This window comes from Perna viridis, chromosome 13 (genome assembly GCF_037379345.1).
Source record: "Perna viridis isolate PV_CMFRI_1.1 ecotype Kerala chromosome 13, ASM3737934v1, whole genome shotgun sequence".
Taxonomy (NCBI): domain Eukaryota; kingdom Metazoa; phylum Mollusca; class Bivalvia; order Mytilida; family Mytilidae; genus Perna; species Perna viridis.
The window spans coordinates 2,101,488-2,173,576 of NC_142457.1; the positions used below are offsets into that span (position 1 = coordinate 2,101,488).

Genomic DNA, 72,089 nt, shown 5'->3' on the forward strand with positions numbered 1-72,089 from the left:
TGTAATTAACCATCGGAAGTATATTTATACAAAGATAAAGTAAAAAACTCACCAAATTAATCATATTTCCACCAAATCAACACAGAAAAACAATCGTGAAATTACAACGGAAGTACTCGAAATAGTAAACAATAACACTGGATGGAAAAGTGATAATCGAAAATGATGATTAATGATATTTGGTTTAACGGTGGAAATGAACTCTACATGTATGATAAAACAATATGTAACGGGGTGAAATGTTTAATGAACTGTTTTCAAAATTGACATTGAATTCTCGGAAATTACATTGTAGTTTAGGAAACGTTCAGTCATTGTCATTTTAAAACAGTTATGAGTTTTGCATGGTATTTGACCCAAACAATAAGTATACAGATGAATCCGCTTTATTGTAACTATTTGAAGTACAGTAAAGCAACAAATAATCTCCGATAGTCTGATTTTACATAAACATGTACAGCAATGAATTGTGTAGATATTCCTATAAAATATATCTATCTATGAACAACGTAACGTCGTAAAATCCATGTAAAACAATCAGGCAAATCCTATGATGGTGGTAGCAACACATATTTCCATACTAATTCTTTATTCTAATATAGTTCCTTTACCATTTGTATGTCAAATAGTAAACGTTCCTTTTTTAGAGTAATCAAGGAAACCAAGGATATAGTGGTAATCAACAAAATGTAATCCAGGGACAAAGACCAGACATGGAAAACCGACATACACAACAAAGAACATAGAATAACTAAAATCATGCATACAAAGTAACAAAAACAAATCAGCAACTCAGACTCCACTTAAAACTGGAACCATGAACCAGGTGCACCGGTAGGGTAAGCGTCCTCTGCTTTTCTAGAAACACCCGATAATTGACGGTTCAGAAAATGATTTTAAGTTTCTTATCAAAGCAACCATGTTGTGCACACAATACCGAGTTATCTACCTTATTCAATACATTTTAATGTTTTCTATGTAATTATTTCTTTTAAGCATTGCAGTCAATCAATAACTAACATTTAACATTTAAAAGAATGCGACTATGATATGAGAAGGATGATTTCTTTTTTTTTCAAAATATTTGATGTGTCACCAACTGCCTGGTTTTAGGCATGGAAACCCTCTTAATGTGTCAGCAAGAAACGTCTTGTGTATTTTGTTTGGATTCTCCTCTTTCTCTTAACCCGTTATTACTCGCCGGTGACAAAAGTCGTAATACTGACAAATTTTCAAATATAAAAAGATATCTCCATTCTAATGCGACTGTTATCTAAAAAAAACAATTAAAATCTTGGAAAATAATAAAATTCAAACGAAGTTTAATGTTACAGCAAATGCTTACTTTGTCATAGTAAGTAGCCATAGGAAGTCTATAGCATATACAGTGTATGCATTATGACTTACTCGTAAATCTCCAGTCCACGTATCCTGTCTAAAAACAGCAGATATTAATAAAACAATCATAGCAGCATCCAGCGCTTCCATTACATCTATTCTGTTCAATAATACATTTAAAACATTAAAGGATCGTTTACTGGTAAAGTGAACTTACACATAAGGTATTTTAAGTAATTGTCGCCAAATATTTCCTAAAGTTTCAGTATTTTATGCGTTTTCTTTCAGAAACAATACTGCATATACCCGTTTCTTTTTTTTTAATTTTAGCAAATGGAAGAAGCTGACAGACTGACAGACTACTATCCCATTTGAGTAATGGACAGCAGTATACTTCAAAGTCAGATATTCAAGTTATTGAAGCTGTGTTAAGTTCTTTGAGACTTTTAAACTAAACAAATCACCGTAAATTGGGATATTATGGTGATAGTTTAATTTCGGTTTATTTGGCCTCCCGTTGAAAAGTGCCAAAATTAAACAAACAAAAACATAATATTTGCGATCATTTAGACAGCTAAAATGTATCGGTGTGCTGGTAGATGTGGACAAAAGCAGTTAAGGTGAAAACTGTTTTGTAGTTACCCGATTACTATCTTATTGAGTAAAAACAATAATGGTCAGATCAGCCAAATTGTTTTTAAAGATAATATGAGAAAGGAATATGACCTAGGCAAACTAAAAAAAAACACTTGTCATCTGAAATGCACAAAAATCAAACGCACCAAACTAAAACATGGATATTTTAGCGGAGAACTGCGAAAATAACACGACGCCAAAACAATCTATGATATTTCAAGCAACATCGGTATTAATCGAAATAAATAGATCAAGTTTCCATACAAAGGTTCTTTCCTAATCAGAAGGCAATATGCTCGCATTCCGTGATTATAAGGTATTATTATCACGTTATTAAGTTAAATTCTTTTCAAATTCTTTGTGACGTGCATCTTGTTCAAATTCTGTACTCTATGTGGTTCTCGGTACTGTTTTGTCAAACGAATTTCTCTACACGTGGTGTTCTTATCGTATTTCTTTTCTTCTGTATTAAAATACGAATTCAGATAGTGCTAATGTTTCATGTCATAGAAATATCACCGAACAAATGATGCTTTTCGGCATACATATAATATATTATATTATAGTTATTCCTGTATTGTCCGGTTTCCATCTTTGGATTATATTCTTTTGATTTCCGCTTGAATCTTGATTTCCTTGATCACTCTTTTTAAAATATGTGTTTTGGAGAAAACCATATATTCATCTTCACCACTAAAATCAACCAACTTAATAACTCTTACGAAGTGCCAATTTCATATACAATTTACATACTTTTATTTCAGGACTGCAACAATCATTGACAATGACTGGTTTTGTATTTTGTTACTGTTAAACTGTTACTTAATTAGAAATAAAAGTGAATATGTCCCTTTTTCTTGCATAGCTCGTCTCCTGTCTGAAATTAATAATGACTGCTACTTTAACATTTACAAAGGATAGGTTTCATCCGCATTGATAAAATAAAAAGAAATTCATTCACTTGTCAAATCTAGCGACTGATGCCACATTTTCCTGCCAATAAAAAGAATAAAAGTCCACCATATATGATAAAACTATAAGTACCATCCATCCGGCGTGTATACCAAGTTTCATCGCGATAGACATATTTATTACAGTTATTCCTAAACAGAAAGAAGAAAAATTCTAGTTTGACAAGAAGAAAATTAGACTTATGTAAATGATCAAGAAGGGTTTAGCTGGGATTTACTTAATTTATATATCCAACGATAGTGATGACTTAACATTAGTGGTTTAGACATACGTGTAATTAACATTACTGGTTCAGACATACGTGTAATTAACATTAGTGGTTCAGACATACGTGTAATTAACATTACTGGTTCATACATACGTGCAGTTAACGTGAGAGGTTCAAGAATACGTACAGTTAACGTTAGTGTTTTAGACATACATGCAGTTAACGTTAGTGGTTCAGATATACGTGTATTTAACGTAAGAGGTTTAGGCAAACGTGCAAATAATATTAATGGTTCAGACATACGTGCAGGTAACATTGTGATTTACAGGTTTAATGTATTAAGAATACAGGCAGTGATTAATGTGACTCTTACAGGATATGGTGAAGGATGTATTTATGATGGGAGAGTGATCTTTTATTTCAAAATGACATGAGTTTTATTCTTCAGTTTTATAACAATAATCCCCTCCAAGTTGAAAGTAGAAAGATAAACTTTTATATTACCAGTTTACTCTATAAAAATGATGAGGTTTGAGGGTGAAGTTCAGAGTTTGAGTGTGGGTTTTAAGATTCACGGTTAATTATATTTTTTATAAAGATTATACGATGTTGTATTTGTTGAGTTTCACCTATCTGATCTGTTTTTGTAAAGTGTGACAACAACAGCATGTTGTAGAAGCTAATGATAATTTTAAAGAGTAATCAAGGGAACCAAGGTTATAGCGGTAATCAAAAGAACGTAATCCAGGGACAAAGACCAGACATGGAAAACAGACACACACAACAAAGAACACAAAGCAACTAAAATCATACATACAAAGTAACAAAAGTAAATGAGCAACTCGGACTCCACTAAAAACTGGGAGCATGAACCAGGTGCACCGGTAGGGTAAGCGTCCTCTGCCGAGAAATTAAAGAATACATTAAACAATTGAATTGTAGCTTTCTATTTTTAGGTCCAAATTTAAAAAAAGTACTAATATGGTCAAACAGATGCGATATAGAATCATCGAACTTATTCGTGGGCGTATAATTAATTATTTTAACATTTGTGTATGACTTTTCCATGTTTGGAAATAGCATTATTTCAATATTTCTAGAAGCAATCACCGAATTGGTCATAAAATGTCACGTATGGACTAGACGAAAGAGCACAAGAAAACAATGGCAAGAGAAAAAAAATCGTTTCTCGTTTTGTCCCGTACTTCCATGCATCGTGTACTAAGTTACAGCCCTAGATTTTTCCTACGAGGAGGATTGACCCGGCCAGCGAAAGCTATATTTTACTAAAGCCTAGCTGACCGAATGGTCTAGGGCGCTGGACTTTATGCAGGCGGTGTTGCCACAGATGTCACAGCGGTACGATTTCGAGTCCCGCGGAGGGAACGACCAAAAATTTGCATCGCAAATTTGACTGTTCTAACACACACACACACACACACACATATATATATATATATATATATAGAGAGAGAGAGAGAGAGAGAGAGAGAGAGAGAGAAAGGGAGATAAAAGTTTTACCTCTCTGTAGATGCGAATTATGAATAAAAATATTAAAACCAAAAATTGTGTTTATATAAACAATTAGAAAGCGTAGGGAGAATAATAAAGCAGAAAGCGAAATAAAAAGATGATAATATATTATAAAGATAATATAAATAAACACAAAAACAAAACAAGCAAAGCAAAAAACCACCTAAACGAACAAAAACGAAAAAAAAAAACAAAACAAAACAAAAACATGACGCATGAAACCAATATAAAGTTGCCAAAACTTGTGCACACGGTTCGTTATTGTGTATCCATCTACACCACGTAAACCAATTTGTTCACAATGTCATAGTTTTCCATTCGTCAACCCCGGACTTGACTGTTTGTATGAGGAACTCAGCTGTATATATATATAAAACAACAACAGAAGACGCTTAGCCTACCGGTGCAACCAGTTCATGCTACCAGTTTCTAGTAGAGTCCGAGTTGCTTATCCACTTTTGTTTATTTTACGTGCCATTATGGTTATTTCGTGTTCTAAAACACCAATGTGTGTGTGTCTGCTTCCTCTGTATGGGTTGGATTCTTCCGATTTTTGCTACAATCATGGTTCCCGTGATTATTCGTGGATTTACGTATTTCCAAAATCATGATGAACATTCACTACTGTTTAAACGGAGACGACTTGATCTATCAACCCAAATTTGTCCGTTAAAAAACTAATTAGCTGTCTTTATAAAAATCAGACAGGAGATGATTCATGCATGTCATAGTTTTTGATTTGGTTGTTGCGCTGTAGATTTATAGATTGAAAAAATATTGTTTGTTCGATGGGTTTTTCTTCACCATGAATCACTTTAATATGGACAGTGTCTGAATTTTATATGGACTGATATATCTATCAATTGAAGAAAAGATTGCTACCTACTCGAAGAATAAAAATGCTACCGAAACGAAAAACGATTACAATGTATCGATACAGCATTATCTACTGAAAAACTGTCATCCTATTCTATGTCTCATGATCCATATCCTGTTAACTTTCAGATTTCTCCTTGATAAAGCGTTTCTTTCGACTCATGGAAAGGTAAATCCGGTTACCACATATCTATAAAGCCTTCTTTTTGGGGAAATAATGTACAAACGAATGTTTTAATTAGTTAACTAATTAAATAATGTAACAGTTGTTAATTACATATGACTAAAAACAAAGCAGATAAAACGTCAAAACGTCACATTTCATCACGAAAGAAGAAAATACAAGTTTCTTTTTTTTTTTTTTTTTTTTGTTTTTTTTGTTTTTTTTTGTTTTTTTTTTTTTTTGTTTTTTGTTTTGTTTTTTTTTTTCTGTGTTGTTCATATTGCTAAAGTTTTAGTGTTTTGTGTGACATCTTGTTTATCTTATCTTCAGTTTTTATGTGTACTCTTTTTTATTCGGTTCGCTATATCGTGTATGGAGATAATCTCTGTTTTATGCGTTTACGTTTCGGCTGTGTTTTCGGATTTGGACATATTGGAATCATTCCGAGGCTTTTTGTTGCCGATATGGAGCAACGAAAAATATAATGTCTATGGTGATGATGATATACGTGCTCGTTACAGTAATTGCTATCAACACAACCCAAGGTAAGATGCATGGTCGAAAAATGTAATTTCAAGCTCAAGATTACCGAACTCAATTTATATTTGAGAAGTGAGATATTGAATAAACGCGAGCTGACAAAATCAATTGCAAAAAGGATAGCAAAAGTTCTTATTTGGTGATATGTGTAATGACGGGTTAAAACAGGATTCGCTCTTAAAGAACAGTTCTAAACTGTCAGAAACTGTTTTCCTGTCAGGAACTGTTCTAAGTAGAACAGATATGTGGATGAGAAGAGTTCCTGACAGATTCTGATAGTAATTAGCTCGAGAATAGTACTCTGACTGGATTACATATATTACATGTACGTGATTACGAAAGGCGTAGTACCCGAATCCGATTCGTACGACGGAAAGGAAGCCTTGCTATGTTTAAACTTGATTTTTTCAATTTTTTACTCGCCTTTTATGTATGGCATGCAGTACCAACAAAATTCATCGCCTGCCGTACTTGCTACGCCCCTGACTTTAAAGACTTTGGACTGAATACTTCTTGGTTGCAGATCTAGACACCGGTATGATACAGACCTACATATATTGACATTTTAAACATTTTATATACAGAACTTTTAGACAAATATTGAACTTTAAAGTGTTCACACTCATACAAGTTGAAAGAATGGGACATTTTGAAGAATTTTGACCAAAATATGTTAGACCAGTCACCCACATGGTAGTTATATTACAAAAAATAGCATTTTAGTCAATAATTTTAGGCTCTCATGGAAATCAGAAGTGCTCGCACTCATACATTTTGCAAGAATATGACATTTTTTTAAGAATTTGGACTCAAACTAATGTGTCACAGCCACTACATGATAGTTATATTGAAATAATAAGCATTTTAGTCAATAATTCTATATCCGCAAGCAAATTAAAAGTGTGGGCACTCATATATTTTGCAAGAATATGACATTTATATAGAAAAACATGATAGTTATATAGAAAAAATTAGAAATTCGGTCATTATTTTTAGACCCTCATGGAAATTAAAAGTGCTCGCACTCATATATTTTGCAAGAATATGACATTTTTGAAGAATTTTGACTCAAATGAATGTGGCAGAGTCACTGTATGATAGTTATATTGAAAACAAATTAGCATTTTAGTCATTAATTTTAGACCTTCATAGAAATTAAAAATGTGAGCACTCATACATATGCTGGAATATGACATTTTTGTAGAATTTTGACAGAAATATATAAAGCACAGTCACCCACATGATAGTTGTATTGTTAAAAATAAGCATTTTAGTCAATAGTTTTAGACCCTCATGAAAAATTAAACTGCTCACAATCATACATTTTGCAGAATTTTTATTGAAATGATGGTGTCACAGTCACTAATATGAAAATAACATTTTTAGTTTCTACATATAAGACTATGTAGGGAAATTGGAAGTGTTGTCACTCATATTCGTTGCATAAGTGGTATTGAAGAATTTAGACCGAAATATTTAGGTATCGGTCACCCATTTAATGCAAAATTGTCAATTTTAACATTTTTTGGAATGATTTGTGACCCTAATGTTATTAAAAGTAGCTTTCACTCAAAAAAGTACTTTGTCAGTCTTGAACTTCGTAAGAATTACCAAACATCTGAAAGTTATCTGTTACGACTTTTACACTTAGAACAGAAACATAGACCTTTAATTCTATTATTTAATATTTTGATTTTTATTAATATCACAGGTGTTTGACAGAATGTAAAAAAAAAATATACATGTAAACAATGATATTTTTGAACGATGAGTGACTGGACCGTGATCGACGAAAATTAGAACATGAACAACGATCGAGTGATTGTGGGATGATAATTACGACGAGCTATCTATATAAAATTGAACGTTCAATGTAAATTTTGAAATCAAAATTTGTTTCCTAATCGGGTTAGCTAATTTACATTAGTCGCAGTTTCATTTATTGATCGCGGACTTCCTGTTCTAAATTACGTCACTCAGAATAGAAAATTTAGTGTAAGGAACTGCCCAGGGGTATGACAGTTTACAACAGCTTTTCGTATTTTCTTTGTCATGACCCAGGACAGCCTCTGTCAGACCCTGTCAGGATCTGTCAGGACTTTTGTTCTATCTGCTGTCGTAGAACAGAAATCCTGACAGATTCTGACAGGATTTAAGAGAGGTTAGAAGTGATCGCAACTGTAGATGACTGGTTGGGTGAAAAAGAAACTAACACATTTGTAGTGTAAAACGGGAAATTTTCACGGCAGTGTTATTTTTACTCTTTTCGCGGTAAGACCTGTATTATAATAATATTTGAAGAACGACCGCAAAAGCAGATTTATTGCAAAAACCTCGACGGCGCACATATTTCATCGTTTACAGTAATTATTCCATTCCACATTTAGGAGTTATTTTCCACTCATATAAACAAATGGTTAAATCTTAATGTGAAATGTTTTGTTGAATCAAAAATCGATTATTTGACATCTTTCAGACAGATGTCGACATTTACCGGACGGATTTACGTATGGTATGCCAGGTCAGGGATGCAGAGCGTACTGGGTTTGTGTTAATGGTCACAGCGTTGGTGCTTGCTGTCCTGTTGGTTCCTACTACATTGAGGGATTGGGTTGTATGAGTGGCATACCGTGCAATGAGCCATGTCCGCGTCTTAGCTAGTTTCTTAGCAGTATTTTAACCATACTTGGCTTTTCAAACGAAGACTGACAAATTACGTTCTAATCATAATAAAATACCGAAAGTCCTGTTATGTTTTGTTTACCCAGATCATATTTAAATATGTACCACCTTTGTAGTACATATATGACTAACTGAAATAAAATTAGAAAAAATGTGCTTTAAATGTATGAATGGTTAAGTTTTTGGAAATCAGTTTAATTACTTGTTATCGGTAATACTACATTGAAATTCTACTTAGCAGTTGACTTAAAATTCTAGTGTAATGATATGTAATTGTAACTATTGTTTTGATTGTATTGTAAATGTGGGTCGTTTCCTGTGTGTACATTTTGGCCACGTTTCTGGACTCCTAAGGTCCAAATGGTTTCTTTTGAATTCTAATTTGATGCGTTAATATTTGTTGTTTACGATCACCGTACGATTTCGTTTTCATTCTTGGCGTTTCAAGTGTCACAGAGTTCTGGGAGCGTAGTGATCTTGGTGGGAGGTATAGAGTCAGAAGCTTTTGGAGATATCCTGTTTTAAAGAACCGTTTTAAATACTGTTCCCAGGATTTCGCAAGATTTGTTTTAAGATGTGTTTAACTTTGTTAAGTTCTATCGGAATTTAATCCTCATCCTCTATTTGTTTTTTATAGAGAAAATCACCATCCTCGTCGCCAATGTAATATCGTTTTGGTGTTATTTTTGGCCTGGGAACTAAACGCATTGTTTTGGCTATCAAATCTAATCTATAACAAACGATACATAATACAGACTTAGACATATTTCACACAGTATTGCTATCTTTGGAATTGGATAATGGCTATTTAAGTGAGAACAGTACGCATCAATTGCCATGAGAATTATTGATTTTGGGTAGAAAATGATATTTCAAGTACTTTGGCTATATTAAGAAAACGGTTGGCATCTTAAGTTATGGGTATGTATGATTTTATTAGGAATTAGTTATTTGAAACAGTTTAGCCATGTTAGGCGTACAATTCTTATATGATGTGATATGCATGGATTTTATGGTAGTTTTTCTGTCATACGGGCATGTCAGGGGTACGGTTTCCGTCAGATGTGATGATCATGTAAGTTATTGGTAGGAAAATTATAAGTCCTTTGGCCATATTAAGAAAACGGTTGGCATTCTTAGTGATGAGCATGTATGATTTTAGCAAGAATAAGTTATTTGAAACAGTTTGACCATGTAAAATTCTTATATGATGTGATAAGCATGCAATTGTTTGGGTAGTGTTTCTGTCATACGACCATGTTAAGACTACAGTCCGCATCAGATGTAATGAGCATGAATGATTTTGGGCTCAAAAGTGCTATTTCACGGACTATGGCAATGTTAAAGGTACAGTTGGGATCTGATGTGATGAGCATACTTTGGTCATGTCAAGCATACAATTCGCATCAGATTAGATAACCAGGCTTTATTTTGGTTTTGGGTAGTTTTTCGGACAAACGGCCATTTTAAGCGTACGGTCCGCATCAGATGTTATGAGCATGAATGAGTTTTGACCGGAAAGTGTTATTTCACGGACTATAACAAAGCAAAGAGTGCAGTTTGGTTCAGATGTGATGTGCATATTTTGGTAAGGGAAGTACGATTCCAGGTAATACGACCATGTGAAGTGTAGGTTTCGAAACAAGCGTGAGGGAAATGAATGATTTAAGGTAAGAAAGTGTTATTTGAAGAACTTTGAAAATAATAGGCATGTACATTTTCGGTAGGAATTTATTGGGAATTATTTGGAATGCATGTTACAAGTCAGGACCATTATTTGGATTACTGTACACAGCCACAGATGGATCCAATGAGGTTGTTCCTTGTGATACATACATGTGTTTCATATAAAAAAATGATAGAGGAGGTGACCACAATATTTTTTTTTGTATGAAACAAATGTCTGTGTCATGATATATGTATCACAAATTCAAAGTGTTAAAATGTAAGTCATTGGTTAAACCAGAAATTTAATAAGACATGGATATAGTTCATTATGAAAGTGACACCTTCTCTTTTTTTTTTCTTTTTTTTTTTATTTGGGAGGGGGGGGTAGGCAGTGGTGGTCAAAATAAAAAAAACAAAAACAAAATGAATTTATCTAAGCAATGATTTGAATAAATCCCAACAGTGATTATAAACAGTGAAGCAGATGTGATTCAATTTTTTTAACAAATTTTCATTAAGGAAAATTAGGCAAAGATTTGCTGCCCTCCCCTCTTTGCAAATCTCTGGACCTCATGGAGTGATATATACTAATACATAATATAATAATATTCTTTATTGGCACAAACACAATTACAATAATTGGCAAAGGCCCATATAATTGATATATAAAAGTGTAATATATATAGTAGCGGTATACATGTAAATAGAATACAAAAAAAAAGTTAAGCTACCTTTCACAGCTATTTTCAATCCACTGAAGGTGGGCGATATATAATGCAGGGAACTGCAACTTCATCTGATAACCTTATCGTGGATACTGGTAAAATGAGAAACGAAATGCGTATGAAAACAAACGAACGATTCACGATTTTTTTTTAAGTGAGATTCAAACGAAATCTTACGTAATGAGACGAAAATTGTTAAGGGAGACTTGCTCCAGCAGTGCTAGAGGTTGTCTGGCAAGCTATTTTCTGACTTGGTGTTGGGGTACGGATGAATGGAATTCCGACCGCTTACTTTAATGTAAGACTGCAGCTGAGTAAAACCGAGAGAAAGAATTGAATGGAATATCCACAACCCAACTACAAGCTCAGACATATATATGCAATCTGAGATACAATCTCAGATACTAGAAAGATGATCGATACTCGTCATGATCAGCATCAGGGCCGGATCTACAAATATGAACGGGGATTTCCAGGCCATGATTTGCTCAATTTTGCCCCAATTCTGCACCAAATTAACACAACTGTCCAACGCCCGTTCCCCCGAAACTTACTCTGGTTCCCCAGTAAGGCAAAGCTTGGGGAAGGCAACGGGCAAAAATTAGCATTTATATATTCTCATAAGCGCCTGACCGCTACTTGTTTATTTACTGTTGTTCAAAATTTATTCTTGATCTTTATTGCAAAGTTACTCTCTTTAGGGCCAAACAATATAAACAATACGGGCCCAACAATACAAAACAAAAAGGACAATACAGCTACACAATTGACAGAAACCCAACACAATTTATTTAAAGTTAATTGACAGTTTGCTCATCGAATGTAGAAAAGCGAGTTGAAAGTTACAAAAGAATAATGGGAAACGCCGTTTACCCCCCTTTGATGGGGAAATTGTAATGCATTTCATATGATCATTTATACCTTGAATTACTGACACTGAAATAAGAAATGAATGCCATTTCTGCATTTCAGATAAAGTCAAATGACAGACTTGTATTTTTTTCCACCATCCCGTCCACTGCCTAATTGTTACTGAGAAAAGCACTTATTTCTTACTTGAATATACCTCGAACCAAAATTAATAAGTTCTCATGTACTTAGTCAATTTATTCCGCATGAAAACTTTAATATTTTTTTGAAATTGCATTAAAGCTTACTTGGTAATATTTGGTCTATGTGCTTATCCAATAATTATTTAACTCATTAAAAACAAAATGCAAAAAGTGGATAATTGCTGTTTTTTGTTTAAGTTGGAATAATGAGCATATATATTTTTTGTACGACAGATAAGTATATTTTTTCACACACAATTATTGTTTTTACTTACAAAAAGGACTTATGAGCAGAAACCTGAAGTAAAGACAAGGAGGGTACAACAGGCAGCTGTCAGACTGGAGGAACACAAGATTCATAAAGAGCTCCACAAAAACAGACCAGACTATGTAAAAGGGCAACTAGATCCTGTACCAGATGAGCTGATGCATGATGCATACTGCAAGAAGAAGATGCCTAAGTAAAAGACAGACAGCTTAAAAAAAATCAAAGGTCCTTTTAAGGACCACCCAAATCTTTCAAAAAGATTTCTTATATTGATACGAATAAAATGAAATTTAATGAATAAATGAACACTTTCCCCTGCCCATTTTCTTTTAAATCCATTAAAATACCTAAATTATTATCTGGCATCTTAAGGTGCACTAAACAGGGCAGAAAAGGGGCAATGTGATCTATACATTCCCCTTTCGACACACATGTTTGCCTACTGTTGTTCAAACCATGTGGTTCCTACACCAGATGGGCTACATTTATGCATTTGGTATTGTGGCACAGGTGTGATACATCAACAGCTGCTAACTGTGCAGCCCTATGCTGTATCATGTATGCAAGCCTGTGCACATATAATAATTTCCACCCAATGGCACCAGGAAATCTACAATTTATGACCCCATATTTGCCATTTGGTGTACATGACCCTGTCCAAATAAAACACTCTCCATTCAGCCCAAGGGCACATTTTTCCTCTAGCTTTTGATGGTACTTCTGAAAAAAGGCATCCATTTTGTAAAGTTACTTTTTCAAGCAAGATGAAGTAGGAATATTTCTCAAAAAGAGAATTTGGTACCCCTCAAAACCACAAAAAAAGTCCTAATTTGAGATATCCAACCCCTATCTTTTGAAAAATGGCTACATTATGCAAAATTTCTTCAAAATATAGTAAATTTGATATATTTCAATAGTACTGTACCTCTACTACACATATGAAACATAAAAATACTCACCAATACGAAAATGTAGCCATATCAGCTGTTTTTGTATGCAAACATACCTCTCTATTAGATGCGCTAAAGTTAAAATATTGTAATAAAAAACCATCTTCTGTTATTTCATTATATTTCCAATCATTCTGCAAAGTTTCGATCAAATCGGTCCATTATCATGTCCACAAACCAGCTTCAAAGACAGCTACCCAAAACTGCTTTCAGCTCTTCTTTCTTATCTGAAAAATTCAAAAAGTTAGATATGACCACTTTTATCAATATTGCAATAACTTTTTTACTTTTTGAGATATTTTCACAAACTAAAGTGTTTTTTTCTCCTGGATAATTATAGTATTTGAATTACAAATTTTCTTTTATCAAAATAGTCTTAAAGTGGTTTAATTTTTTTTTTCAAATTCCAAATATGGAAAAAAATAGAATTGAATCAAATGAAGCTATAATTAAAAATACTTCTACTTCATTAAAAAATAGAAAAAAATATTATAAATTACTTTAATGATTCAGAAAACAGCCCCAATTTACAGATTCTTGATAAGTTGAAAAGTATTTGTGTAAATAATTATTTTCTACAGGTGCCGTTATGACCAATAATCTAAAGGCTCAGGGTTGCATACTCATACATAAAGTTCTTCAGATAAGAAAATTTTTGAATAATTACACAGGTATTTTAGGAAATTTTCATCACAGCAAGTTTTTTTCTTCACATTTTAAAGAAAACAAAATTGATTATCACATTTGGGTCTCAAAGAACGAAAATTATAATATAATGGTGCAAAAATGGTCAATTTCATTTTTTTTTTTTTTCTAAAGGCATTTTATTTTTTTTACTAGTATTTACTTAAAAAGTACAAAAACAATCCCAAATCAAATATTTGTTATCAATAATATGGAATTAAACCACCACATTGGCTTTCTTTTGATGATTCTTTGAAAACCCCCCATTACTCAGGGGGCGATCTAGTATCCTATTAGGATCAAATTATCTGATCTAATGAGTAAAAGACTGCACCCTGAGCCTTATTAGAACTAAGTAAACATTGTCAGCATCTAGAAATTCTCACCTAAACTATCAAATGAACCAAAAAGTATAAATAGTAGCCCTTTTGAGACTAAAATCATACCAAATTTTGTTGCAGAACCATACAAGAAGAAGATTCAAATATGTTTACTGATGGTAATACACACAACAAAGGCAAAACTGGTCTAGCAGGAAGCCACAAGGTTAGTAATGCTGGACGGTTCAAGAAAGGTCAAACTCCATGATCGAAAGGTCTCGTTTTTGAGAATGCAGTTTCATCAGATGAAGAAGAGTCAAAAGCTTACATCCGAATGAATCTGCAAGATCACCAACAAGACGACATCAAAGCTGATTCCGTATCCAGGACTGACAGCTCACAGGTGGTAAAAGAAGATGGAAGTGATGTGATTAAATCCAGTATGATCCTGCGGCCACGGTTCCTGAAAGCAGACAAAGAAAAGGTGACATCAAATAATTCTCATATTAAGAAAAGATGTTTGACATGTTCAACTTGGCGTACCAACAGCACAGGGAAACACCAAAAACTTGCAAGAGGCCATGGATGGAGCCACATAGTGACAGAAAATGGGGTGCCTGTATCATGTACAGAGTTCGGTGTGCAAACTGTTGGTTTGCAACTCCAACACTAGCAAAGCTGTACTCAGAAGTTGAAAACAACAAGCCAGGGCCAAATCCAGCCAGTACTAACATTGTACTAGTTTCAGCAGGACTAGATAGTCCAATAGGAAGCACCAAGACCCAGGAGATTTTAGCGCTTGTAAGTGTTCCACCTCCATGCAAGAGTGGTATGCAGAGAAACACCGACCGAAGTTATGGTAAAGCAGAACAAGGGCGACATGAAAGATAAGGTTGAACAAGTGAAGGCATACAACAAAAAGAAGGGGCAACCAGAAAATGTGATAGATGTGACCGTAGATGGCAGGTACCCAACTGCAACAAGGTCCAGGAGGAAGACACCAGGGTTAAATGCATCACAGGCACAGATGCTTGCGATTGAACAAAATACTCCAAGGAAGTTTGTAGTCGCAGCATCTTCACTAAACCAGCTACGTTGGAAGGGAGCTTGGCTCAGAGGAAAGGGATTTGATGCAGAGTGCCCAGGCCATGAAGGCTGTACTGCTACCCTTCATAGAACTATACCAATATCAGAATATGCCATGGGAAAAGAAATTGGAAATCAGCTTGCACTGCAAGGTATGCTTATCCGTTATGCCACAACAGATGGAGATGCACGTTCCGCTAAAGGAGTAGAAGATGCCATACATGTACTGTATCCTATGTGGGAAGTGCAGAGACTGGCTGACCCAGTACATCTAAGCCAACATCAATTCCGAGCGGGAATGCGAGCTGAGTTTAGTGAGACCATGTTTCATGGACAAACTAAAGAAGAGAAAAAAGACTTGAAGAAAATGTTTAGCCTGGACTTGAAGTGTCGCAGTTCCATGATACTGAACCAGTTAATGAATGAATATAACAAGGACACAGAAAAAGTATGTAAAAAATTACCTACCATCCTTTCAACTACAGTCCAGTGTTATGGTGGAGACTGTTCATCTTGCCTTAAGGAGTCTGTGGTATGCAAAGGTACAGTCAGTGATAACTGGTGGACCAGATCCTTTTACCTAAGCACTTACAACATCACTGTGCTGAAAATAGATGAAATTGATGAAATTATACTGCTAGAACTACTGAAAATGATACTTAGTGAGGAAGCAGTCAATAGCATGAGAATGTTCCACACAACAAATAAAAATGAAGGAGTTCATCGTGCATTGAGTGTGAGTTTACCAAAAAATGTAACTCATGGAAAAAACATGGAAGGCAGACTTCATTCTGCAATACACAGGACCAACAGACCTGGTACATCAGCCAAGATGAAAAGCAAAGAGTTGAACATTAAAGTGTCTGAAGACTGTGAGACCTTCTTTGATAAAATGGACAGAGAGTATACTTACAAAAGGACTTATGAGCAGAAACCTGAAGTAAAGACAAGGAGGTTACAACAGGCAGCTGTCAGACTGGAGGAACACAAGATTCATAAAGAGCTCCACAAAAACAGACCAGACTATGTAAAAGGGCAACTAGATCCTGTACCAGATGAGCTGATGCATGATGCATACTGCAAGAAGAAGATGCCTAAGTAAAAGACAGACAGCTTAAAAAAAATCAAAGGTCCTTTTAAGGACCACCCAAATCTTTCAAAAAGATTTCTTATATTGATACAAATAAAATGAAATTTAATGAATAAATGAACACTTTCCCCTGCCCATTTTCTTTTAAATCCATTAAAATACCTAAATTATTACCTGGCATCTTAAGGTGCACTAAACAGGGCGGAAAGGGGGCAATGTGACCTATACATTCCCCTTTCGACACACGTTTGCCTACTGTTGTTCAAACCATGTGGTTCCTACACCAGATGAGCTACATTTATGCATTTGGTATTGTGGCACAGGTGTGATACATCAACAGCTGCTAACTGTGCAGCCCTATGCTGTATCATGTATGCAAGCCTGTGCACATATAATAATTTCCACCCAATGGCACCAGGAAATCTACAATTTATGACCCCATATTTGCCATTTGGTGTACATGACCCTGTCCAAATAAAACACTCTCCATTTAGCCCAAGGGCACATTTTTCCTCTAGCTTTTGATGGTACTTCTATAAAAAGGCATCCATTTTGTAAAGTTACTTTTTCAAGCAAGATTGAGTAGGAATATTTCTCAAAAAGAGGATTTGGTACCCCTCAAAACCACAAAAAAAGTCCTAATTTGAGATATCCAACCCCTATCTTTTGAAAAATGGCTACATTATGCAAAATTTCTTCAAAATATAGTAAATTTGATATATTTCAATAGTACTGTACCTCTACTACACATATGAAACATAAAAATACTCACCAATACGAAAATGTAGCCATATCAGCTGTTTTTGTATGCAAACATACCTCTCTATTAGATGCGCTAAAGTTAAAATATTGTAATAAAAAAACATCTTCTGTTATTTCATTATATTTCCAATCATTCTGCAAAGTTTCGATCAAATCGGTCCATTATCATGTCCACAAACCAGCTTCAAAGACAGCTACCCAAAACTGTTTTCAGCTCTTCTTTCTTATCTGAAAAATTCAAAAAGTTAGATATGACCACTTTTATCAATATTGCAATAACTTTTTTACTTTTTGAGATATTTTCACAAACTAAAGTGTTTTTTTCTCCTGGACAATTATAGTATTTGAATTACAAATTTTCTTTTATCAAAATAGTCTTAAAGTGGTTTAATTTTTTTTTTTCAAATTCCAAATATGGAAAAAAATAGAATTGAATCAAATGAAGCTATAATTAAAAATACTTCTACTTCATTAAAAAATAGAAAAAAATATTATAAATTACTTTAATGATTCAGAAAACAGCCCCAATTTACAGATTCTTGATAAGTTGAAAAGTATTTGTGTAAATAATTTTTTTCTACAGGTGCCCATAATCTAAAGGCTCAGGGTTGCATACTCATACATAAAGTTCTTTAGATAAGAAAATTTTTGAATAATTACACAGGTATTTTAGGAAATTTTCATCACAGCAAGTTTTTTTCTTCACATTTTAAAGAAAACAAAATTGATTTATCACATTTGGGTCTCAAAGAACGAAAATTATAATATAGTGGTGCAAAAATGGTCAATTTCATTTTTTTTTCTAAAGGCATTTTATTTTTTTTACTAGTATCTACTTAAAAAGTACAAAAACAATCCCAAATCAAATATTTGTTATCAATAATACGGAATTAAACCACCACATTGGCTTTCTCTTGATGATTCTTTGAAACCCCCCCATCACTCAGGGGGCGATCTAGTATCCTATTAGGATCAAATTATCTGATCTAATGAGTAAAAGACTGCACCCTGAGCCTTATTAGAACTAAGTAAACATTGTCAGCATCTAGAAATTCTCACCTAAACTATCAAAAGAACCAAAAAGTATAAATAGTAGCCCTTTTGAGACTAAAATCATACCAAATTTTGTTGCGGAACCATACAAGAAGAGTTAAGATTACGTTTCAGTGGAAATAAATTCATCTTTTCTGATAGTTTTCAAGTCTTTTTCTAATTTGTTTTAATTATTTAAAGAAGTGAATGCTATGTTTATAAAAACTTCGGGAAACACATGGATGTACATACGTGTATCTCCGCTGTTCCGCTGTTGTTGTTGTCAAGAACCTAACCCGCCTGGGAAAAAATATAACTCCGATTATATTACCAATATCGCTGCATAGCCTTTCTAAGATAGGAAAGGCAATAATTTTCTTGTTTGGAATTTGCAGCTGTCATCTGAACTTTATGTCAAATGTAAAATATTCCCACCATACATGGAGAACTGCAATATTTCCGGTATTTTTTCAGATTGAAACTAAAATTGATGTTGTTAGATATGCCCTAAAGGGATAAAAAATGTAAAGTATTGCAAAGTGCTGTATAGTTATTGACAATTTCATGAGTGAGGGGAAAGGGGGGTATGGGGTTGGAATTTTTTTTTTTTGGGGGGGATGTTCAAGTTATTCATTTATTGAAAAAAAAATCCCCAATATATTAACAAGACAGTTTTTTTTTCAAATAGAGATATTGATTTTGCTTGCTGCTTAAATGTTAATAAAAATATTGAACTTGCAAAGCAAAAATTTTCATCGGGTCGACCCCCCCCCCAAACTTGAATGTTTGTATAGTAGGGATTGATCTAATTGTTAAATTGATAGATACTTGTACTGGCATTCCTTTTTCTTTCAGATAAAGCCCATCAGTTGCTGATTCTGAGGCAATGTCACAAGAGATATTTATTGAGAAATGAGAAAATTGGAAGATATTGATAACCAATTATGTCATTATATATATTTTTCGGCAGGGCCTCGAGAAGAAATGTGATATATGGTGATGACAGAAGAGATTAATATAAGTTCTGAACATTTATTTAAATAATTCATGAGTATAAGAGCACAATTACTAGCACATTGTTACAACAAACTGTTTAAAGAATACATAGAAAATGAAGCATGATTAAAATTTGATTGAGAATAAAAGCACTATTTATATAAGTTACATATAATAACACATAGTAAATGACAGGGTTAAAAATACAACATGATCATGGGAATTATAAAAGCACTAATTATAATAGTCACTACATCGTTCAAAAACACTGGATCACAATATCATCAGTCGCAAAATCGGTATATATGTCCAATCTTCTTCAGGAACGTTGTTGTTGTCATCTGAGTGGAAGGGTCCTGGTACATGGTCCACAGTTCCTTGAGTTTGTCGTCCAGTCGGTTGTAGCGGCGATTGGTCTCCCTCGCAAGGTCATCGGAAGCAACACTGATGGCGATGAGTTCAGCCTCCCTTCTCACATGGTCTACATACAAAGTGGATGTTTGCACCTGACTTAACGGCATTGCGGTATTGCAGTTGTGTAATACCCGTGTTACATATACGATGTTGTCACTTCTGACAAACATCGCATGTAATGGCGTGCTGTCGGCCGGTTACTGGTCGGGAACACTCTATGCAGAGTTCAGTAGGCATACTGGAGTTGTTTGGGAATGCCGGATGATCCCATGGAACTTTGGTATTTAAGCACCTCGGTGAACGATGCCCAAGCTATTCGATCTTAAGATCAAACGATTACCGCAATCAAGCACTGAAGCCGTGAATGCAATTACATAAGGGTTAAAACATTATATACTATTACAAATTAATTAAGTTACGCAATATTCCGAGAGAGAGAGAGAGAGAGAGAGAGAGAGAGAGATAGATCTAAATAAATACACAAACTATTCAACATTTGTAGGGGCAAAATCTTCGATCTTTTTTTTTCTCTAAATAAATAAATAAATACATAGATAAATAAATAAATAAATAAATAAATAAATGTCTACGGAGGATCGAGAGAATTCAATAATTGCCTAGGGGCGAAAATCTCCGACCTTTTTTAACAGAAGCAGACCCATCGAAACCTGCCGGACCGTCGGACCTGTCCGGTAAAATTGTCCCGGGTCCGGTAAATACACGTTGCTTGTCGGCCCGAGTGTCCGATGTTTTTTTCTCACGTTAAAGAAGATTTTCTCAAAACTGAAGTGTTTTTTGTGAATAATAAAACTAGAACGTTTTAATAATTACGTTAATTAGTCTACAGTCTAGCGAGATAGTCAATCAATTTGATTGTAAACAATAATATGTAACTTCCGGTTCATTCGCTACACGTCATTTCGTCCTTTGATATATCGTCCCTTCCGTTGTCTCGCGTGTCGATAAATTGTTCAGAGTTTTTTCGGTCAGACAAATTGTCGTTCGGTCAGACAAGTCATCACCTTGTGTCTGACCGAATGTCAGATGTGCTTAAAAAAATTTTGATGGGTCTGCATAAGAAATAAATACATAAAAATGGAAGGATAAAATGACTCATCACATAAACGAACTCTTTTTAATGTATCATCAACTATTTATTTGTTGTAATGATACATAAACGAATTAGAGAGGGCGAAACGACTCACATCGAGAACGAAGGCTAAAATAGTAGTAAATAATATTTATAAGGAGAAATTCCTTATTAATATGGAAAGGGCGAAACGACCCACCATAAAGGGCAAAACAACTCACATAAAGGGCGAACCAACTCAGGGCGAAACAACCCCGGGCGAAACGACCCGGAACCCCCACCCCCCCCCCCCCCCCCCCCAAAAAAAATCATTGTAACATCCTTTAATATTTTTACGAGTCTCGCACAGACGGTACATATATGGTAAAGCTCATGGTGTTCGCTGATTTAGGCAATGCCTACCCAATATTAGAATTTGAATTTGATTTTGTGAAAAACTTCATGAACTTGACGAAGTTCGGGCGTGTGTGGCAGAGTCAAGTTTTGTACATATTTTTATTAACTGTCATGTTAATTATAGTTTAGTATTCCATTAATTTTATTCTTAATTAAATTTATGAAATTATGTTTTCAGCTGATAGTATTCTCCTGATAGCAGTTAGTCTTAATTTAGTAATTCTAATCTTGTAATAATTATTTTCAGAGTAGTAATTTATAACAGTACTTTTGGTTATTTATTTCTATTGGTCAGTTTTGGTGACAGGAATTGTGGGACAGTCATGTGTCATATTTTAGGCGGGAATCCTTTGTCTTTGTTTTGGTCACTTGAATTTATATGTTTTGACTAATGGAAGCCATTATTTTGTTTGTCTAACTCATATTTTGGACTTCTTATTATGGATAGTTTCCTATTCTTTTGAAGGTTAGTCTTATTACTTCAATCCTTTATTAACATATCTATGAAACCTTATTTTAACTGGTTTGAGTTGTGAGATTGAGAGTTATAAATGACATAGTGTGAATGGCTGATTGATTGTATGAAAAGTGTGTGTGACTTGATAAAACTTTTAAACTTATATATTAAACTGCATAAAGTAACTAATACAGATAAATCAATTAAATCTGGTATATAAATTATTTGATTGTTGTAAATAATTTATAAATAATGGTTAAAATGATAATTTTGACATAAAAACCGTTAACTAGGATTTTATCATATTGAATGAGTGTTTGATTATGATTTTAATACTTAATACTTAAATAAGCATATAAACTCAATATGTAAACAACTGGATAAATAGACAAGGGAGATAATATTTTTGTCCATTTTTGATTAGATTTTTAGTAGCTTAATATTTATATCTTCAGGTGGATACAGTGTACGTTATTACTGTGTACTATGTAGCAGATTATCTTGGGTTGTAAACCTAACCTTTGCAAAACCTGCAAGGTATGTTTTGTTGTACTTATGTGTGCTTTTGCTTTGCATATGTATTGTTTATTAACATAGTGTAATGTTGCTTTAACATTTGCTTTTGCTTAACTAATATGTTATTTTATATTTTTACTACACAACATTTAAAACAAGATCGAATACAGCAAATATGTTATTTACTCTGATGTGCAGATGCATTCTTTAAGATGTGCATTTAACTATGTAAAACAAGTATAGATTACAATCAGAATGCATCATACTCATTTTGAACAGATCCGATATTATCGTATACATTTTTAATATATTCATATTTGGTAATTATGGGAATATTGTACTTTTCCTGTATCATATATAATTACTAGATTTATAAGGTATTTTATAGTAATTGTTGAATAGAGTTAGAATATCTTTATTGTTATTTCAGGGTTTTATAACCATACTTTCTTTGAACGAATAAAGAACCTATTAGAACCTGAGATAGTGTTTATTGTTTTCTAAAGACCGTAAAATACAGCATTGTCACACGTGCTATAAATTAACCTGTGTACAGACTACAGTAACCGTGTGCGGATTTAATTTGTTGACACCTCCGTCAGAAGTCCGTTTCAAGCATCATGGTAATATTGTCGTTGTGTATCCCTCTTCTTGGTATATAACTTCGCTTCTTCTTCGACAGATACCTACCAAGATGTCATTGTTTTCTCGTTGCACTTCGTTTTCAAGCATTCCGCCGTTGATCGTATTCACATACGGGCATTTTCGAGATACGACGAAAATCGTAAATTTAAAATGAAACTGATTTAAAATAGTTTGAAGAGAGTATTTGTTTGAATGGTTTAATTAAAAAAACAATTTAAGAAATTATTTCTCAAGTGAAGTATTATTTAAAAAATATCATTTTAATGTCGACGAAGTCCTTTACGTAGCTCGATTTTGATTGGCAGATATATCCGGTCCTACTTAAATACGACTGCATACGCCTGTGGGAGAAAAGCATACGCCTGTAGCATTAATATTGTGTTTTCTGTGGAAATAATATTATATTAGCTTAGTAAGTTGTATTTTGTTCAAATAAATTATCTTTCAGCAAATTATTTGTTGATGCGAAGTAGAACTAGCCGATGTAAATAACGATCTGACAGGCGTTCGACATTCGTGATTGCGCATGCGTAATTGTGTATTGAAATAAAACATGTGGACATGTGGTTTACAAAGTTGACAAAAAACAAGCCGCCATGATACATGCATAATGCACACACTTCGATCATTTGAACTAGGAAAAAAACGAGAAATAATTGATGATAAAAGTCGACATGTTTGTTTATAAAACAACATTCTGACCTTTGAAATGTCGACAAGACGAGTTTTAACCAATTATTCTGACTTATTTTGAAAAAAAAAAAACTAGGAATCGGGTGTACCCTATGAGCTTCCATAACTAATCGTGTGTAATCTGTGGTTATACCAGGAAGTAAAAAGATAACATTCCATACTAAACCAACAGGGCGTTTTCCTCGCTAACGTTCAAATAAGTTAACTTTGTGTTAATTGGGAATACTGACCAGTAAAGAGTAAGATTTACTTTTCCATTCAGCATTTACTTCAGTTCATTGTACCGTCTTCTTATATTGTCCGTATTTTATTATTTCATAATTGTTGATAAATATGTCAAGGGTCAAACTTTAAGACTAAGACTAGTTTGTTTGTTTGTTTGTTTTTTGAAATATCAAAACAGAATGAGGTCTGTCACATACAGTGTACACTCGTTAAATTCATGTATAACAAGTATTTAATACATGTATATTCAAGTACCAATCCACGTAGAATTCAGACACTGTCAATGGTAGACGTGATTCATGGTGTAGAATCAAAGTACTTCGCCTAAATATTCGTCGTATTGCAAAAATATGGAATAAAGGGGAAGTACGGGAATCGAATTCAAACGTAACTTAACATAAGCTTATTGTTATAAATGGTTAATATTAAACTCATCGTTTTATTTTTCTTAAATTCACCATTCTGATTATGAAAGATATTTAAAAATACACACACTAATATGCATTATAATGCATCATAGTAGCGTGCCAGTTTGCCTAATGTTCAGGTTCGATATCGGTTTACATGGAACACTCCGATATAGCCCATAATTGAACTACAAACTACTAGTTGACCATTCCCAGTTTTTAAATTTTCAGGTCGAAATTCAGTTTATCGACCTCCAGGTCGAAACTGTCTGTTCAATAATTCAAATTTATAGGCCTCAAGGCCTGCATAAGACAGTTTTCCCAATTAGTATTCGGCATTCCTTTTATTATTCCTTTTCTATGATTGAAAACTATTTACAATCTCGCTGGGTTTTCATTTCTAGTTAAAAATCAAATGGTTTATTATGCATTTAAAAATGAATAGGTAACTTGAATGTAGTCGTATGTAGTTCCCTTTTTCCCTTTAAATGTGGCTATTGTTAACTTATTCATTATTCTTATGTACGTTTAACTAAGCCACTTCACAACGTATATTATTTTCAAATAGTTTTTCCTTCCTACCCAAAACACAATTAATTGTTTGAACGGAGCGTCAGCGACCTACATAAATGTATGTAGAATGCAAGACCAGAACTATGAATGGCTAAAATATTCTGACGGAAGTAGACGATTGCACAAGTGCTCCGTCCATCATTGGCATAGCCTAAAATCCTATTAATTAAAATGATTATTGGGACATGTTTCAATTTCTATATTAAAATAATGGATCTGGTTTGATTGGTTCTGTTATATTTCATTTCTTTCGATTTCGTTCTTCGTTTCGTTTGATGTTATATTGAGTTCGTTTCGGACTTTACAGGTACTTCTGATACTCTGTATTATGATTGAACCAGGAAGCTTTAACACAAACTGCAACAAGTAGCTGGTACGAGACCACAATTATCTGCCCTTAGCTTTTCGTTGTATACGAATATAGTTCCTATAATAATAGGGGATTTTTCAAAAAATTTTTAGAAACACTTCCTTTCAGAATTTCTCATACTTTTTGTGCTCAAATGGAAGAGGAATAATGAAATTATTTTAGTAGATGTGTTGAAATGAGAAATTTGACATTTAGGTTGTGATTTGGTGAGGTCAAAAAAGGTCAAGTTTGTGACATCCAGAAGCCATTTTGGGTCATTTTTTAGGGTATCTCTGTGTTTATGCATAAAATTTGAAAAAATAATGGTAAATTTTTTTATATTTTTTATATAAGTTGTTGGAAGGTTCAAATTAACGTCCCTGAAAATCTGAATTGAATTGCGCCGGTGGAATTTTTTTAAATTACAGAAAGGCTATGAAGAAGACAGTGGGAAAATTAATTGTGGTTTCGTGCCTAATAGAGAGGTATGTTTGCATACAAAAACAGCTGATATGGCTACATTTTTATACTGGTGAGTATTTTTATGTTTCATATGTGTAGTAGAGGTACAGTACTATTGAAATATATCAAATTTACTATATTTTGAGGAAATTTTGCATAATTTAGCCATTTTTCAAAAGATAGGAGATGGATATCTCAAATTTGGACTTTTTTTGTGGTTTTGAGGAGTACCAAATCCTCGTTTTGAGAAATATTCCTACTCAATCTTGCTTGAAAAAGTAACTTTACAAAATGGATGCCTTTTTTCAGAAGTATCATCAAAAGCTAGAGGAAAAATGTGCCCTTGGGCTAAATGGAGAGTGTTTTATTTGGACAGGGTCATGTACACCAAATGGCAAATATGGGGTCATAAATTGTAGATTTCCTGGTGCCATTGGGTGGAAATTATTATATGTGCACAGGCTTGCATACATGATACAGCATAGGGCTGCACAGTTAGCAGCTGTTGATGTATCACACCTGTGCCACAATACCAAATGCATAAATGTAGCTCATCTGGTGTTGGAACCACATGGTATCAACAACAGTAGGCAAACGTGTGTCGAAAGGGGAATGTATAGGTCACATTGCCCCCTTTCCCCCCTGTTTAGTGCACCTTAAGATGCCAGATAATAATTTAGGTATTTTAATGGATTTAAAAGAAAATGGGCAGGGGAAAGTGTTCATTTATTCATTAAATTTCATTTTATTCGTATCAATATAAGAAATCTTTTTGAAAGATTTGGGTGGTCCTTAAAAGGACCTTTGATTTTTTTAAGCTGTCTGTCTTTTACTTAGGCATCTTCTTCTTGCAGTATGCATCATGCATCAGCTCATCTGGTACAGGATCTAGTTGCCCTTTTACATAGTCTGGTCTCTTTTTGTGGAGCTCTTTATGAATCTTGTGTTCCTCCAGTCTGACAGCTGTCTGTTGTAACCTTCTTATCTTTACTTCAGGTTTCTGCTCATAATTCCTTTTGTAAGTATACTCTCTGTCCATTTTATCAAAGAAGGTCTCACAGTCTTCGGACACTTTAATGTTCAACTCTTTGCTTTTCATCTTGGCTGATGTACCAGGTCTGTTGTTGGTCCTGTGTATTGCAGAATGAAGTCTGCCTTCCATGTTTTTTCCATGAGTTACATTTTTTGGTAAACTCACACTCAATGCACGATGAACTCCTTCATTTTTATTTGTTGTGTGGAACATTCTCATGCTATTGACTGCTTCCTCACTAAGTATCATTTTCAGTAGTTCTAGCAGTATAATTTCATCAATTTCATCTATTTTCAGCACAGTGATGTTGTAAGTGCTTAGGTAAAAGGATCTAGTCCACCAGTTATCACTGACTGTACCTTTGCATACCACAGACTCCTTCAGGCAAGATGAACAGTCTCCACCATAACACTGGACTGTAGTTGAAAGGATGGTAGGTAATTTTTTACATACTTTTTCTGTGTCCTTGTTATATTCATTCATTAACTGGTTCAATATCATGGAACTGCGACACTTCAAGTCCAGGCTAAACATTTTCTTCAAGTCTTTGTTCTCTTCTTTAGTTTGTCCATGAAACATGGTCTCACTAAACTCAGCTCGCATTCCCGCTCGGAATTGATGTTGGCTTAGATGTACTGGGTCCGCCAGTCTCTGCACTTCCCACATAGGATACAGTACATGTATGGCATCTTCTACTCCTTTAGCGGAACGTGCATCTCCATCTGTTGTGGCATAACGGATAAGCATACCTTGCAGTGCAAGCTGATTTCCAATTTCTTTTCCCATGGCATATTCTGATATTGGTATAGTTCTATGAAGGGTAGCAGTACAGTCTTCATGGCCTGGGCACTCTGCATCAAATCCCTTTCCTCTGAGCCAAGCTCCCTTCCAACATAGCTGGTTTAGTGAAGATGATGCGACTACAAACTGCCATGGAGTATTTTGTTCAATCGCAAGCATCTGTGCCTGTGATGCATTTAACCCTGGTTTCTTCCTGCTGGACCTTGTTGCAGTTGGGTACCTGCCATCTAAGGTCACATCTATCACATTTTCTGGTTGTCCCTTCTTTTTGTTGTATGCCTTCACTTGTTCAACCTTATCTTTCATGTCGTCCTTGTTCTGCTTTACCATAACTTTAGAAATTCGGTCGGTGTTTCTCTGCATACCACTCTTGCATGGAGGTGGAACACTTACACGCGCTAAAATCTCCTGGGTCTTGGTGCTTCCTATTGGACTATCTAGTCCTGCTGAAACTAGCGCAATGTTAGTACCGGCTGGATTTGGCCCTGGCTTGTTGTTTTCAACTTCTGAGTACAACTTTGCTAGTGTTGGAGTCACAAACCAACAGTTTGCACACCGAACTCTGTACATGATACAGGCACCCCATTTTCTGTCACTATGTGGCTCCATCCATGGCCTCTTACAAGTTTTTGGTGTTTCCCTGTGCTGTTGGTACGCCAAGTTGAACATGTCAAACATCTTTTCACTCTCAATAATATGAGAATTATTTGATGTCACCTTTTCTTTGTCTGCTTTCAGGAACCGTGGCCGCAGGATCATACTGGATTTAATCACACCACTTCCAACTTCTTTTACCACTTGTGAGCTGTCAGTCCTGGATACGGAATCAGCTTTGATGTCGTCTTGTTGGTGATCTTGCAGATTCATTCGGATGTAAGCTTTTGACTCTTCTTCATCTGATGAAACTGCATTCTCAAAAACGAGACCTTTCGACCACGGAGTATGACCTTTCTTGAACCGTCCAGCATTACTAACCTTGTGGCTTCCTGCTAGACCAGTTTTGCCTTTGTTGTGTGGAGTATTACCATCAGTAAACATATTTGAATCTTCTTCTTGTATGGTTCCGCAACAAAATTTGGTATGATTTTAGTCTCGAAAGGGCTACTATTTGTACTTTTTGGTTCTTTTGATAGTTTAGGTGAGAATTTCTAGATGCTGACAATGTTTACTTAGTTCTAATAAGGCTCAGGGTGCAGTCTTTTACTCATTAGATCAGATAATTTGATCCTAATAGGATACTAGACTGCCCCCTGAGTGATGGGGGGTTTTCAAAGAATCATCAAAGGAAAGCCAATATGGTGGTTTAATTCCGTATTATTGATAACAAATATTTGATTTGGGATTGTTTTTGTACTTTTTAAGTAGATACTAGTAAAAAAAAATAAAATGCCTTTAGAAAAAAAAAAAAAAATTAAATTGACCATTTTTGCACCACTATATTATAATTTTCGTTCTTTGAGACCCAAATGTGATAAATCAATTTTGTTTTCTTTAAAATGTGAAGAAAAAAACTTGCTGTGATGAAAATTTCCTAAAATACCTGTGTAATTATTCAAAAATTTTCTTATCTGAAGAACTTTATGTATGAGTATGCAACCCTGAGCCTTTAGATTATTGGTCATATTGCCACCTGTAGAAAATAATTATTTACACAAATACTTTTCAACTTATCAAGAATCTGTAAATTGGGGCTGTTTTCTGAATTATTAAAGTAATTTACAATATTTTTTTCTATATTTTTTATGAAGTAGAAGTATTTTTAATTTTAGCTTCATTTGATTCAATTCTATTTTTTTCCATATTTGGAATTTGAAAAAAAAAATTAAACCACTTTAAAACTATTTTGATAAAAGAAAATTTGTAATTCAAATACTATAATTATCCAAGAGAAAAAAACACTTTAGTTTGTGAAAATATCTCCAAAAGTAAAAAAGTTATTGCAATATTGATAAAAGTGGTCATATCTAACTTTTGGAATTTTTCAGATAAGAAAGAAGAGCTGCAAACAGTTTTGGGTAGCTGTCTTTGAAGCTGGTTTGTGGACATGATAATGAGCCGATTTGATCGAAACTTTGCAGAATGATTGGAAATATGATGAAATAACAGAAGATGGTTTTTTATTACAGTATTTTAACTTTAGCGCATCTAATAGAGAGGTATGTTTGCATACAAAAACAGCTGATATGGCTACATTTTTATACTGGTGAGTATTTTTATGTTTCATATGTGTAGTAGAGGTACAGTACTATTGAAATATATCAAATTTACTATATTTTGAGGAAATTTTGCATAATTTAGCCATTTTTCAAAAGATAGGAGATGGATATCTCAAATTTGGACTTTTTTTGTGGTTTTGAGGAGTACCAAATCCTCGTTTTGAGAAATATTCCTACTCAATCTTGCTTGAAAAAGTAACTTTACAAAATGGATGCCTTTTTTCAGAAGTATCATCAAAAGCTAGAGGAAAAATGTGCCCTTGGGCTAAATGGAGAGTGTTTTATTTGGACAGGGTCATGTACACCAAATGGCAAATATGGGGTCATAAATTGTAGATTTCCTGGTGCCATTGGGTGGAAATTATTATATGTGCACAGGCTTGCATACATGATACAGCATAGGGCTGCACAGTTAGCAGCTGTTGATGTATCACACCTGTGCCACAATACCAAATGCATAAATGTAGCTCATCTGGTGTTGGAACCACATGGTATCAACAACAGTAGGCAAACATGTGTGTCGAAAGGGGAATGTATAGGTCACATTGCCCCCTTTCCCCCCTGTTTAGTGCACCTTAAGATGCCAGATAATAATTTAGGTATTTTAATGGATTTAAAAGAAAATGGGCAGGGGAAAGTGTTCATTTATTCATTAAATTTCATTTTATTCGTATCAATATAAGAAATCTTTTTGAAAGATTTGGGTGGTCCTTAAAAGGACCTTTGATTTTTTTAAGCTGTCTGTCTTTTACTTAGGCATCTTCTTCTTGCAGTATGCATCATGCATCAGCTCATCTGGTACAGGATCTAGTTGCCCTTTTACATAGTCTGGTCTCTTTTTGTGGAGCTCTTTATGAATCTTGTGTTCCTCCAGTCTGACAGCTGTCTGTTGTAACCTTCTTATCTTTACTTCAGGTTTCTGCTCATAATTCCTTTTGTAAGTATACTCTCTGTCCATTTTATCAAAGAAGGTCTCACAGTCTTCGGACACTTTAATGTTCAACTCTTTGCTTTTCATCTTGGCTGATGTACCAGGTCTGTTGTTGGTCCTGTGTATTGCAGAATGAAGTCTGCCTTCCATGTTTTTTCCATGAGTTACATTTTTTGGTAAACTCACACTCAATGCACGATGAACTCCTTCATTTTTATTTGTTGTGTGGAACATTCTCATGCTATTGACTGCTTCCTCACTAAGTATCATTTTCAGTAGTTCTAGCAGTATAATTTCATCAATTTCATCTATTTTCAGCACAGTGATGTTGTAAGTGCTTAGGTAAAAGGATCTAGTCCACCAGTTATCACTGACTGTACCTTTGCATACCACAGACTCCTTAAGGCAAGATGAACAGTCTCCACCATAACACTGGACTGTAGTTGAAAGGATGGTAGGTAATTTTTTACATACTTTTTCTGTGTCCTTGTTATATTCATTCATTAACTGGTTCAATATCATGGAACTGCGACACTTCAAGTCCAGGCTAAACATTTTCTTCAAGTCTTTGTTCTCTTCTTTAGTTTGTCCATGAAACATGGTCTCACTAAACTCAGCTCGCATTCCCGCTCGGAATTGATGTTGGCTTAGATGTACTGGGTCCGCCAGTCTCTGCACTTCCCACATAGGATACAGTACATGTATGGCATCTTCTACTCCTTTAGCGGAACGTGCATCTCCATCTGTTGTGGCATAACGGATAAGCATACCTTGCAGTGCAAGCTGATTTCCAATTTCTTTTCCCATGGCATATTCTGATATTGGTATAGTTCTATGAAGGGTAGCAGTACAGTCTTCATGGCCTGGGCACTCTGCATCAAATCCCTTTCCTCTGAGCCAAGCTCCCTTCCAACATAGCTGGTTTAGTGAAGATGATGCGACTACAAACTGCCATGGAGTATTTTGTTCAATCGCAAGCATCTGTGCCTGTGATGCATTTAACCCTGGTTTCTTCCTGCTGGACCTTGTTGCAGTTGGGTACCTGCCATCTAAGGTCACATCTATCACATTTTCTGGTTGTCCCTTCTTTTTGTTGTATGCCTTCACTTGTTCAACCTTATCTTTCATGTCGTCCTTGTTCTGCTTTACCATAACTTTAGAAATTCGGTCGGTGTTTCTCTGCATACCACTCTTGCATGGAGGTGGAACACTTACACGCGCTAAAATCTCCTGGGTCTTGGTGCTTCCTATTGGACTATCTAGTCCTGCTGAAACTAGCGCAATGTTAGTACCGGCTGGATTTGGCCCTGGCTTGTTGTTTTCAACTTCTGAGTACAACTTTGCTAGTGTTGGAGTCACAAACCAACAGTTTGCACACCGAACTCTGTACATGATACAGGCACCCCATTTTCTGTCACTATGTGGCTCCATCCATGGCCTCTTACAAGTTTTTGGTGTTTCCCTGTGCTGTTGGTACGCCAAGTTGAACATGTCAAACATCTTTTCACTCTCAATAATATGAGAATTATTTGATGTCACCTTTTCTTTGTCTGCTTTCAGGAACCGTGGCCGCAGGATCATACTGGATTTAATCACACCACTTCCAACTTCTTTTACCACTTGTGAGCTGTCAGTCCTGGATACGGAATCAGCTTTGATGTCGTCTTGTTGGTGATCTTGCAGATTCATTCGGATGTAAGCTTTTGACTCTTCTTCATCTGATGAAACTGCATTCTCAAAAACGAGACCTTTCGACCACGGAGTATGACCTTTCTTGAACCGTCCAGCATTACTAACCTTGTGGCTTCCTGCTAGACCAGTTTTGCCTTTGTTGTGTGGAGTATTACCATCAGTAAACATATTTGAATCTTCTTCTTGTATGGTTCCGCAACAAAATTTGGTATGATTTTAGTCTCGAAAGGGCTACTATTTGTACTTTTTGGTTCTTTTGATAGTTTAGGTGAGAATTTCTAGATGCTGACAATGTTTACTTAGTTCTAATAAGGCTCAGGGTGCAGTCTTTTACTCATTAGATCAGATAATTTGATCCTAATAGGATACTAGACTGCCCCCTGAGTGATGGGGGGTTTTCAAAGAATCATCAAAGGAAAGCCAATATGGTGGTTTAATTCCGTATTATTGATAACAAATATTTGATTTGGGATTGTTTTTGTACTTTTTAAGTAGATACTAGTAAAAAAAAATAAAATGCCTTTAGAAAAAAAAAAAAAAATTAAATTGACCATTTTTGCACCACTATATTATAATTTTCGTTCTTTGAGACCCAAATGTGATAAATCAATTTTGTTTTCTTTAAAATGTGAAGAAAAAAACTTCCTGTGATGAAAATTTCCTAAAATACCTGTGTAATTATTCAAAAATTTTCTTATCTGAAGAACTTTATGTATGAGTATGCAACCCTGAGCCTTTAGATTATTGGTCATATTGCCACCTGTAGAAAATAATTATTTACACAAATACTTTTCAACTTATCAAGAATCTGTAAATTGGGGCTGTTTTCTGAATTATTAAAGTAATTTACAATATTTTTTTCTATATTTTTTATGAAGTAGAAGTATTTTTAATTTTAGCTTCATTTGATTCAATTCTATTTTTTTCCATATTTGGAATTTGAAAAAAAAAATTAAACCACTTTAAAACTATTTTGATAAAAGAAAATTTGTAATTCAAATACTATAATTATCCAAGAGAAAAAAACACTTTAGTTTGTGAAAATATCTCCAAAAGTAAAAAAGTTATTGCAATATTGATAAAAGTGGTCATATCTAACTTTTGGAATTTTTCAGATAAGAAAGAAGAGCTGCAAACAGTTTTGGGTAGCTGTCTTTGAAGCTGGTTTGTGGACATGATAATGAGCCGATTTGATCGAAACTTTGCAGAATGATTGGAAATATGATGAAATAACAGAAGATGGTTTTTTATTACAGTATTTTAACTTTAGCGCATCTAATAGAGAGGTATGTTTGCATACAAAAACAGCTGATATGGCTACATTTTTATACTGGTGAGTATTTTTATGTTTCATATGTGTAGTAGAGGTACAGTACTATTGAAATATATCAAATTTACTATATTTTGAGGAAATTTTGCATAATTTAGCCATTTTTCAAAAGATAGGAGATGGATATCTCAAATTTGGACTTTTTTTGTGGTTTTGAGGAGTACCAAATCCTCGTTTTGAGAAATATTCCTACTCAATCTTGCTTGAAAAAGTAACTTTACAAAATGGATGCCTTTTTTCAGAAGTATCATCAAAAGCTAGAGGAAAAATGTGCCCTTGGGCTAAATGGAGAGTGTTTTATTTGGACAGGGTCATGTACACCAAATGGCAAATATGGGGTCATAAATTGTAGATTTCCTGGTGCCATTGGGTGGAAATTATTATATGTGCACAGGCTTGCATACATGATACAGCATAGGGCTGCACAGTTAGCAGCTGTTGATGTATCACACCTGTGCCACAATACCAAATGCATAAATGTAGCTCATCTGGTGTTGGAACCACATGGTATCAACAACAGTAGGCAAACATGTGTGTCGAAAGGGGAATGTATAGGTCACATTGCCCCCTTTCCCCCCTGTTTAGTGCACCTTAAGATGCCAGATAATAATTTAGGTATTTTAATGGATTTAAAAGAAAATGGGCAGGGGAAAGTGTTCATTTATTCATTAAATTTCATTTTATTCGTATCAATATAAGAAATCTTTTTGAAAGATTTGGGTGGTCCTTAAAAGGACCTTTGATTTTTTTAAGCTGTCTGTCTTTTACTTAGGCATCTTCTTCTTGCAGTATGCATCATGCATCAGCTCATCTGGTACAGGATCTAGTTGCCCTTTTACATAGTCTGGTCTCTTTTTGTGGAGCTCTTTATGAATCTTGTGTTCCTCCAGTCTGACAGCTGTCTGTTGTAACCTTCTTATCTTTACTTCAGGTTTCTGCTCATAATTCCTTTTGTAAGTATACTCTCTGTCCATTTTATCAAAGAAGGTCTCACAGTCTTCGGACACTTTAATGTTCAACTCTTTGCTTTTCATCTTGGCTGATGTACCAGGTCTGTTGTTGGTCCTGTGTATTGCAGAATGAAGTCTGCCTTCCATGTTTTTTCCATGAGTTACATTTTTTGGTAAACTCACACTCAATGCACGATGAACTCCTTCATTTTTATTTGTTGTGTGGAACATTCTCATGCTATTGACTGCTTCCTCACTAAGTATCATTTTCAGTAGTTCTAGCAGTATAATTTCATCAATTTCATCTATTTTCAGCACAGTGATGTTGTAAGTGCTTAGGTAAAAGGATCTAGTCCACCAGTTATCACTGACTGTACCTTTGCATACCACAGACTCCTTCAGGCAAGATGAACAGTCTCCACCATAACACTGGACTGTAGTTGAAAGGATGGTAGGTAATTTTTTACATACTTTTTCTGTGTCCTTGTTATATTCATTCATTAACTGGTTCAATATCATGGAACTGCGACACTTCAAGTCCAGGCTAAACATTTTCTTCAAGTCTTTGTTCTCTTCTTTAGTTTGTCCATGAAACATGGTCTCACTAAACTCAGCTCGCATTCCCGCTCGGAATTGATGTTGGCTTAGATGTACTGGGTCCGCCAGTCTCTGCACTTCCCACATAGGATACAGTACATGTATGGCATCTTCTACTCCTTTAGCGGAACGTGCATCTCCATCTGTTGTGGCATAACGGATAAGCATACCTTGCAGTGCAAGCTGATTTCCAATTTCTTTTCCCATGGCATATTCTGATATTGGTATAGTTCTATGAAGGGTAGCAGTACAGTCTTCATGGCCTGGGCACTCTGCATCAAATCCCTTTCCTCTGAGCCAAGCTCCCTTCCAACATAGCTGGTTTAGTGAAGATGATGCGACTACAAACTGCCATGGAGTATTTTGTTCAATCGCAAGCATCTGTGCCTGTGATGCATTTAACCCTGGTTTCTTCCTGCTGGACCTTGTTGCAGTTGGGTACCTGCCATCTAAGGTCACATCTATCACATTTTCTGGTTGTCCCTTCTTTTTGTTGTATGCCTTCACTTGTTCAACCTTATCTTTCATGTCGTCCTTGTTCTGCTTTACCATAACTTTAGAAATTCGGTCGGTGTTTCTCTGCATACCACTCTTGCATGGAGGTGGAACACTTACACGCGCTAAAATCTCCTGGGTCTTGGTGCTTCCTATTGGACTATCTAGTCCTGCTGAAACTAGCGCAATGTTAGTACCGGCTGGATTTGGCCCTGGCTTGTTGTTTTCAACTTCTGAGTACAACTTTGCTAGTGTTGGAGTCACAAACCAACAGTTTGCACACCGAACTCTGTACATGATACAGGCACCCCATTTTCTGTCACTATGTGGCTCCATCCATGGCCTCTTACAAGTTTTTGGTGTTTCCCTGTGCTGTTGGTACGCCAAGTTGAACATGTCAAACATCTTTTCACTCTCAATAATATGAGAATTATTTGATGTCACCTTTTCTTTGTCTGCTTTCAGGAACCGTGGCCGCAGGATCATACTGGATTTAATCACACCACTTCCAACTTCTTTTACCACTTGTGAGCTGTCAGTCCTGGATACGGAATCAGCTTTGATGTCGTCTTGTTGGTGATCTTGCAGATTCATTCGGATGTAAGCTTTTGACTCTTCTTCATCTGATGAAACTGCATTCTCAAAAACGAGACCTTTCGACCACGGAGTATGACCTTTCTTGAACCGTCCAGCATTACTAACCTTGTGGCTTCCTGCTAGACCAGTTTTGCCTTTGTTGTGTGGAGTATTACCATCAGTAAACATATTTGAATCTTCTTCTTGTATGGTTCCGCAACAAAATTTGGTATGATTTTAGTCTCGAAAGGGCTACTATTTGTACTTTTTGGTTCTTTTGATAGTTTAGGTGAGAATTTCTAGATGCTGACAATGTTTACTTAGTTCTAATAAGGCTCAGGGTGCAGTCTTTTACTCATTAGATCAGATAATTTGATCCTAATAGGATACTAGACTGCCCCCTGAGTGATGGGGGGTTTTCAAAGAATCATCAAAGGAAAGCCAATATGGTGGTTTAATTCCGTATTATTGATAACAAATATTTGATTTGGGATTGTTTTTGTACTTTTTAAGTAGATACTAGTAAAAAAAAATAAAATGCCTTTAGAAAAAAAAAAAAAAATTAAATTGACCATTTTTGCACCACTATATTATAATTTTCGTTCTTTGAGACCCAAATGTGATAAATCAATTTTGTTTTCTTTAAAATGTGAAGAAAAAAACTTGCTGTGATGAAAATTTCCTAAAATACCTGTGTAATTATTCAAAAATTTTCTTATCTGAAGAACTTTATGTATGAGTATGCAACCCTGAGCCTTTAGATTATTGGTCATATTGCCACCTGTAGAAAATAATTATTTACACAAATACTTTTCAACTTATCAAGAATCTGTAAATTGGGGCTGTTTTCTGAATTATTAAAGTAATTTACAATATTTTTTTCTATATTTTTTATGAAGTAGAAGTATTTTTAATTTTAGCTTCATTTGATTCAATTCTATTTTTTTCCATATTTGGAATTTGAAAAAAAAAATTAAACCACTTTAAAACTATTTTGATAAAAGAAAATTTGTAATTCAAATACTATAATTATCCAAGAGAAAAAAACACTTTAGTTTGTGAAAATATCTCCAAAAGTAAAAAAGTTATTGCAATATTGATAAAAGTGGTCATATCTAACTTTTGGAATTTTTCAGATAAGAAAGAAGAGCTGCAAACAGTTTTGGGTAGCTGTCTTTGAAGCTGGTTTGTGGACATGATAATGAGCCGATTTGATCGAAACTTTGCAGAATGATTGGAAATATGATGAAATAACAGAAGATGGTTTTTTATTACAGTATTTTAACTTTAGCGCATCTAATAGAGAGGTATGTTTGCATACAAAAACAGCTGATATGGCTACATTTTTATACTGGTGAGTATTTTTATGTTTCATATGTGTAGTAGAGGTACAGTACTATTGAAATATATCAAATTTACTATATTTTGAGGAAATTTTGCATAATTTAGCCATTTTTCAAAAGATAGGAGATGGATATCTCAAATTTGGACTTTTTTTGTGGTTTTGAGGAGTACCAAATCCTCGTTTTGAGAAATATTCCTACTCAATCTTGCTTGAAAAAGTAACTTTACAAAATGGATGCCTTTTTTCAGAAGTATCATCAAAAGCTAGAGGAAAAATGTGCCCTTGGGCTAAATGGAGAGTGTTTTATTTGGACAGGGTCATGTACACCAAATGGCAAATATGGGGTCATAAATTGTAGATTTCCTGGTGCCATTGGGTGGAAATTATTATATGTGCACAGGCTTGCATACATGATACAGCATAGGGCTGCACAGTTAGCAGCTGTTGATGTATCACACCTGTGCCACAATACCAAATGCATAAATGTAGCTCATCTGGTGTTGGAACCACATGGTATCAACAACAGTAGGCAAACATGTGTGTCGAAAGGGGAATGTATAGGTCACATTGCCCCCTTTCCCCCCTGTTTAGTGCACCTTAAGATGCCAGATAATAATTTAGGTATTTTAATGGATTTAAAAGAAAATGGGCAGGGGAAAGTGTTCATTTATTCATTAAATTTCATTTTATTCGTATCAATATAAGAAATCTTTTTGAAAGATTTGGGTGGTCCTTAAAAGGACCTTTGATTTTTTTAAGCTGTCTGTCTTTTACTTAGGCATCTTCTTCTTGCAGTATGCATCATGCATCAGCTCATCTGGTACAGGATCTAGTTGCCCTTTTACATAGTCTGGTCTCTTTTTGTGGAGCTCTTTATGAATCTTGTGTTCCTCCAGTCTGACAGCTGTCTGTTGTAACCTTCTTATCTTTACTTCAGGTTTCTGCTCATAATTCCTTTTGTAAGTATACTCTCTGTCCATTTTATCAAAGAAGGTCTCACAGTCTTCGGACACTTTAATGTTCAACTCTTTGCTTTTCATCTTGGCTGATGTACCAGGTCTGTTGTTGGTCCTGTGTATTGCAGAATGAAGTCTGCCTTCCATGTTTTTTCCATGAGTTACATTTTTTGGTAAACTCACACTCAATGCACGATGAACTCCTTCATTTTTATTTGTTGTGTGGAACATTCTCATGCTATTGACTGCTTCCTCACTAAGTATCATTTTCAGTAGTTCTAGCAGTATAATTTCATCAATTTCATCTATTTTCAGCACAGTGATGTTGTAAGTGCTTAGGTAAAAGGATCTAGTCCACCAGTTATCACTGACTGTACCTTTGCATACCACAGACTCCTTCAGGCAAGATGAACAGTCTCCACCATAACACTGGACTGTAGTTGAAAGGATGGTAGGTAATTTTTTACATACTTTTTCTGTGTCCTTGTTATATTCATTCATTAACTGGTTCAATATCATGGAACTGCGACACTTCAAGTCCAGGCTAAACATTTTCTTCAAGTCTTTGTTCTCTTCTTTAGTTTGTCCATGAAACATGGTCTCACTAAACTCAGCTCGCATTCCCGCTCGGAATTGATGTTGGCTTAGATGTACTGGGTCCGCCAGTCTCTGCACTTCCCACATAGGATACAGTACATGTATGGCATCTTCTACTCCTTTAGCGGAACGTGCATCTCCATCTGTTGTGGCATAACGGATAAGCATACCTTGCAGTGCAAGCTGATTTCCAATTTCTTTTCCCATGGCATATTCTGATATTGGTATAGTTCTATGAAGGGTAGCAGTACAGTCTTCATGGCCTGGGCACTCTGCATCAAATCCCTTTCCTCTGAGCCAAGCTCCCTTCCAACATAGCTGGTTTAGTGAAGATGATGCGACTACAAACTGCCATGGAGTATTTTGTTCAATCGCAAGCATCTGTGCCTGTGATGCATTTAACCCTGGTTTCTTCCTGCTGGACCTTGTTGCAGTTGGGTACCTGCCATCTAAGGTCACATCTATCACATTTTCTGGTTGTCCCTTCTTTTTGTTGTATGCCTTCACTTGTTCAACCTTATCTTTCATGTCGTCCTTGTTCTGCTTTACCATAACTTTAGAAATTCGGTCGGTGTTTCTCTGCATACCACTCTTGCATGGAGGTGGAACACTTACACGCGCTAAAATCTCCTGGGTCTTGGTGCTTCCTATTGGACTATCTAGTCCTGCTGAAACTAGCGCAATGTTAGTACCGGCTGGATTTGGCCCTGGCTTGTTGTTTTCAACTTCTGAGTACAACTTTGCTAGTGTTGGAGTCACAAACCAACAGTTTGCACACCGAACTCTGTACATGATACAGGCACCCCATTTTCTGTCACTATGTGGCTCCATCCATGGCCTCTTACAAGTTTTTGGTGTTTCCCTGTGCTGTTGGTACGCCAAGTTGAACATGTCAAACATCTTTTCACTCTCAATAATATGAGAATTATTTGATGTCACCTTTTCTTTGTCTGCTTTCAGGAACCGTGGCCGCAGGATCATACTGGATTTAATCACACCACTTCCAACTTCTTTTACCACTTGTGAGCTGTCAGTCCTGGATACGGAATCAGCTTTGATGTCGTCTTGTTGGTGATCTTGCAGATTCATTCGGATGTAAGCTTTTGACTCTTCTTCATCTGATGAAACTGCATTCTCAAAAACGAGACCTTTCGACCACGGAGTATGACCTTTCTTGAACCGTCCAGCATTACTAACCTTGTGGCTTCCTGCTAGACCAGTTTTGCCTTTGTTGTGTGGAGTATTACCATCAGTAAACATATTTGAATCTTCTTCTTGTATGGTTCCGCAACAAAATTTGGTATGATTTTAGTCTCGAAAGGGCTACTATTTGTACTTTTTGGTTCTTTTGATAGTTTAGGTGAGAATTTCTAGATGCTGACAATGTTTACTTAGTTCTAATAAGGCTCAGGGTGCAGTCTTTTACTCATTAGATCAGATAATTTGATCCTAATAGGATACTAGACTGCCCCCTGAGTGATGGGGGGTTTTCAAAGAATCATCAAAGGAAAGCCAATATGGTGGTTTAATTCCGTATTATTGATAACAAATATTTGATTTGGGATTGTTTTTGTACTTTTTAAGTAGATACTAGTAAAAAAAAATAAAATGCCTTTAGAAAAAAAAAAAAAAATTAAATTGACCATTTTTGCACCACTATATTATAATTTTCGTTCTTTGAGACCCAAATGTGATAAATCAATTTTGTTTTCTTTAAAATGTGAAGAAAAAAACTTGCTGTGATGAAAATTTCCTAAAATACCTGTGTAATTATTCAAAAATTTTCTTATCTGAAGAACTTTATGTATGAGTATGCAACCCTGAGCCTTTAGATTATTGGTCATATTGCCACCTGTAGAAAATAATTATTTACACAAATACTTTTCAACTTATCAAGAATCTGTAAATTGGGGCTGTTTTCTGAATTATTAAAGTAATTTACAATATTTTTTTCTATATTTTTTATGAAGTAGAAGTATTTTTAATTTTAGCTTCATTTGATTCAATTCTATTTTTTTCCATATTTGGAATTTGAAAAAAAAAATTAAACCACTTTAAAACTATTTTGATAAAAGAAAATTTGTAATTCAAATACTATAATTATCCAAGAGAAAAAAACACTTTAGTTTGTGAAAATATCTCCAAAAGTAAAAAAGTTATTGCAATATTGATAAAAGTGGTCATATCTAACTTTTGGAATTTTTCAGATAAGAAAGAAGAGCTGCAAACAGTTTTGGGTAGCTGTCTTTGAAGCTGGTTTGTGGACATGATAATGAGCCGATTTGATCGAAACTTTGCAGAATGATTGGAAATATGATGAAATAACAGAAGATGGTTTTTTATTACAGTATTTTAACTTTAGCGCATCTAATAGAGAGGTATGTTTGCATACAAAAACAGCTGATATGGCTACATTTTTATACTGGTGAGTATTTTTATGTTTCATATGTGTAGTAGAGGTACAGTACTATTGAAATATATCAAATTTACTATATTTTGAGGAAATTTTGCATAATTTAGCCATTTTTCAAAAGATAGGAGATGGATATCTCAAATTTGGACTTTTTTTGTGGTTTTGAGGAGTACCAAATCCTCGTTTTGAGAAATATTCCTACTCAATCTTGCTTGAAAAAGTAACTTTACAAAATGGATGCCTTTTTTCAGAAGTATCATCAAAAGCTAGAGGAAAAATGTGCCCTTGGGCTAAATGGAGAGTGTTTTATTTGGACAGGGTCATGTACACCAAATGGCAAATATGGGGTCATAAATTGTAGATTTCCTGGTGCCATTGGGTGGAAATTATTATATGTGCACAGGCTTGCATACATGATACAGCATAGGGCTGCACAGTTAGCAGCTGTTGATGTATCACACCTGTGCCACAATACCAAATGCATAAATGTAGCTCATCTGGTGTTGGAACCACATGGTATCAACAACAGTAGGCAAACATGTGTGTCGAAAGGGGAATGTATAGGTCACATTGCCCCCTTTCCCCCCTGTTTAGTGCACCTTAAGATGCCAGATAATAATTTAGGTATTTTAATGGATTTAAAAGAAAATGGGCAGGGGAAAGTGTTCATTTATTCATTAAATTTCATTTTATTCGTATCAATATAAGAAATCTTTTTGAAAGATTTGGGTGGTCGTTAAAAGGACCTTTGATTTTTTTAAGCTGTCTGTCTTTTACTTAGGCATCTTCTTCTTGCAGCATGCATCATGCATCATCTCATCTGGTACAGGATCTAGTTGCCCTTTTACATAGTCTGGTCTCTTTTTGTGGAGCTCTTTATGAATCTTGTGTTCCTCCAGTCTGACAGCTGTCTGTTGTAACCTTCTTATCTTTACTTCAGGTTTCTGCTCATAATTCCTTTTGTAAGTATACTCTCTGTCCATTTTATCAAAGAAGGTCTCACAGTCTTCGGACACTTTAATGTTCAACTCTTTGCTTTTCATCTTGGCTGATGTACCAGGTCTGTTGTTGGTCCTGTGTATTGCAGAATGAAGTCTGCCTTCCATGTTTTTTCCATGAGTTACATTTTTTGGTAAACTCACACTCAATGCACGATGAACTCCTTCATTTTTATTTGTTGTGTGGAACATTCTCATGCTATTGACTGCTTCCTCACTAAGTATCATTTTCAGTAGTTCTAGCAGTATAATTTCATCAATTTCATCTATTTTCAGCACAGTGATGTTGTAAGTGCTTAGGTAAAAGGATCTAGTCCACCAGTTATCACTGACTGTACCTTTGCATACCACAGACTCCTTCAGGCAAGATGAACAGTCTCCACCATAACACTGGACTGTAGTTGAAAGGATGGTAGGTAATTTTTTACATACTTTTTCTGTGTCCTTGTTATATTCATTCATTAACTGGTTCAATATCATGGAACTGCGACACTTCAAGTCCAGGCTAAACATTTTCTTCAAGTCTTTGTTCTCTTCTTTAGTTTGTCCATGAAACATGGTCTCACTAAACTCAGCTCGCATTCCCGCTCGGAATTGATGTTGGCTTAGATGTACTGGGTCCGCCAGTCTCTGCACTTCCCACATAGGATACAGTACATGTATGGCATCTTCTACTCCTTTAGCGGAACGTGCATCTCCATCTGTTGTGGCATAACGGATAAGCATACCTTGCAGTGCAAGCTGATTTCCAATTTCTTTTCCCATGGCATATTCTGATATTGGTATAGTTCTATGAAGGGTAGCAGTACAGTCTTCATGGCCTGGGCACTCTGCATCAAATCCCTTTCCTCTGAGCCAAGCTCCCTTCCAACATAGCTGGTTTAGTGAAGATGATGCGACTACAAACTGCCATGGAGTATTTTGTTCAATCGCAAGCATCTGTGCCTGTGATGCATTTAACCCTGGTTTCTTCCTGCTGGACCTTGTTGCAGTTGGGTACCTGCCATCTAAGGTCACATCTATCACATTTTCTGGTTGTCCCTTCTTTTTGTTGTATGCCTTCACTTGTTCAACCTTATCTTTCATGTCGTCCTTGTTCTGCTTTACCATAACTTTAGAAATTCGGTCGGTGTTTCTCTGCATACCACTCTTGCATGGAGGTGGAACACTTACACGCGCTAAAATCTCCTGGGTCTTGGTGCTTCCTATTGGACTATCTAGTCCTGCTGAAACTAGCGCAATGTTAGTACCGGCTGGATTTGGCCCTGGCTTGTTGTTTTCAACTTCTGAGTACAACTTTGCTAGTGTTGGAGTCACAAACCAACAGTTTGCACACCGAACTCTGTACATGATACAGGCACCCCATTTTCTGTCACTATGTGGCTCCATCCATGGCCTCTTACAAGTTTTTGGTGTTTCCCTGTGCTGTTGGTACGCCAAGTTGAACATGTCAAACATCTTTTCACTCTCAATAATATGAGAATTATTTGATGTCACCTTTTCTTTGTCTGCTTTCAGGAACCGTGGCCGCAGGATCATACTGGATTTAATCACACCACTTCCAACTTCTTTTACCACTTGTGAGCTGTCAGTCCTGGATACGGAATCAGCTTTGATGTCGTCTTGTTGGTGATCTTGCAGATTCATTCGGATGTAAGCTTTTGACTCTTCTTCATCTGATGAAACTGCATTCTCAAAAACGAGACCTTTCGACCACGGAGTATGACCTTTCTTGAACCGTCCAGCATTACTAACCTTGTGGCTTCCTGCTAGACCAGTTTTGCCTTTGTTGTGTGGAGTATTACCATCAGTAAACATATTTGAATCTTCTTCTTGTATGGTTCCGCAACAAAATTTGGTATGATTTTAGTCTCGAAAGGGCTACTATTTGTACTTTTTGGTTCTTTTGATAGTTTAGGTGAGAATTTCTAGATGCTGACAATGTTTACTTAGTTCTAATAAGGCTCAGGGTGCAGTCTTTTACTCATTAGATCAGATAATTTGATCCTAATAGGATACTAGACTGCCCCCTGAGTGATGGGGGGTTTTCAAAGAATCATCAAAGGAAAGCCAATATGGTGGTTTAATTCCGTATTATTGATAACAAATATTTGATTTGGGATTGTTTTTGTACTTTTTAAGTAGATACTAGTAAAAAAAAATAAAATGCCTTTAGAAAAAAAAAAAAAAATTAAATTGACCATTTTTGCACCACTATATTATAATTTTCGTTCTTTGAGACCCAAATGTGATAAATCAATTTTGTTTTCTTTAAAATGTGAAGAAAAAAACTTGCTGTGATGAAAATTTCCTAAAATACCTGTGTAATTATTCAAAAATTTTCTTATCTGAAGAACTTTATGTATGAGTATGCAACCCTGAGCCTTTAGATTATTGGTCATATTGCCACCTGTAGAAAATAATTATTTACACAAATACTTTTCAACTTATCAAGAATCTGTAAATTGGGGCTGTTTTCTGAATTATTAAAGTAATTTACAATATTTTTTTCTATATTTTTTATGAAGTAGAAGTATTTTTAATTTTAGCTTCATTTGATTCAATTCTATTTTTTTCCATATTTGGAATTTGAAAAAAAAAATTAAACCACTTTAAAACTATTTTGATAAAAGAAAATTTGTAATTCAAATACTATAATTATCCAAGAGAAAAAAACACTTTAGTTTGTGAAAATATCTCCAAAAGTAAAAAAGTTATTGCAATATTGATAAAAGTGGTCATATCTAACTTTTGGAATTTTTCAGATAAGAAAGAAGAGCTGCAAACAGTTTTGGGTAGCTGTCTTTGAAGCTGGTTTGTGGACATGATAATGAGCCGATTTGATCGAAACTTTGCAGAATGATTGGAAATATGATGAAATAACAGAAGATGGTTTTTTATTACAGTATTTTAACTTTAGCGCATCTAATAGGTACGAGACCACAATTATCTGCCCTTAGCTTTTCGTTGTATACGAATATAGTTCCTATAATAATAGGGGATTTTTCAAAAAATTTTTAGAAACACTTCCTTTCAGAATTTCTCATACTTTTTGTGCTCAAATGGAAGAGGAATAATGAAATTATTTTAGTAGATGTGTTGAAATGAGAAATTTGACATTTAGGTTGTGATTTGGTGAGGTCAAAAAAGGTCAAGTTTGTGACATCCAGAAGCCATTTTGGGTCATTTTTTAGGGTATCTCTGTGTTTATGCATAAAATTTGAAAAAATAATGGTAAATTTTTTTATATTTTTTATATAAGTTGTTGGAAGGTTCAAATTAACGTCCCTGAAAATCTGAATTGAATTGCGCCGGTGGAATTTTTTTAAATTACAGAAAGGCTATGAAGAAGACAGTGGGAAAATTAATTGTGGTTTCGTGCCAGCTATCTTACCGTGACTCAATGTCGCATTGTTTGGCAAACTATAACAAAATGTTCCTATAGAAATTTATAGTTAATTAGTGACAAGAGGTGTCAAGTGAGGACAAGAAAGGTCAAGAATTCGAGAAATTAAAGCGACAATTTTTTTTTCATTTATAGGCAAAATAAAGTGACATAGGAAAAAAATGAGATAATTATTGAAAAAATGAGTTAATTATTTTTAGGAAAATTTAGAAAAAAAACGAAAGTCAACTGATACAAATTTAAGATTTAAAAAAATATCTTTTCAATTTGACCAATGAACTGTTTGAACAAATTAGATACCACAATTCATAAAGAAACTATATCTATATATATTAGATTTGATTTGATGTGTTTTCAAATTGATAAAAGTATGAAAACATGTTTTATGTGAAATAAAAAAAGGAAATTATTTGGAAACAATATTAAGTAGTATGATTAAAAGAAAGGGTGATTTTTTTCTTTAAAGAAAAATATAGCAACATGCATTGTTATAGAAGAACTTAGTTCAAAATATATTATAGAATAGGTTATTATCTAGAGAGATATGAAAACTTGAGAAAATAATACCAAGTTTAGCAATATGCCTTACTCTAAAAAATTAGGTGTATTGGTATGTCGTAAATTGTGTGGTCGGAGCTGAGAGGTCGAGGGCATGGCATGGCTCCTCGAGATGTCGACTGCCCCCCCCCCCCCCCCGACACGTTTTTATGGACAGTCACTATAGTTTTCTTTTCGAGTGACATGTTGGTGTTTGGGGAAAACTAGTTAATGGTAGAGTCTGGTGGAGCGGTGGTGGTATTTTCTTGCTGTGACTCTGGCATACGTTTATTTTTGTTTTGTGTCCGTGGCCCATCGGACACTGCATGCTTTCGAGGCTGGCCTGGTAAATGAAGATATCAAGTTTTTACTCTTTATTGTCCTAAACGTACACATGTAATGATCGAAATATATATTTTTTAATAATATAAGCGTAATACTATTTATACTTTTATTTATTTAATTAATATACTTTTTCGTTTATTTATTTTGATAAATAAGAATTTAATTATTTATATTTACTTAGTTGCTTTAAATGGAACTTCAACTAAAAACTTTACTTCTAAAATTCTAATTATAAAAGTTGGAAATAAAATATCAAATTTAAATTGTTCACGTACCTGGTAAATAAAGATATCAACTTTTTACTCTTTATTGTCCTAAACGTACACAGTGATACCAGGGCTGGGTTGAGCTCCCTTAAAAAAACCAGTATCACGTGCTGTCGGATCTGTCTTTATTTACCAAAGCAATCTCTTAATTTTATTTAATGGCCAAATATGAATATTCATAACGCCTGAGTATATGAGACGTTTGGTTTTGTAAGATTACGTTTACTTTATTGTTTTAATGTATTTATCCTTAAACAATGGGAACTATTACCTAAAGCAATTAAATACATTTTACCAATCTCTATAAAGTGTCAGTTGTTTACATAAATTATTAGTAAGACAATTAAGCAAGTACCAACGAATTCAAACCTATTTATTATCCTGTCACAGATTATGTATTATTCAATATTACAAATATTTCTTTCTTTCGGCTAAATTTATAAATACATCAAGACATTATCAATTTACTTAAGCTAAAATGCAATTTTATTTATTTTTGATTTATTGCAGAATCATATAGAATTTTACTGCATCACAGTATATATACATATATATTTTTTCGCAAGCCACTGATACAAGGCGCATAGTTGTAATTAGTACTACCGGTAACTCGACATTGTGTTAAATTTCTGACAACCTTGTTTTTTTTTTAAATATTTTCTTGTTTATATGTTAGCATTTAAATTTACATAAATAATTCCCTATCACTGTTATCTTCATTATATCTTTTTATATTCAATGAATTTTGATGACATATTTCGAAGTCAGTTGTCACGGCCTTTTGGAATATCAATGGATCAACAGCAGAATATTTTTGTGTGATCATGACAAACATAATTTATTACTAATTTTCAAGACAACAAACTTAGTTAATATTGAGGTTGCCTTTATAGTGCAATTTTTTTAGCATTTTTTTATTTACTTTTCTGGGGGGAGGGTATTCACAGTATTTCTAGTTGATCATATAAATTCACCAAAACATAAGGACAAGTTAAAATGGCAACGGACGTATCATGCACTTTAAAGCGCAGCTGTTTATATATTTTCCTTAATGAAAGAAAAAAATATTGCAAAATGCATTGTTATAGAAGAAATTAGTTCAAAATATATGATAAAATGGGTTATTATCTAGAGAGATATGAAAACTGCAAAAATAATACCAAGTTCAGCAATATGCCTTATTCTAAAAAATTAGAGAATTGAATCTTTATAACATATTTTGAAGTCAGTTTTCCGGTAACTTTATTGATTTATCCCTTTCTTTTTTTATTATTATTTTTCTTTAATGAAAAAAAAAATCTTCATGAGGCTACTATCATTTTGGAATAATTTCAAGCAACCTTTTATTTTCACATGTTTACCTGAAAAATATTCTTTTCCTGGTTTTTAAAAACAATATTTTCCTATTTTTTTTTGTTTTGTTTTGGTTTGTTTTGTTTTGTTTTGCTTTAAATCAAACACATAAATAAACAATTGTATGTCTTTGTTTAAATGAAAACAAAATTTCTTTGCGCTATTCCACTTGTTGTTTCTTGTCGCTTTTTGTCACTTCTTGTCGTCAATTAGTGAGACTCGCAGACTGACGTCATCATTGAAACAGAAACTCCGCGTCTGTCTGAAAGGCGCAGAACCACCGCTAATTTAAATCCCTGACTGTGTTGCATGTCTGTAAGTCATACAAACATATTGTCCCTCAATAACTGTGTTGATTTTCAAACTTGATATATACGGTTGTGCCAAATTAAGACATGACAGTAACCTTTTGGGATTCGGTGCAGGAGATATATTTTTGTTTTGACCACCACCGATCCCGAAAGGGATTAGACATGCCAGTACTTAAATTTGAGATTTCTGAGAAGTTTAACCTTACTCCTACAACGTAAGAATTTTGAATTCCGTTCCCTCATACCCCAACTCTTAGGATGGCGCCAAGTCAGAAAGTAGCTTGCCAGATAGCCTCTGGCATTGCTGGAGTAGGTTTAACCTGTCTAATCATAACTTTGGATTTTTTTAACGGAAAACAAGGGCTTAATATACATGTACGCACAGTCATTTGAATATTAGTGACAAATAGCAAGAAAAGAGTCAAATATTGCTATTTGTCGCTACAATTCGAACGACTGATGTACATATCTGCAAAGTCAGGTCAAGAGGCTTAGTGTTTTGACCACTCCACTCCATGAGAGTTAACCCATTGTATCATAGTAATTAAAGGGACCAAGGTCCTAGCAGAAATCAAAAGAAAGTAATACAGACAATACATGGAAGACACATACCAAAAAAAAAGAACATGAAGTACATGTAAATAAAATAATACATACAAAGTAGATTAAGTGTCCTCTGCTTTTCTAGAAACACCTGCCAAGTTGCTCATAAAAAGTCCAGGGTAGTTGAAAGATGAAAGGTTTATATAAACTCATTCTAAAGTTGATAAAAAATATGTAACTGATTTTAGCCTGTATGAAAGGTCTAAACTCATTCAAAAGTCGATTAAAAATACATTTTGTAACAAGCTTTATCTGTTTTTGGATTTGACGCTGGAGAAAATTTTTTGCTTTGACCACCACCGTCAAAACAAAAAAATATAACCAATGCCAAATCCCAAAAATACTAAGCAATATATAATTGATTTTAAGAGAATTGTCTCCTGGACTAAAATTAAAATTCATTTTTTCTCTTTATATTGCAGAAAAATGGCATCATTCATCGACAAAAAAATTCAACTCGACTGTGAAGAACACAAGCAAAGATATCAATATTACTGTAGATCACACGATTGTGTTATTTGTCAAAAATGTCGACTGGAGTCCCATAAAAAGTGTAAAGACACTTTAGATATAGAAGATGTCATCTGTGAAGTAAAATCATCTGCAGTTTTCGAGGATTTGTGGACCAATATAAAAACAAATCATCAAGCTGTCTTGAATGCAATCATTGATAGGGAAGAAAATATGAAAAACCTACAGGAAAAAAAGGAAAAACTATCAGCAGAGGTGAAAAAAAGAACACAAAATCTTATTGATCAAATTAAGAAACTAGAAAACAAAACGCTATCAGAGTTAGAGTCAGTTGTAAATGAAAATGTAAATGAAATCAAAGCCACCACAAAAATCCTGGAATCAAATAAAAGAAAACTTGGTGAATTATTGGAACAGGAGGAACTCATTAAGAAACAGGCATCAAATTTCGAAACATTCATAGCAACAAAACAAATGGAGAGAGAAGTCCAAGAATCAGAAGAAATCTTACACAAATTATCTGAAAAAGGAGCCATGGATAATACAGACATAGAAATGAATGAAAACATCACAGCAGACGACACAATTTTTGGAATAAAAACTCTGTGTGACATTAAAGTATCAAGAGAAAAACAAACAACCTCCATAGACATAAACAAACCAAACATAGGTCAGGCAGAGGTGAAGACAAGATTCCCCAGACAACTGACACTTAAACAACAGTTTACAGTACGACAAGGTTGGTGTACTGGTTGTTGTACGCTGCCTAATGGACTCCTGGTGTTGACTGATCCATACAATGGTGTAGTAAACATACTACACAGTAATGGTCAACACAAATCATCAGTCAGATTTAATAGAGGAGGACCATGGAATGTAACAGTCAGATTTAATGGAGAAACACCAGCAGCATGGGATGTAACAGTCATCAATGAGAACCATGTTGCTGTTTCTAATCCTCGCCGTAGAACAATCTCCATCATAGATGTAGACAGGAGTAAAATCATTAAAACACTTAAGATAAAGAGTGTAGTCAGTGGAATTACACATAGTGATGGACATTTATACTTCTGTGTACATCAGGTAGGAATCCGAAAAATTAATATAGATACAGAAAAAATAGACAAACTCCATAAAGACCGGACTGTTCGTTATGATTCATATATAGACACAGATGGCAACAGAATATGTTATACCTGTCCTAACAACAACACAGTTACTGTCTTAGATTCTGACCTCAGAGTTATCTTCACATTCAAGGATCACAATACAATGTCATTTCCTGTTGGATTATCAATGGATGAACACCAGAATATTTTTGTGTATAATTATGACAAAGATAATTTATTACTGATTTCAAGGGATGGAGATAAACATGTAGTTGTAGTCAGTGGAGATGATGGGTTGTATGGCCCTCAGTGTGTACATTATGATAAAGTGACCCATCTCCTCACTGTTGTTGATTGGAATAAGGTGGTCAGGATATTTACTGTATATTGACTTTTGATGGAGAACCAACACTGAGATAAACAAATTATTGAGATTAATTCGATTTCAAGGTAAGAAAACATGTTTTATTTTTTATATGTATACTCGAATTCACCTCAGCCTGTGTGCAGTTTTTTTTTTTAATTACCTTTTAAATTACTCATAAGTTCTTTTTAAAAAAATTTCCATTTTATTCATGTCGTTCTGTACTACAACTTTCATACAATTATTTTTCGTTCTTACCTCCGAGATCGAAATATTTCCATATTTATTTTTTATGAGAATTTTGCATTGAGCGTATTGTTTATCCGCCATCTTGTTTCTATGGATATTTTGAAATGTTCCCTATTATCTCACAATTGAAGAGTTGAAATACCATGATTTCCCGCCACATGTCTGGTTCCCTGCCAATTGAATACTATATGTGGTAAGTTATATATTAGGTACCAGTTGTAACATTTTCATTCGGAACTTCGGGTTTTTCTTTCATTAAATGTAAATAGCAGAAATATGATATAAGATAATTTAAAAAAATAAAAACAGGCTGAGGTGAATTCGAGTATATAAGGTTTGTTTTTCTAAAGTAATTTTAATAATATCAGACATGTCCACCTTTTTTTTAATTGTCAGACATAAATAAACATATATTTGTTCTTATGATAATTAACTTGATTAAAAGAAAAGAAACATGATTTAATTTTTGGACTTTATTTTCAAAAATCTTAACAATATTTGACAGAACTCTCTACTTTTATCTTGGCATAAGATTACAAAAATATGATAATTATTAACTGATTAAAAAATCTTTCAAATAGTACAGAAATTTCTTACTGAATAATTGAATACAGTGTAAAATAAATTTAATTTATATTTTTTTATCAATCAGTGTTGGTTTTCATCAAGATTGTCAAATACATGTAGATGTGTCATCATTGAAAATAATTTTTGCCTTTTGTTGTATATATTTGCATTTTCATGTTTCTAAATAAATGAAATTTTCTCGTTTGAAAACTGAAAATAATTAAAATTAAAAATTTTAATACTAGTATTACTTTGTGTAAATATCTAACACCATTACAAGTTACAACATCAAAATATGAATGTGGTAAAAATTAAGTACATGTACATGTACTGTATTAGTGATTTATTCATACCCAGTATTTAGATGTAGGCCTTTAAAAATAACTTTCTTTAAAACAATAATTAAAAAAGTACAGTAATGTAATGTACATGTAGCATTTTTTTAGTCATGGTTTGAATTAATTTAATAGAATTTTTTTTTGGCAACATGTGATATCCTTATAAGTCTTCATTGCTTCAACTAAAATGAACATATTTTTTTTAAATGGTTGATTTATTTCAGAACTTTTATTGTTTTTTTTTCTTGAAATATCAATTATATGTATATTATTGAAAGATATTTAAATATATATGTACATGTATGTGTATTTGATTTTATATATTTAGCACTAACAGGGGCGGATGGAGAAATTATGAAAAAGGGGAGGGGTGCCAGGTTATTATCTGCTCATTAAGGTCCATAGATTACAAAAATTAATAATTATTTTGTGTGGGGTTGGGGGGGGTTACACCTTGAACCCCTGGATCCGCCACTGTAATTATGTTAACACCTATACCTGTATTTTATAATTAGTTCAAATCTAATGAATGATTCATGTGAGGAACAATGCCAGTTCATATTTTTATGACTAATAAGATTATAACATGTATATGTACTTTGAATGGTGCATTTGGAATGATTTGGTGTTTTTTTTTTCTCTTGACTAAGACAATATTAATTTATTAAACAAATTCAGATATAAAGATAAATAAAATATGTTTAATCTATAATGATTTAATTGATCAGAAATTATCTTTTTTTTCTAAGAAATGTTTTTCAGAAACATGTTTTAATTTATATACTTAATTATCTTTAATAACTTTTTACTTTTTTATTTACATAAATGTAATACATTTTGCAATTAACTTAATTAAAAATCTTTAAAAGAAATAATGCAAAATTAGTTTATATAGTAAAATGATTGATTTTTTTTTTGGAAACTATACTTTATTTTTATTTTTGTCCAGGATTTGAATTGTTTTACAAGACATTTCACCTTCAACTTTGACAACTTGTGATATCCTTGTACATGTACATGCAAGTCAAATATATATTTTTTTTTAAATTTAAATACATATCTTCATGTAATGTACATTTATAAATCCTTCTGAAGTTACATGTATATTCATTTTTTTTCTTGAAATTTGAAATATTTTTGACTTTAAGTAAATAAACTGGAAGTTATTTTCACTAATTGTAAATACATGGAGATTTCTTGAATACTTACCATGTGTACAGTACATCATCTACGTTTAAATGTAATTTTTATCAGTATATAAATGTACATGGCATGAGTAGAATGCACATTTATTTATTTACAATATTTGTTTATTTTTTATTTTTATTTTTTTTTTGTAAATATATATGTTTCGTTTTCGTGTGTATGTACAATGTACTTGCAGAGTTGGATTGAAAAAATTAAAAAAAAGGGGGGTCCCCCAAGAGCACTCAGGTCATTATTTGCTCATTGGATATTTTGAATGAAGATACATGTAACACAAATTTTCCATCACCCCATGAACCCCCTGGATACCCACTGTAAATATGTTTACATCAATTATTTATAGTTCAATTCCACCTAAGTCTGACAATTTAATAGGAAATCTCAAGTGACTTGTTAACAAGGCTTTTTCCTGAGATGAATAAACCCAGTTTTTATTTTAGAACTAATGAGGCCTAGCCATATGGAATTACATGTTCATGTACATTGAATGGTAGAATGATTTGGAATTTATCTTATGATACACTAGGAACAATATTCGTGTATCTACATGTAGATGGCCAAGGCATGGTGGAAGTTGGGTTTTAAACACTTAGTGAATTTGGATTTTCCGATAATAACATATTTTATCATGATCAACATGGATATTAATGACAAACCTAATATTTAATGTCCATCAAAAATGTGACACATTCCAATAGAGTCTGTGGAATATGTATTCATCTTCAGGACACAGTAAACATGAACTATTTAAAGATTGCGTATAGTTCAAGAGACTTTGCTGATTCACGGAATCTTCAATTATGTGCTCTGCCAATATAGATTATCGCATGAAAGGCAACCTATTCAGATTCTTTTTTTGAGATGGAATGATTTTTTCTAGTGAGAACTTCCATTTATGCAGAAGTAAGCTATCAAAGGTTTTTCATGTATTATACATTGTGTTTTGATTATTTGTTTGAACTTGCACTTCAGCATGTTGAAGTGTGAAGTTAATAACACTTATAAAATACATGTACATGTAGTGTTCATTTGTAATTATTCATTCAGTTGTAGAGATTTCCAAATTTAAAAACATTATTGGTAATTGGCTAAATTGGAAAACATTGTTAGGAGGCAAAAGAAAAATTATATGTCAATATTACTTGTTTTTTATTTTAACACCACACCGCAGTGCGCTTTAAAAGCATATTATTTTGGTAAGGTGAGTTATAATCTTTATGAAATGCACATAGAATGAACATTTCAAGGGCAGCTAATTCTGTCAAAAATTTATTTTTTCTTACATTCTCTTAAAAAATTATTCTGAACAAATCTATTGATGTAGAGATCAAAGTATAATCTTTTCAAATAAAGAAAGTATCCTTGTGTAAAATTATTCTGTCATATTTGTGGGTTATGGACATGCATTTTTCCTGATTTAAAACTTACACTTAATTATTTAGTATCAACAGAGATGCAGTCCAATAATATTAATTCTTAAGTATATTGTATTACATTGTACAGGTAGTTCTAAGGTAGATAATCCATTTTGCTTCCATGTCAATGCTGTCCATCATTCATCAGAAGTAAAATTTTGTTTCTGTGAACAAACAAGAGTTTGAATCATCAAGATTTTTTTCATAGTGAGGACTTTTATTGTTTTTTTTGTTTTTTTTTTGTTTTGTTTCGGTTTTTTTTCTTTGTTCTTTTTTGTACACTTTATTACAATATTTTAACAACATTTACCACTTAATTTTTTTGTATTTTTTTTTTTAATGCTATAGAAGTTAAAGTTCTAAAGTTACTTTTGCAATAACTTAATAATACATGTATGTCAATTTTGATCATGTGTAAATTAAATATGCTTTCAATTCAAAATTACTGTGAAACATTATCAAGCCATTGCAGTCCTCCATATTAGAAGAGAAGAGTTATTGTTCCTGAATTTTTTCAAGTATCCAGAATTTTACTTCTAATCCAAGCAAATTTGATATTTTTTTGTGTAAATTGTCATGTAATAGTATTCAGACTGCTGGTGTAAAAAAAAAATAAAACATATTTTACGAAAATCTCTTTTTGTTTGCCCTTAAGGGCTAGTTTTAATGTCCTGGCCTGTCTCTGGCCATTTTCTGAAGATGTTCCCGTGAGGGGTTAATTTTGCGCATTTCCAACACAATGGTATGACGCCATGTTATCTCTTCTTGGCTTTAGCTCTAGTGTCAATGGAAGGGCTGTTAAAGTGTGGTCTTGTTGACGTTTTGTCAAGATGTGTCCAATTTATTGCTACCATATGATGATATGTTTCATGCTTTCCTGATTTTATCTACTAAAGAGGTCATGTCTTCCTGATTGTATCTACTAAGGAGATCCATGTTGGAGGCCTTATTAAAGAGGGTTCCTTTCAATTTCACTAGTATAACAACATTTTACACAAGAAAAGTTTGAAACAGATAATTTACTGCGGTGGAATAATGGTATCACGCTGTCGTTAGTTCGTTATTGTTGTCTGCCATCAAATAATGGTATCATGCTATAGTCAGTTTTGTCATTGTTGTCTGCGATGGAATTATGACATCATGCTATCGTCATTGTTGACTGCGGTGGAATAATGATATCATGCTATAGTCAGTTTCGTCATTGTTGTCTGTGGTGGAATAATGGTACTACGCTCTCATCAGTGTCGTCATTGTCGTCTGCGGTGGAATAATAGTATCACGCTTGTCGTCAGTTCATCATTGTTATCAGTATTTGAATAATGGTATCATGCTGTCGTCAGTTTCGTCATTATCGTCTGCGGAGAAATAATGGTATCATGCTTTAGTCAGTTTCATCATTGTTGTCTGGTGGAATAATGGTGCCATGCTGTCGTCTGGTGGAATAATGGTTTAAACAATGGTCAGTTTCGTCATTGTCTGGTGGAATAATGGTACTACGCTTTCATCAGTGTCGTCTGTGATGGAGTAATGGTATCATGCTCTCGTCAGTTTCGTCATTGTTGTCTGCGGTGGAATAATGACATCATGCTATTGTCATTGTTGACCAGTGGAAAAATGATATCATGCTATAGTCAGTTTCATCATCGTTGACTGCAGTGGAATAATGGTATCATGCTGTCGTCAGGTCGTCTAGATTTTTCATGTTAGTATACATTGAGTGTATCAATTTTCATGAAATTAAACCACCAAAGAAAGTCTGGGATTGATTTTAGGGTTTCAACTTGAACTAATTACGAATGAGGGATCAGAAACAAACATTTTCCTGTTTTGCAGATAATAGCTTGAGTAAAGAGCCTCAAGGTGACATACCTATCCTTAAAAGAAAGGCTTTGATTGATTGTGGGGGTTGTGCTTATTGAGCAATAAAGGGCAAAACAGGGACTTTGGGATCAAGTTCTTTTCCTGGCTAATTGCTATTAAAATTGAGATCTGTATCAAGCTTGGAATGCGCATAAAATTTTGGCCCAGCTATTCATGATTAGACATCTGCATTCTAATCAAACATTGCCCTGTGAAGAATTTCTTTTGCGTAATATGAAAGTAAGACACAAACCATTTTCTTTTTGAAGGGGCTCGGATTTAATGTTGAGTTAATTTTTGCCCACACACGAAAAGTATTTCTTTTTTTCAGCAGCAGCCGTAGTTAAAAATTGTATTTGAATATCTATATTGTTAAGGGATGGTGGAAATATTAAACAATATTAATATTTTTTTTTCAATCAATGACTGAGTAAAATACTTATGGCTCAAATTTGGAGTAATCTTATTTTTTCCATAACAAACCAAGCCTCCCCCTCAGTACAAAAAATGTTATGTGCCTAACAATTGGTACAAGAAACAGATTAAAGGGAAATCTATTAGACCAAGAAGACAAAATTATCAAAAGGGTGGTTCTAACCCTTATACCCCACATGGAACTATAGCACATGAGCTGAGATAGCACCCGTGCACACCCCCCACCCTAATCAACTAAACTATGATTTTCAGGTACCCTTATACCTCCCATTTCTGAATCTTTTTGACACCAAGAGATAAACTGAAGCATTTTTGTATTTTTTTGGCAAATTTTAATACCTCATTGAGGCAAAAATCAATTTAAAAATTTTTTTTTTCTACTCAATTCTTCTTTCTTCTTTCTGTCAATGCCCGAGAAAAAAGAAGAGAAACAAGAGGCTCCCGGAAGCCTGAATCGCTCACCTGGTTAAATGTTGCCTTTCAAAGGCAATAAATTTTAACAAGAAGTTGTCCAACAATTTTGACTCAAGAATTCTTTGGTAGGACTTATCATAAGATCTTCTCAACAATTGAAAGTTTCTTTAAATCTATCATAGTTCTCAAGATATTGACTGAAAACTGTTAAAAAAGGAGTCATTTTTCCCCTTTCAAGGGCAATAACTCATCTGACAACTTTTATCCCTGAAGACTTTTGTAGTCCTAATAATATGGATCATTTCAGCTATCGTAAGAATTTTGCTAAACCTAACGGTTTTGGAGATCTATGTGAAAAAAGTACTGTCTGACCCCTATGTTCTATTTTTAGTAACAGCGGCAATGTTTTTCACCAAAAAATTCCCACATTAGTTCTATGCAGGATACCCCAAGGAACATTCACACCAAGTTTGGTTTCAATTAGTCAAGTAGTGTCAGAGGAGAAGATTTTTGAAAGAAATAACATTGAAAATGGCAATAATCATTGAAAAAGGGCAACAACTCCAACATGGCTTAGGTCTCACTAACCACTTCCGGGTCAAATGGCCACCCCCCCCCCCCCCCCTATGTAGTACCAAAAACACACTGAACCTAGACATATGCATTGTAAGTGCAATATTTGTGTGTATTATGATTAAAAGTAGTCAAAATAAAGCTGAGAATGTGTACTTTAAAATCATATGTAATTAACTACAAAAGTGTATGAATATTGTTTACATGTGTGAGTAATTTGCCTCCATGCTGTCAGTTAGCAGAACAGGTAAAAATGTGGATTTTCAGTATTATTTATTCAAGTAAATTTTGTGAAGAATTTCTACTATGATCGTACCATTAGCATAATGATTTTGGAAGCCTTATTTCCCAAGCTTCGCAACGGTATGCAGCTTTAAGATGTCATTTGTCCTGGGAATTCACAGTGAGACTTTGAAAATTACTTTTTTAACATGTAAAGTAATGGAAATGTTAGAAGTGGTTAGTGAGACCATAAATTAAATTATGGCATATTTCAGAGAAATGCATAATTTGAGGAAAATTGCCTTTCCTGGTCATTATTTCCATTTTCCCATAAAATCAGTATAGTGATATTGGTAATCTGGCTATATTTTAAGAGGTGCATTGTGCAAGGTATTTTAAAAAACAACATAGCAACAAGATTTTTATCAGTAACAGTGACTCAAAACTTGACGTCATCCATGAAATACACAACGTCACTGCTTGGGATATTCAAAGTACTCAAATAGTCACACAGCACAGACTAAGAATCACACAGTAATGAAATAGGTATGATATAAATTGTTGAAATCTGTTCTTTTTTCATAATGATAAATGATATTTACTATTACAACTTCTTGAATTATCATAGGTATCAATTTGGTGTGACAAGTTAGTTAAAATTGTAATTTTTTAGTAATTTAGGGAAAATATCACTGAGGGGCATGATATAAAAATGACCATTTCTTTGTAGTCCTATGTCTGATTTTGATAGTTTTGGTCTTATTAGACTTACAATACCACAAGCTTTCATAAAATGTAAAAAAAGAAAAACATAAAAACTCAAAAAATGTTTTTAAGGTCTCACTAACCACTTCCGGGTCAAATGGCCACCCCCCCTATGTAGTACCAAAAACACACTGAACCTAGACATATGCATTGTAAGTGCAATATTTGTGTGTATTATGATTAAAAGTAGTCAAAATAAAGCTGAGAATGTGTACTTTAAAATCATATATGTAATTAACTACAAAAGTGTATGAATATTGTTTACATGTTTGAGTAATTTGCCTCCATGCTGTCAGTTAGCAGAACAGGTAAAAATGTGGATTTTCAGTATTATTTATTCAAGTAAATTTTGTGAAGAATTTCTACTATGATAGTACCATTAGCATAATGATTTTGGAAGCCTTATTTTCCAAGCTTCGCAACGGTATGCAGCTTTAAGATGTCATTTGTCCTGGGAATTCACAGTCAGACTTTGAAAATTACTTTTTTAACATGTAAAGTAATGGAAACGTTAGAAGTGGTTAGTGAGACCTTAAGTCATACACTTTTGTAGTTAATTGCATATATGATTTTAAAGTACACATTTTCAGCTTTATTTTGACTACTTTTAATCATAATACACACAAATAATGCACTTACAATGCACATGTCTAGGTTCAGTGTGTTTTTGGTACTACATAGTGGGGTGGCCATTTGACCCGGAAGTGGTTAGTGAGACCTAAGGGATTAAAACCAAAATTTGACCTGAGATAGATCTCATCATGCTGAACACTTTTACTGTCAGAATTTAGTTAAACCTAACGGTTTAGGAGATATATGTGAAAAACTGACCCCTATGTTCTTGTTTTAGTAACAGCGGCAATGTTTTTGGACGAATAAAAAATCCCCACATTAGTTCTATGCAGGATACCCCAAGGAACATTCATACCAAGTTTGGTTTCAATTGGTCAAGTAGTTTCAGAGGAGAAGAGTTGTGTATAATTGTTAACGACGACAACAGATGCCAAGTGATGGCAATAGCTCACATGGCCTTTGGCCAGGTGAGCTAAAAATGGCTTAAATTTTGAAAATTACTTTTCTCCAAATTATCCGACCCCACCCCCTATACCTTCAGTATTAAAAAGATTCAGTGCCTAAGATGGATATAGTGTTGGTCTTCAGTTTTCTTTGGGTTGAGAAAGAAGTTTTCAAATATTATGACTATAAATATTAAGAGTGAATTTGAGAGAAGCTAAAAAATGGTCTAAGGGAGGTAATTCAAGCAAGTTTTCACTTCACATTAAAAAAAAGTTTGACACAAAATTAAGATGGTTTCATATACAGTGAAACCTGTCTATACCAAACACTTTTTTTTAAAGATCTTTATATCAGTGTAAATGTACATTTTGGAACCTTAGAAAACCAACCACCTATACAAGTCTGAACCGAGCCAGTTTTAAATTTGAAATATATAGGTTTAGATAGATTTCTCACTATGTAGTTTTAATAAAATAATGCTCATAGATAAATAAATATTGCGACATTCCTTCGTCAGTTCATTTTGTGCCTTATACAGCTTGCCCAAAACCTGAAACTAGTAAAAACTGACTCAGGTTTTTGAAACATGTGAGAGTTTCAGGTGTGCTCAAGAAAAAATTACTGAAATTGACTGTTCATTTAGTAGCTAATTGAGTTAATGGCACAGATTGTTAGTTAGTTGCACTGTTTGTTTATGTAATATGTGAATTGTAATGTAAATTGTCATATGAAATGGCCTACCGATTTGGAAAGCCTTAATCACTGGAGTTTATTACACTGAAAAAATACATCAGAAATGTAACAAGATGATCCTCACTGGTTATACTTCAACCCACCTCCCTCCCAAAAAAAAAAAAAAAAAGGTCAGGCTGGTTTTAAAAAAGGAGGGTTAGGCTGGTCTTAAAAAAGGCGGTTAGGTCGTTCTTAAAAAAGGAAGGCCTAAATATATTTTAGAATACTCAAGAGGTCAAGCTGATCTTACATTTGTCTTTAGAAAGGGAGAGTTGGAATCCATTCTGGAAGATTGAAGAGTAGAAATTCTATGGTAGGTCCCCAGTTGCTGAATCTACGGATGATGATGAAATGCCATAATCTCAAACAGCCCTATGCACATAGTACTGGAAGATGATATATACACAGTCAAGATGAACATGGAACAATTGAGATGAAAGCAGACTTTGATTCCATCTGACAAATTCTTCAATGCCACTAGAGATACAAATGTCCTGAAAAAGAAGAACAAGAATAAGAACGCTGTACTTCCATGCATAAAATCAGTAACAAGTGAACGAATGACCTTAATATCTAATACTAAACACTAATCTGTTATCAGTGAACTAATGACCTTAGTATTTAACAAAGAACACTAATAAGTTACAGTGAAATTTTTATTTTTATATCTTAAACAGAACACTTAAACCTGTCTTAACTGAACCTGAATGCCTGTCTATAACAGACACTTTTTAATACAAAGAACCTTAGTGAGTGCGCTAATATACCCCACACATCCAAAAATATGACTCAAATTAAAAGTATTTTAAAAAAAAAGTTCAGGGGCCTTATAGAAAATCTCAACATAACATGAACTTGATCTGTAACTGATCATGATACACTGTGAACTCACATACCAAACATCAGCTCAATATGTTGAGACAAAAAGTCCTGAAAACTGTTGATTTAAAAGAAATTGTTAATTCGAAGGCCTGTAATTTTGGTTAAAGTCAGCGGGGCAGAACAAAACCTATAGATACTCATCATGGTAGAGTTACATACCAAATATCTGCTCGATATCTGTAAGCGTTTAGAAAAAAGTCCCAAAAACTTTTATTTTTGAAAATTTGCTCAGTCCAAGGCAAGTAATTTCGGTAAAAATCAGCAGAACAAAACGTAAACATGATATGTTACTCAAGATGGTAGTTTCAGTTTCACAAACCAAAACTCAGCTTAAGGTACGAGATCACAATTATCTGCCCTTAGGCTTAGCTATTCCTTGTATACGAATATAGTTCCTATTTTAATACGGTATTTTTTTTTAATTATTTAGACAACCTTACCTTTAGAATTTATTATTCTTTTTTGGTTCAACTGAAAGAAGAATAATGGAAATAATTTAATAGATGTCTTGAATTAATAAAAAATACATATAGGGTGTGATTTGGTGAGGTTAGAAAAGGTCAACTTTATGGCCTTTGGAAGCCATTTTGTGTCAAATTTGAGGGTGGTCTCTGTGTTCAGGTAGTTAAAATTGAAAAATGATGGTGAAAATTGGTAATTTTTTTATGGAAGTTTCAGGTAAGATGGTTTATTCAGCTCCCAAAATTGCATTGATTTGAAGCGGTAGTTTTTTGTTTTAATTTGAAAAATGCTATAATTAACTCGGTGTGAAAATTAATTATGTCCTCGTACCATAATAGAGGAGTATGTTTACATATAAAATCAGCTGTTATTGCTCCAGTACTGATTATTTTTGTATTTTTTTATCTTTTTGTATAGATAATGCCTTTGGGTACTGTAATATGTAAGAAGAAGTTTATTTTTCTGAAATTCTGTGAAATTCTGGCTATTTTGGGGGAAATCGGATTAGATTTCAATTTTTTTTTGTCAAAGGGGGTTTCAAATTGAAGTTTAGGGGTAAATTCCTACACACTCATGCTGAAAAAGTTCATTTTAGCAAATTGGAGGCATTTTACCAAAAGTACAGAACAAAGCTACAAGATAAATCAGCCCTTGGAGAGAACAGGGAATGTATTATATGGACAGGAACTTCAACACCCAATGGCAAATATGGGATTATAAATTGTAGATTTCCTGGTGCCATTGGCATTGAGTGGAAATCAGTTTATGTGCACAGGCTAGCATACATGATAGAGCATCAATCTGCTTATTTACCTGCAGTGGATGTTTCTCACTTGTGCCACAACACTAGCTGTATTAATGTTACCCATTTGGTGTTAGAGCCTCACGGCTTTAACAACAGTAGGCAGACATGCGTGTTAAAAGGGGAATATGTTGGTCACATTGCCCCATTACCACCATGTTTAGTAGCCCTCAGGATGACAGACAATGATTTAGGTATTTTTGACAAAATTAAGGGAGGGGGAGGCCAGGCTAGGGGAAGGCAGTCTTTATTTATTTTATTTTTTTATTTTTTGCATCAACTAAGAATCTTTTTGAAAGATTTAGGTGGTCCTTAAAAGGACCTTTATGTTTGATTTTCTTCTTTCATCACTGGGGCATTTTCTTTTTGCAGTAATTGCCATGCTGCAGCAATCCTGGTACAGCATCTAGTTGGCTCTTTTTGTTGTGCTCTTTGTAGGCCTTGTGATCTTCCATGTTTTGAGCTATCTGTTGAAGTCGTCATTTTTTTACCTCAGTACGTTTTTCATATTGCTGGTGGTAAACAAAGTCTGTCCATCTTTTCGACGAAAGTGTTACAGTCATTTGAAATCTGTATTTCCAAATTCTTGTCTTTTTTTTATGTTGTTGTTGCGATGAAATGCAGAATGTAACCTCCCCTCCATATTTTTGCTGTGGGTTACATTTTTAGGTAGGCTTACACTCAGTGCACGGTGGCAACCTTCATTCTTGTTCATCGTGTGATACATTTTCATACTGTTGATTGCTTCTTCACTTAGTATCATCTTTACCAATTCAGTAATTTTTTGTCTGTTTTGTCCATTTGTAGCACAGTGATGTTATAGCAGCTGAGGTAGTAGGATCGCAACCACCAGTTACTTGTTTCTGTTCCACCACACACCACGAAATCCCTGAAGCAGGATGGGCAGTCCCCATCATAGCACTTTAGTGTAGCAGTTACAATTGCAGGTAAAATTTTACCAATTTTTCTTTCATGATCATTCATAAGTTGGTTTAAAATCATCGAACATCGACATCTCAAATCAAGGCTAAATTTCTGTTTCAATTCTTTATTTTCCATATTTGTTTTATGGTGAACCATGGTCTCACTAAACTCGGCACGTAATCCTTTACGAAACTGATGTTGGCTCAGGTGCACCGGATCAGCAAGTCTCTGCACTTCCCACAAAGGTACCAAGGCTTGGATAGCATCTTCAACTCCTTGCGCCGACCTGGCATCTCCATCAGTAGTAGCATACCGAATTAAAATACCCTGTTGTGCTAGTTGGCTTCCTACATCCTTTTCCATCTCATATTCTGACACAAGTGCCAATCTTTTGTGAGATGCAGTACATCCTTCATGGTCTCCGGGACACACTACTTCAAAACCAAGTCCTCATAACCATGCTCCCTTCCAACATAATAGGTTTTGGGACACTGCAACAATTATATATTTTCTGTCTGTGTTTTGCTCTATCCCCAACATCTGTGACTGAGAAGCGTTAAGCCCTGGTTTTTTTCGGCTTGAGCGGCTTGAACCAGGATATCGACCATCTAGTGTCAAATCTACAAGATTTTCAGGCTTTCCCTTGCTTCTGTTATCAGCTTTTACTAGTTCTGTTTTCTCCTTCATGTCTTCTATATTCAGGTCTATCATCTCCTTTGCTACTCTGTCTGAGTTTCTCTGCATGCTACTTCTGCTAGGTGGTGGAACATTGAAACAGGCCAAAATCTCTTGTGTCTTCCTGTTTCCTATTGGACTGTCTAAGCCCACTGATGCCAATCCAACATTTGAATTTGAAGGATTCGGTCCCGGCTTGTTGTTTTCAATTTCTTTGTAGAGCTTCACTACTTTATTGGACACAAACCAACATTTCTTGCATTTAAGTTAGTACATAGCACCACAACCCCATTTCTTAATGGTATGGGATTCCATCTGAGGCTTCTTGCAGGTACGTAGAGTTAATCTGTGTTGCTCGTATGCTGAGTTAAACAGAGCAAACATCTGTTCTTCATCAATGATACGAGAATTTGAACTTATTGTTGTCTGTGTCTCGTCTCTTTTCAGGTAAAGTGGTTGCAATATCATCTTCTGAGAATTATCAACAGCAGGATCATCATTTCCAAACTGGGAACAGCTGTCACTGCCAATGGTATGCGGTTCTTCTGTATCAGCTTCAACATGCTTATCGTCTTGTTGGTGATCTTGCAAATTCATTCAGATGTAAGTTTCTGAATTATCTTCATCTGGTGAAACTGCATTCTCAAACACAAGACCTTTCAACCATGGAGTATGACTTTTCTTGTACCATCCAGCATTCTTAGGTGTAGACCTCCTCTTTAGACCAGTTTTACCTTTGTTGTGTGGAGGATTGTCAGGAGCAAACATCTTGGAATATTTTTGCAGTCAGTCTTGGCACCAAATTTTGATGTGATTTTTTCTTTCAAATGGCCACATTATATACTTTTCAGTTCTTTTGCTAATTTAGATCGTATTTTTTTTATGCTGTTTATGTTTGTTTAGTCTTAGAAAGGCTCAGGTTGAAGTCTTTTATTTCTTTTATCAGATAAATTAACTCTAATAGGATTCTGGGATAACCCCTCTGAGTGCAGGGGGGATCAAAGAAACATGAATAGAAATCAAATATGGTGTGCAAAATCTGTGAAATGGAAAAAAATATATTTGATTTAGAAATTTTCTTAGTGGTTTTATTAAAAACATGTTCTTGATTTGCCTTCCTGAATTTTATTTCAAAAAAATAAATAATTTTGACATGTTTTTTTACTTTTTTCATCATTTTTCTGTCTAAATGTAACAAAATGTGATAAAACTATCTTTTTTTATTAAAAACATAAAGAAAAAGTCAATTTCTTTTCATTTTGTCAAAATAAATTGTCAAATTATTTTATTAATACAATTTTATACTTTTTTATATCAAAGAAATACTTTAATAAAAATTGCTTATATTTGTTGTAAATGTGTTTTTTTTCCATATTTTTACCATATTAAGAATTAGATAATTCATACTTATTTTCTAATAAGTGTTTTTCTTAAAGCAGCTTTTATTACTGATATTTTATTATTATCTAAGAATAATTACCACTTTAGTTTTTGAGAAAATCTTTGTTTACAAAAAAGTTAGAGAAGTTTTTAAATAAGTGGTCATTTTCAGATTTTTGCTTTTTTCTAGTATAAGAAGGTGGTTAAGCAAGGCTCACAGTGGGTGTGTTTGAATCCAATTTGCCGGATCAAAAGTTGTTGGATTTAACCAAAACTTGTCAGAATGATGGCATATATATCAAAATTGTCAAAAAACTTCTTTATTTTGAATTCCAGAACTTGACCGCAACTTATAAAAGAGGTCACATTTTTGTAAAACATGCTATTTTTATATGTTTTGGGGGTTTATTTCTCAGAATTCTTGGAATAAACATGAAATGTGGCAAAAAAAAACCTATTTCTTTTCTCATTTTTTTGCATTTTAGTCCAAAAATGGGTTTCTATGGGATTTTCAATGTAAAACTCATAATTGCTTATGGCATCAGGGTAAAATTGGGCAAATGAGCTAATTATTGTCTCATTTTGAGTTTTTTGCACACACAGTGTCATAATAATAGCAAATAAATACTATTCATAAGCAGTAGACAGGGTAAAGGAAAAAATGTTAACATTTAGAATTTGTTTTTAACCTGCGGCAAAGGTCATTTGGCAAAATTACAGTGTTAGTTAATTGTCTCAACCTCTTGGAATACTCCCTTGCACTGCATGGTATGAAATTCTGGATTATGGGAGGGAAATGTCTTAAAAATGTAAAAACAACCATGATTTCCCATTCTTTTACATATATTTTGAATAAATGTGCCACTTAAACCCCTACTGAGTTGACAAAAAAACACTTGTTTTGGAGCCGGTCATACACTAAAAAGCCAAAAGCAGAAAAAAACCTGACTTGATATGAAAAAGAAACATCCAGATGAGTTCATATATACCACATAAGCATCAAACCATGCATTTTAAAATATTTTTTCACTATTTTGTGGCTGTAGGGGTAAAATCTTACTATAAATGGCATATTTGCAAAACCTGCAGTTTTACAACCCTGGTCCTGGCTTGATTTTAATTACCAATCTGATAGTTTACTCTAAAACACTGCATCTGGTTGTTTTTAAAGTACATTTAATGTGTCTATAGCACTTTGGAAGTAAGTTCGGGTTGATTCATTCTTTTTTAGATTCTAAAAATGAGTTTTTATACAAGTACTCCTGCACTATGTGAAAATGCTCTAATACTGCAGTGTCATGTATGAAAACACATATTTCTGTCTTAAATCAGATGGAAAGCTGAGGATTAAATATCTTAAATGAACCAAACTAACTTTTACCACATTGCGTCATTTTTACTTCACGATATTTCTTTTATCCTGAGCTTACTTATAATAAGGGTTCCGTGGGAAAAACAGAAAATCAAAAAAAATTATATCAAATATAAGCACGTGAAAGAAAACAACAAGAAAAGGAATTATTGTAGCAGATGCAGGAAGACATTTCGGCGGAAAGTTGAATTTTCTGGATTTATCATTTCCCCTATAGCCGAAAAAACGGAAATACATCTAGTGAAATCTTATTTTGCAATGATTTACATCAATATTCCATGCCTCTTTTTGCTCAATGAGTATATGGCAATCAATAGGTCCCCAAGCAACTTTGACATTACTAATTTGACAATGAAAAAATGTTTAATCTAAAAATGTATGGCTGAATTTAGTCGACAAAATTAATTGAATATTGAAGGAACATAGTATACTATCCGCTGTTATCACACTGTACTATGATTGTGTAGACAAACACAGACTGGTAAATATCATGATAAACTGATATCTACCTGTCCTAAAATTTGACGTTTAAAAATTACATTCTAGGGGAACTATAGCATAACAGAAATTTGCCTTCTTGTTTGGAGTCAATGGAAGCTTTGATTCCAAGTAATACCTGTAATATTTTAACTGAAATCTATAATTTGCGATGATTTACCTCAATATTGCAGGCCTCTTATGCTCAATGAGTATAATACAATGTACCACCAGAAATGAAAAAAAGGTTCCTTAGCAACTTCAACATTACAGTTAGGAATTTTATAGAAGAATGAATTTTAGCTCAAAAGAAATGTTGAAATTAGGCGACACAATGCACTGAATATTGACGGTCGATAGTACGCTGTCGGCTATCATACTGTACTATGATCATGTAAACAAACCGATACTGGTTAATATCATGATCAACTGATTTACCTGTCCTTCTTTTCAACTTTGCGTACCTATGTACAAATATTAGATTCTAAGGTATTATCGGTTTAGATATTGGCCTTGCTTGATTTATTTGTTCCATATGTGCATATGTGGTATATATACTAGAGGTAATCGAAATAATAAGTTTTCTCTGTATTTTATGTCTTTGTAGTGAGGGAGAAGATGGAAATATTCAAGGGGCGAGATAGCGCAACAGGAATTGGTTGTACTTTTTTGTGGGTGTACTTAGCTTTTACATGTAGGGTTTGCAAGAATAACTTCGATTGTAAAATAATTATGTTTGCCTGTATTGCTCTGTTGAATTCGCTATAATTAATGTCAAGGACCCCCTTCCAGATAGTTCGGGTAGGAATGTTTTTGCCTATTCTACCAATTTCTCCGTTTCTGTGATACTTATAAGTTTGTAGATCGGTTGTTTTATTGCTTCATTTTTTCTCAGTTTGTTCAACGAATTGCTTATTTAGTAATTGCAGTGTATCAATGGTCACTAGGTTTCTTTCTTTCTTTTTTTTTTTGGAATTCTTTGACGACAACATCAACGTCAAACAACATATTTTGTTTAAGTGTAGTTATGTTGGTAATTATTATCCTCTCAATTGTTTTTTCTACTGATTGTGCCAATTCTTTCTCAGATTCTTAATAGATGCAGATGCTAGTTTTAAATGCAGCTTAAAAATGACAGATGTTTCTCTTACTTCGTAAAATGCCTTTTAGGTCAATTTTGCAACAATGTCATAGAAACTATGGACTTCCTTATACTTATGGTGTTCAGTTTTCAGATACTTGTTATAAATGATTTAGTCATGCTTTCTGCAGAACAATTAGCATATCTATGTGTTCTAAGCGTTACTGGTCTACATACGAGCATCGTATACGAAGCCAATGGTAATTCGACAATCACACAGCTTTTACATCTACGGTTTGCAAGAAAAACTTTGGTTGTAAAATAATTTTAAATACTATTAGGATTTACAGGTCTTAAGTTTTGAATGTTTTCAGTAAAGAGAAAATGATAGTTATTTAATAAATAAAACCGTTCAAAGTACACAGGATTAAAATTTTGTTTTACATCGTGTGGTCAATATTCATGTCGCAAAACATTTTCTAGCCACTTTTTATCAGTAACTACAACTACTTTCTTATTGGTTTTATTATACTGGACAGACTGAGGAAAGAAAACCCCGTCATTTCTATTTAGAAGAATTTTCCATTTATACGTACCTTCTTCTCTTGTACTACACACAAACATGTTCTGATATTAGTCTATAAATATATCGATTGAGCGTGATTTTCATTCATGATCTAGATGTATTATTAAAACATGCTATATAAATGACTATATATGGTGATAAAAGAAGGAAAAAAAGTTCTAAGAAATGTATTTTCCATTCCTCAACAGCATCCTTTACTGTTGAAACTTATTTGTTCTTTTTTCTGGTGACATCCTCTAACCTCTTGTTATCTATGTATTTGTTCACGAATTCTCAATCGACAGCTTGCAGCCTAATATTCAGTATTGATTAATAAAACAGTGAAGTCTGACTCAACCTTTCCCAGTGTGCAGACATAATTCATTTTATACATGTTAACATGCATTTATTCCAAAAATGTCGTTCTCGTCTAAATTAGGATAATCCTCGTCTATATTAATGGACTATTGTGAACTGACAATTGTTAATAATAAAACAACCATTTATTTATTTTGCATATATAAGTCCAATCAGACACAATTATTCAGTGTTTTTACCTTACCTTCTTATTGAAACTTACAAATCTAAATATTTTGTGGGAGTTCTTGCAGTTGGTAATGTTAAACAATGTTTAGGTGTTGCAGTAATGAACGTTTGGTTGTTTAGGAGTAACATATTATCTGGAGTGATTCTCAAGTTAAGAAAGTTATTGTTTGAAAAAGTTCTAAAAGTTTCCCCTTAAAAATCAGAGAGGGTTTTGTATGTTTGTGAGATTAGAGGCGGACCAAGAAAAGAATATGAAGAAGACATTGACATGTGAACATGCAAATCTACGAACAATAACTTTGTCACATTTATGTGATGATATCAAATTATACAAGGAGAAGCAAAGTAATAAAATGGGCTTTTCTAAGAGCATAATGCATCAGCAGAGCATATATCTTGAATGCTTTAAGTTAAACTGAGGATACATCTGAGCCCAATGAAGCGCGCTTTTTTTAATCTGGATTCTTGTTAAGGTTTCTACAAGATTAAAGTCATTGCTTCAAAAGTTTCATTGTTGTTGTCATGAACACGAATATTTTAAAGGTACACCCATTTGCACCATGATAACCGATTAGTTTCCTATTTTGTGTACAAAGGACGTGACATAATTTGAGGAACACGAGGGTATTTCCAAGAAATGCAGAGGACGCTTACCACGTTGTAACACCAAACCCAAGTTTTAAAGTTCTTTTATTGGATTCCGGAAAGCATATTAACAATTTGTATGTGTATCATTTTGGTTATTTCATGTTATTTTGTTGTATCAGGTTCTTGTATATGTGTGGTATCCTGGTTTTCTTGTATAACGATTTTATTTATACAGTTTCGCTATAAAGATGGTGTATTCAATCATATTATATTTATTGCATCTTCTTGAGTTATATGAGACTGCAGACATTATCAACTCAGTCTCATCTCTTTGCCTTCTCTTAGAGATCCATGAAGAAATAAACTAATGACTAAACTATACGTAAAAAGCAATGATTTCTCGTTTCGTATCGTTATATATTAGCGTCATTAGTTAACTTTCCTTTCATTTGTGGCAACGTTCCTTCAGCACCTGCGTATGGAGTGTTAATCTCACAGCTTGCCGAAACTACGCAGACTTTTTGTATCGCACTAAACTTCTAACAAAAAGGCTTCATGAACAGGGTTATGTTGCTACAAGATTGAAGTTATCACTACAGAAGTTTTATCGTCGTCATCATGAACTCGTGGATCGTTATGGTGTATCCATCTGTGCCATGAAAACTGATTTATTCAACGTGTCATTGCTTTCCTTTCCTCGTTTGTCTACCCCGGACTTGACTTTTTATGAGGAATTCGGCGGGTGTTTCTAGAAAAGCAAAGGACACTTACCCTACCGGTGCACCTGGTCCATGCTCCCAGTTTTTGATGGAGTCCGAGTTGCTCATTTGTTTTGTTACTTTGTATGGTTTTAGTTACTTCATGTTTTTTGCTGTGCTTTCCATGTCTGGTTTTTTGTCCCTTGATTACATTCTTTTGATTACCGCTATAACCGTGGTTCCCTTGATTACTCATTGATTACCACTAAACCTTGGTTCCCTTGACTACCATTCCATGTCTGCTCTTTGTCCCTTGATTACCACTATAACCTTGGTTCCCA

The 72,089-nt window shown here is 34.1% G+C and overlaps 1 protein-coding gene and 4 long non-coding RNA genes across 9 annotated transcripts; 4 read left to right on the forward strand and 1 right to left on the reverse strand.

Annotated features, from left to right (window-relative positions):
• Positions 1-5,182: 5,182 nt before the first annotated feature.
• LOC148599200 (uncharacterized) lies at positions 5,183-9,104 on the forward strand. Its single transcript, XR_015918005.1, has 2 exons — positions 5,183-6,271; positions 8,743-9,104. It is a non-coding gene; the product is annotated as an uncharacterized LOC148599200 (long non-coding RNA).
• A 2,107-nt stretch (positions 9,105-11,211) lies between these two features.
• Positions 11,212-23,713, reverse strand: LOC148599201 (uncharacterized). 4 transcript variants are annotated; one of them, XR_015918231.1, is made up of 5 exons: positions 23,145-23,713; positions 17,564-17,781; positions 16,170-16,305; positions 14,944-15,078; positions 11,212-13,838 (listed from the first exon to the last, which is right to left on the reverse strand). It is a non-coding gene; the product is annotated as an uncharacterized LOC148599201 (long non-coding RNA). The 4 variants fall into 4 exon arrangements; XR_015918230.1 differs by having other exon boundaries at positions 16,170-16,778; XR_015918229.1 differs by having other exon boundaries at positions 16,615-17,781.
• On the forward strand, positions 22,284-22,936 carry LOC148599202 (uncharacterized). The gene is made up of 2 exons (XR_015918232.1): positions 22,284-22,475; positions 22,885-22,936. It is a non-coding gene; the product is annotated as an uncharacterized LOC148599202 (long non-coding RNA).
• A 166-nt stretch (positions 23,714-23,879) lies between the features above and the next one.
• Positions 23,880-55,911, forward strand: LOC148599203 (uncharacterized). Of its 2 annotated transcripts, none has more exons than XM_088559530.1 (2): positions 23,880-24,031; positions 49,982-55,911. In XM_088559530.1, the coding sequence occupies exon 2, from the start codon at positions 49,986-49,988 to the stop codon at positions 51,528-51,530; it is 1,545 nt and encodes a 514-aa protein (XP_088415656.1). In that variant the 5' UTR covers positions 23,880-24,031; positions 49,982-49,985; the 3' UTR covers positions 51,531-55,911. The 2 variants fall into 2 exon arrangements, with proteins under 2 accessions (XP_088415656.1, XP_088415657.1); XM_088559531.1 differs by lacking the exon at positions 23,880-24,031 and adding an exon at positions 48,836-48,960.
• A 6,839-nt stretch (positions 55,912-62,750) lies between these two features.
• LOC148599204 (uncharacterized) lies at positions 62,751-66,158 on the forward strand. The gene is made up of 3 exons (XR_015918233.1): positions 62,751-62,856; positions 64,250-64,389; positions 65,489-66,158. It is a non-coding gene; the product is annotated as an uncharacterized LOC148599204 (long non-coding RNA).
• Positions 66,159-72,089: the final 5,931 nt, after the last annotated feature.

Bases quoted from the DNA above. Each gene is read 5' to 3' on its own strand.
- LOC148599203 (XM_088559530.1), top strand. From the start codon at position 49,986: ATGGCATCATTCATCGACAAAAAAATTCAACTCGACTGTGAAGAACAC.